Raw genomic sequence first — 72,089 nt, 5'->3', positions numbered from 1 at the left:
TCTCCAAACATCCTTCCATCTGCATCTCCAAGCATCTCCTAGCATCAGCATCTGTGTCAGCTGTTAGCTCTCTTATATATTCCAGGGAACTAATCAAGACCCACCCTGAATGTTTGGGATCCACACCTCCATGGAAATAATTTAATCAGAGTTCTCACCCACAGTTGAGTGGGTCACATCTCCATGGAAACATTCAATCAAAATGTTTCAACTTAATAAAAAAAACTAATATGTCTGCCCCCTCCCTCCCCAGGATTGCATTAAAGAACATGGCTTTTCTGGGGAACATAATATATCCAAACCAGCACACCTTATTAACCTTTTTTCCACAGGAGCATCTGAGCAGGTGAAAGTGTCCAGTACAAAAGCATACGACTTTGAATTTGGAACCATTTCAAATATGTCATTACTGAGCCCATCATCCTCAGACAACTCAGTCACTACCATACTGAATTCTCTTCCTTATTCTTTGATGAAACTATTTCACACTTATTCATTTCCTCAGATCTCCAATACATTCTCCTCTCCATCCATATCTGATGACTTTGACATCTATTTCATAAGGAAAGGGGAGCTATTCAATTGCAGTATTCTCTTAACCTCACCATCAATTACAAGATACCTGCATTCTCTGCCTTCCCTCCTCTTACAAGGATCAAACTTCCCAGCACCTATCTAAGGCCCTAGAACTCATCATTTTTTCAGGGACTTAAAAAAATTCTCCCCATTCTTCCTGCATCAGCTATTCCTCCATCTTTACTGTATCATTCCCATTCAAATAAAACATGTCTTAAGTTCACCTTTAAAAATATTGTTCCTTGAGCTCACATTGCCCTTCTGTCCCATTTCTCATTCCTGTTCACAAAAAAAAATTCCTTGAAAATTTGTTTATTTGAGTTGTCTTCAATTGCTCCACTCCCAATGCTTCATCTGTCCCCTCCAATTAGAGATCCATTCCCACCACTCTACCAGAACAGCTCTTCTCAACGTCACCAGTTATGCATTTAAAAATATCCAACAGTGAATTCTCAGTTCTAATTCTTCTCAACCTATGAAAAAACACTCAACACAGCTGACCACATGCCCTTAGAAGCTGTTCTGCTCTGGACCTTTGGTTCACCACACTTTGATTTCCTCCAATCCCACTAACCATTCCTTCTTATTTTCCTTTGATGTAGACATGACAAGACTTCCAAATTGTTTGGTGCCCTGAGCTCAAGCCTTGGCCCTTTTCTCTCTCCCTTGGTGATCCTATACAGTCCCATAGTTTCACATGCCATCTATACCTTGGTGAATTCCAATTTTTATCTTCAATTGTGACCTCTCTCCTGAGCACCAGACCCTTATATCTTCTTGATTACTGTGCTGGTTTGTGTGTACCACAAAAGTCATGTTCTTTTAATCCAGTCTTGTGGGGGCAGACCTATTGTGGGTGGGATCTTTTGATTAGGTTGTTTCCATGGAGATGTGACCCCACCCAGTCAAGGTGGGTCTTAGTTTACTGGTGTCCTCTATGAGAGGATAAAAGGCAGAGACATTTTGAAGAGAGCTCAGAAATCCTTAGAGAGAAAATGCCCAGAGATATTTTGGAGACAGCCATTGAAACCAGAATCAGGAGAAAAGCTAAGAAATGAAATCCAGAGTTTGCCCCACAGAAACTATGAGAAGACCCCCCCAAAGTCCTGGGAGAAACAAGCAACGATACACAGGAGCTGAGAGACAGAAGCTAAGACAGAAGTCCAGAGACATTTTGGAGAAAACCACAGAAACCAGACGCTAACCCCAGGAGAGGCCCAGCAGACTCTGGCCATGTGCCTTCCCATATGACAGAGGAACTTTCCTCAGTGAAGGTATCCTCTTGTTGATGCCTTAGTTTGGATATTTTCATGGCCTTAGAATTGTAAATTTGTAACGGAACAAATCCTCTTTATAAAAGCCATCCATTTCTGGTATTTTGCATTTCAGCAGCTTTGCAAACAGGAACAGTTGCCTAGCATGATCTACAGCATGACATGGGTAAATTAAAAATGTTTCTTTCCTTTCCTCTGCTTCAATCCTGCACCACTGCAGTACATGCCACCTCTGGTTCCCAGTTGCTCAAGCCAAAAGCCCTGGAGTGTTCCTTGATTCCTCTCTTTCCCTGACTTCCCACATCAATCAGTCAGGCAAATATTGATGGCCCTACTTCCAAATTATATGAGGACCACACATGGTTGTGAATACTAGGAGGCAGGGATCCACAGAGGCTATACTGGAAGTTGAGTCCCATAGTCAGGGACAATATTGCTCAGAGATGACTCCCTGGTGCTGAGCACAGTTCTTGGCACATAGAAGGGTCTCTGTTAATTTGTGCTGAATGACTATTAGCATCTCCTGTGATACTAGAGTTCAGAGGAATAGAGTTTAAGAAATACTCATTTCATATTTGTCTCCCTCACTAGGACAAAGTTCCTTGAAAACAGAGATTCTTTTTTTCCCAGTTGTATCTCTAGAACCTAGCACAGTATCTGGTACATAGTGGAATGCTCATGATATGTCTCTAATGATTTTTCTTTCCTGGAAATTACATAAATACAGTCATGTCATATGGCTTACTTGGTTGATCTGTGTAGTGACATGTATCTGTAGTACTTTCCTTTTTTATTGTTGAATAGTATTCCTTGTAGGGATATGCCACATTTTAATCCATTTACCAGTTGAGGGCATTTGGATTGTTTCTCTATTCAGTTATTGTGAATACACTGCTATGAAGATTCTCATGCAAATCTTTAGCTGGACATATGCTTTCCTTTTTCTCAAGTAGTTGAATTGCTGGTCGTATAGCAATTTTATTGTGTAAATTTTTAAGGCCTTTAGGTTTGTTCACCTTTATTAATGAATTTATTTTTTGTATATTCTAGAAGGCAGTCCCTTATAAGAGACACGATTAGCAAAACACATTTTCTCCCAGTCTGTAGCCTCTCTTTACATATTCTTGTGGCTTTTAAAGTGAAAAATTTTAATTTTGATGAACTCCAATTTCTCAATTTTTTTCTTTCATGGAGTCTGCTTTTTGGTGTTGTATCTAAGGAATCTCTGACTAACTTAAAGTCGTAAATATTTTTTTCCTATGGATTAACTTTTGCATATGGTCTGAGATAAGAGTATAAATTCATCTTTTTGCAGGTCAATATGCAATAGCCCCAGCACCATTTGTTGAAAAGACTATTCTTTCTCTACTGAATGAGCACCTTAGAAAACTTTGTTGAAAATCAGTAACCACAACCATATGGGCTAATTTGTTGACTCTCAATTTGTTACACTGATTTATATGTTTACCCTTATATCAAAACAATATTGCCATGATTACTATATCTTTATGGTAAGTTTTGAAATCAGGAAGTGAAAGTCCTCCAACTTGTTCTTTTTCAAATTTATTTTGACTGTTTTGGGTCTTTTGCATTTCAATATAAATTTTAAGGATCATCTTGAAAATTTTTTACAAAAAATCCTGCTGGAAATTTTTATTAGAATCACATTTAAATCTACAGATCAATTTGGAGAATATTGGCATCTTAATAATATTGTGTCTATTGATCCATGAACAGTGCAGTTCTCTCTTTCTTTAGGTGTTCTTTAATTTCCCTCAGCAATATTTTGTAGTTTTCAGTGTACAAGTAAATTTATTGCTAAGTTTTTTATTCTTTTTCATGGTATTGTGAATAGAATGGTTTTCTTAAATTTGGGGGGGATTGTTCATTGCTAGTACATAGAAATACAATTGATTTGTGTATATTGATCTTGTACTACCTGTTTAATTAGTTTATTCATTCTAGTAGTTCTTGGTAGATTCCTTAAGATTTTCAATACACAGGATCTTATTGTCTACAGATAAAGTTTCACTTCTTACTTCAGAATTGTGACAATAGTAAAAATTCAAACCTTACTAGTTTGCACGCACCACTGTGTGATGCTCTTTGAAAATATGACTCAGTTATTTCTTAGAATCTTGGGGATGGGCTCACACATACTCAAAAATAGTGTTCCAATATACTTCTCACTGGCTTCCCTGGTCCATACCATGGAAAGCCATGGAAGAGCATGGCCTAAAGGAGAAGCTGTGGCCAGTTATATCTGTGAATGCTGATGTCCAGGCCAACAGTGGCAGACTACAAAGTCCCTTAGTACTGCAAATCCTTCTGCAACTAGAAGCCTTGGGCCACTTGCTGCTCTGATTCATCATGCCCAGCTATATGTAACTGAACTCTAGTAGGCCCAATTCAATCTAATTAGGGACCCTCACCAAACATACCAAAATAAGAAACCTTGCTCTAATAACTCTTCCATATTCCAAGCTCTGTGTGAGCAACCACATGTGTGAGTTTCCTGATTTCAAATATTTGTTATTATTGTTCACATCAGTACCCTTCAGTGCATCAGAAAAATTGTCCTGATTTTGGGTTCAAAAATATTCATAATGACAAATCACCAATAATAACTGTGCCAGTCTGAATGTGTTGTGTCCCCCCAAATGCCATTATCTTTGATGTAATCTTGTGTGGGCAGACATTATCAGTGTTGATTAGATTGTAATTCTTTGAGTGTTTCTTTGGAATGTGCCCCACCCAGCTGTGGGGTGATGACTCTGATGAGATATTTCCAAGGAGGTGTGGCCCCACCCATTAAGGGTGGGCCTTCATCAGTGGGGCCATATAAATGAGCTGATGGGCAGAGGGAATGCAGTGCAAGCTGTGAGTAATGTTTTGAGGAGCTTGCTACAGCCAAGAGGGACACTTTGAAGAAAGCACAGGGGCTGCAGATGAGAGACATTTTGAAGATGGCAGTTGAAAGCAGACTCTTGCTCCGGAGAAGCTAAGAGAGGACAAACACCCCAAGTGCAACTAAGAGTGACATTTTTGAGGAACTGTAGCCTAGAGAGGAATGTCCTGGGAGAAAGCCATTTTGAAACCAGAACTTTGGAGCAGACGCCAGCCACGTGCCTTCCCAGCTAACAGAGGTTTTTCGGACACCCATTGGCCATCCTCCAGTGAAGGTACCTGATTACTGATGTGTTACCTTGGACACTTTATGGCCTTAAGACTGTAACTATGGAACCAAATAAACCCCCCTTTAAAAAAGCCAATCCATCTCTGGTGTTTTGCATCTGGCAGCATTAGCAAACTAGAACACTAACTCAAGAAGAAATAGAATATCTGAATAGACCTATAACAAGTAAAGACATTAAATTAGTAATTTAAAAACTTCCTACAAAGACAATCCCAGGCCCAGATAGCTTTATTGATTACTTCTACTAAAGACTTAAAGAAAAATTTATATTAATCTTGCACAAATTTTTCCAAAACTGGAAGAGGAAGGAACACTGTTCTAGTTTGCTAATGCTACTCAAATGCAAAACACCAGAAATGGATTGGCTTTTATAAAGGGGGTTTATTTGGTTACACAGTTACAGTCTTAAGGCCATAAAGTGTCCAAGGTAATGCATCAACAATTGGGTACCTTCACTGGAGGATGGCCAACGGCATCCAGAAAACCTCTGTTAGCTGGGGAAGACCACATGGCTGGCGTCTGCTCCAAAGTTCTGGTTTCAAAATGACTTTCTCCCAGGATGTTCCTCTCTAGGCTGCAGTTCCTCAAAAATGCCACTCTTAGGTGCTCTTGGGGCGTTTGTCCTCTCTTAGCTTCTCCAGAGCAAGAGTCTGCTTTCAATGGCCATCTTCAAACTGTCTGTCATCTGCAGCTACCTCTCTCAGCTTCTGTGCATTCTTCAAAGTGTCCCTCTTAGCTGTAGCTCCTCTTCAAAATGTTACTTTCAGCTGTACTGAGATCCTTCTGTTTGTCAGCTCATTTATATGGCTCCAGTGATTTAATTTAGACCCACCCTGAATGGGTGGGGTAACACCTCCATGGAAATTATCCAATCAGAGTCATCACCCACAGTTAGGTGGGGCGCATCTCCACGGAAACACTCAAAGGATTCCAAAATCTAATCAACACTCCTATGTCTGCCCATACAAGATTGCATCAAAGATAATGGCATTTCGGGGGCATAGTACATTCAAACAGGAACATTCCACCCCCTGGACCCCAAAATGACATGATCTTTCCCTATACAAAATACATTCATCCCATCACAATATCACAAAAATTTAAATCATTTCAGTAACAATAGTTAAGTACAAGATCCCTTTAAATCAGTTACAGGTGTGGTCTGTCCAAAGCAAAATTCCCCTCTGACTATGGACCTGTAAACTTAGAACAAGTTATGTGCTTCCAATATACAAAGGAGGGACATTCATAGGATAAACATTCCCATTGCCATAAGGAGAAAACTGAAAGGAAAACAGGGTTCACAGGACCAAAACAGTTCCTAACACCTGCAGGACCAACTCCATTAGATTTCAAAGTCTGAGAGCATTTACAGAATGATGTTGCATCCTTGAAGCTTGAGAGAGTGGAGTCCAGCCATTTCCAAAGGCTTTTGTGGCAGCCCTTTCTCTCCAAATGCTGGGGTGAGTACTCCAACATATCCGCACATTGGGGAGACCACCTTCTTGGCCCCACCTTCCTCAAATATTGGGGCAGCACCCAGATTCCCTTCCATCTCTGGGGCACAGATCAACCCCTTCAGAACAGTGTGGTGGCAGCCAGGCTGTCCCCAATTCCCTGGGAATGTGCTCCACCCTCTTTCGGGGCATGGGGTGGCAGAACATTTCCTGCACATTGAGGCGGGAAAGCCCATCCTCGACCTCCAGGGCAAACTCACCCCTTTCCATGTGTGTGGGCTTGCTCTGCTCTCCCAGCCCTAGACCTCTTGACTCCAGACCTCAACCTCCATGGCTCTGTCTTTGGAGAAATTTTTCCTTCAGTTGTTCCTTGTCTGTCTCCTCCAGTCCAGACCGGCAGCATCTCTGTCTATAAAGATCTCACAAAAATTCTGTTGGCTTTGCATGAAGCACACAGGGGTCAAAACCATCAGATAATAGGACTTTCACAATCCTTTCTGGATAACTCCATCTCTAATTCTGGCTTGTACTGAAATGGAGGTTGTGTTCCATGTTTGGTTAAATCCTCATGTTTGGGCTATAGCTTCTGGAGTTCCACTCCCTGGAAGCCCGGAATTTTTCAAACCACCAGTTTTCTGGTTTCTTTGAACCCAAGAGTTCGGCTCTAAGTTTAACTCTGTCCTGTTGCATTTTCCTATAAGCTGCAAAGAGAAGCCAGGCTACTTCTTCTATATTTTGCTTGGAGATCTCATCAACTAAATATTCCAGGTCATTGCTTTCAAATTCTGCCTTCCATCCAACACCAGGACTCAATTTTGCCAAATTCTCTGCCACTTTAAAACAAGGATCACCTTCCTTCCAGTTTGCAACAACACATTCATCATTTCTGATCAAGGCCTCATCATAAGTGTCTTTATTGGAGTTGTCAGTTTGCTGACTGCCCTATGGAATTTGGACTCATGCATACCCACAGTTGTGTGAGACATTTTTATAAATCTTATATTCATAGATATCTCTCACTGATTCTGTTTCCCTAGAGAACCCTAACTAATACAACACTATCTCCTTTTATTAAGCCCTGATACAAAACCATATAAGAAAACATCACAATAAAAGTAAACAGTACGTCAATATCTCTTATGAATGTAGACACAAAGTCCTCAACAAAATACTAGAACACTAAATACAGCAGCACATAAGAGGGATTATACACCATAACTAATTGGAATTTGTTCCAGGAACGCAAGGTTGGTTTGGCATCCAAAACTCATTCAATGTAAAACCCCACATTAATAGAATAAAGGAAAAAACCCACATGAAGACCGTGCTTTTTCTCTATGACTGAGGAAAGGCCAGGATGTCCATTATCGCCACTCCTATTCAACAGCTTTCTGGCAGTCCAGGCCAATAGAGAAAAGCAAGAACAAGAAATAAAATGCATGCAGATAAGCAAAGAAGAAATAAAACTTTCTCTACTCCCACATGACATCTAATCGTTTATATAGAAAATCCTAAGGGAATACATTAAAAAATCTATTAGGAATATTAAATGAGTTCAGAAAGTTTGCAGAGTACAAGATCAAATGCCAAGATCAATTGTATTTCCACACATTAGAAATGAAAAAACTGAAAATGAAATGAATAAAACAATTCCACTTACAATAGCACTGAAAAGAATGAAATACTGTTCTGGTTTGCTAATGCTGCTGGAATGCAAAACACCAGAAATGGATCAGCTTTATAAAGGGGTTTTATTGGTTACACAGCTACAGCCTTAATGCCATAAAGCGTCCAAGTGTCCAATCAAAAATTGGGTACCTTCACTGGAGGATGGCCAATGGCATCCAGAAAACCTCTGTTAGCTGGGAAGGCACATGGCTGGCATCTGCTCCAAGTTCTGGTTTCAAAATGACTTTCTCCCAGGATGTTCCTCTCTAGGCTGCAGTTCCTCAAAAATGTCACTCTTAGTTGCTCTTGGGGTGTTTGTCCTCTCTTAGCTTCTCCAGAGCAGGAGTCTGCTTTCAAAGGCCATCTTCAAAATGTATCTCTTAGCTGCAGCTACTCTCTCAGCTCCTGTGCATTCTTCAACATTTCCCTCTTGGCTGTAGCATTTCCCTCCTTCTGTCTGAGCTTACATAGTGCTCCAGTAAACTAAACAAGGCCCATGCTGAAATGGAGGGGCCACCACCTCCATGGAAAGTATCCAATGAGAGTCACACCCGCAGTTGGGCGGGTTGCATTTCCATGGAAACACCCAAAGAATTACAATCTAATCAACACTGATATGTCCACCTGCACAAGATTGCATCAAAGATAATGGTGTTTTGGGGGACATAATACATTCAAACTGGCACATTCCATCCCCTGTACCCCCAAATGACATGATCTCTCCATATACAAAATACATTCATCCACAACAATATCATAGAAACGTAAATCATTTCAGTAGCAATAGTTAAGTACAAGATCCCATCAAAATCAATTATAGATGTGGTCGGTCCTAAGTCATAATTCTCCTTTAGCTGTGGATCTGTGAACTTAGAACAAGTTATGTGCTTCCAATGTACAAAGGAGGGACATTCATAGTATAAACATTCCCATTGCCATAAGGAAAACAGGGTTCACAGGACCAAAACAGTTCCTAAAACCCACAGGACAAACTCCATTAGATTTCAAAGTCTGAGAGTCATTAACAGAATGACGTTGCATCCTTGGGGCTTGAGAGAGCGGGAGTCTAACACTTCCTAAGGGCCTTTGCAGCAGCCCTTTCCTCTCCAAATGCTGGGGTGAGTGCTCCAACATATCCACACATTGGGGAGACCACCTTCTCGGCCCCACCCTTCTCAAACACTGGGGCAGCACCTGGATTCTCTTCCATCTCTGGGGCACACTCTCAACCCCTCAGGTCATTGGGGTGGCAGCCAGGCTCTCCCCTGTACCCTGGGAATGTGCTCCACCCACTTTTGAGCCCTGAGGTGACAACACCTTTCCTGAACATCGAGGTGGAAGGCCCCACCCTCAATCTCCGGGGCAAACTCACCCTTTCCATGCATGTAGGCCACTCCTCTCTCCCTGCCTGAGACTTCTTGACTCCAGACCTCAACCTCCATGGCTCTGTCTTTGAAGGAATTTTTCCTTCAATTTGTTCCTTGTCAGTCTCCTCCAGTCCAGACTGGTAGCATCTCTGTCTATAAAGATCTCGCAAAAATTCTGTTGGCTTCACATGAAGCACACAGGGGTCAAAGCTGTCCGACAATAGGACTTTCCACAAATCCTTTCTGCTTAACTCCTTTTCCAATCATGGCTTGTTCTGAAATGGCAGCTGGGTTCCATGTTTGGTAACATCCTCATGTTGGGCTGTAGCTTCTGGGGTTTCCCCCACTGGAAGCCCAGAGTTTTTCAGGCCATCAATTTCTGGTTTCTTTGAGACCAAGGGTTCATTTCTCAGCTTATCTCTGTCCTCTCACATTTTACTATAAGCTGCAAGTAAAAGCCAGGCTACTTCTTCTGTATTTTGCTTGGAGATCTCATCAGCTAAATATTCCAGGTCATTGCTTTCAAATTCTGCCTCCCATGCAACACCAGGACTCAATTTTGCCAATTCTCTGCCACTTTAAAACAAGGATTGCTTTCCTTCCAGTGTGTAACAACACATTCATCATTTCTGCTCAAGTCCTCATCAGAAGTATCTTTAGAGTCCATATTTCCACAAACAGTCTCTTCAAAGCAGTCTAGGCCTTTTCTATCAAGCTCCTCACAATTCTTCCAGAATCTTCCCCTTATCCATTTAAAAGACAGTCCAACATGTTTGTTATTTGCAAACTCAGCAGCACCAGCACCCCACTTCTCTGGTACCAAAATCTGTTCTGGTTTGCTAATGCTGCCGGAATGCAAAACACCAGAAATGGATCAGCTTTTATAAAGGGGGGTTTATTTGGTTACACAGCTACAGTCTTAATGCCATAAAGTGTCCAAGATAATGCATCAACAATCAGGTACCTTCACTGGAGGATGGCCAATGGCATCCAGAAAACCTCTGTTAGCTGGGAAGGCACGTGGCTGGCGTCTGCTCCAAATTGTGGTTTCAAAATGGCTTTCTCCCAGGACGTTCCTCTCTAGGCTGCATTTCCTCAAAATGTCACTCTCAGTTGCTCTTGGGGTGTTTGTCCTCTCTTAGCTCTCTGGAGCAAGAGTCTGCTATCAAAGGCATCTTCAAAATGTGTCTCTTAGCTGCAGCTACTCTCTCAGCTCCTGTGCATTCTTCAACGTGTCCCTCTTGGCTGTAGCAAGCTCACTCCTCTGTCTGAGCTTATATAGTGCTCCAGTAAACTAATGAAGGCCCATGCTGCATGGGTGGGGCCACACCTCCATGGAAATCATCCAATCAGGGTTATCACCCACAGTTGGGTGGGTTGCATCTCCATGGAAACACTCAAAGAATTACAATCTAATCGACACTGATATGTCTGCCTGCACAAGATTTCATCAAAGATAATGGCGTTTTGGGGGACATAATGCATTCAAACTGGCACAAATACTTAGGAATAAAATTAAGAAAAGAAGTGCATATCTTATATTGCAATTACAAAATATAATTGACAGAAATTAAACAAGACCAAAGTAAATGGAAAGACATCTCATATTCATGGATCAGAAGACTTGATATTGTTAAGAAGTCAATACTCCCCAAATTGATGTACATATCAAGGTAACCCCTATCAAACTCCCAGCTGCCTGTGGTGGATTGAATTGTGTATCCCAGTGTGGACATCTTCTTGGTCTTGATCCACACTCTTGTGAGTATGGACCATTGTAAACAGAATCTCTTGAAGATGTTACTTCAGTTAATATGTGACCCAGCTGAATCAGGTTGGGCTTTAATCTATATTATTGCAGTCCTTTATAAAAAGACTGAAACTCAGACATAAAGAGAGAAAGCGAAGGGAAGAAGCCAGAAGTCAGTGGAACCCGGAGGAGAAAGAAGACATCACCATGTGCTTTGCCATGTGACAGAAAAGCCGAGAACCAAGGATCGCCAGCAGCCAGCACCCGAACACCACAGTCTTCAGGGAGAAAGCATCACTTTGCTGACACCTTGATTTTGGACTTCTCCTAGCCTCAAAACCATGAGCCTATAAATTTCCATTGTTTAAGCCAACCCATTATATGGTATTTGTTTGCCATTGGAAAACTAATACACTGCCTTTATTGTAGAAATTGACAAGCTGATCCTAAAATTCATATGTACATTCAATAGGACCAGAATTGCCAAAACTATCTTGAAAAGAACAAAGCTGGAGGACTCATACTTCTTGATTACAGGTTACTACAAAGCTACAGTATCGAGACTGTGGGGTACTGAAATAGATCAATGGGATATAATGGCAGCCCAGAAATAAGCCTTTACATCTATGGTTAATTGATTTTCAACAGTGGTGCCGAAACAATTCAATGGGGTAAAGAATGGGTCATATACATATAAGAGCTAGAAGTATAAAACTCTTAGAAGAAATTATAAATCTTCATGATCTTGGATTATGCAAAGTCTTCTTTGATATAACACCAACAGCAAAAGCCACAGACACACGTAGAAAAGATAAATTGTACTTCATCAGAATGAAAACATTTTGTGCTTTAAAGGACACTATCAAGAAAATGAAAGACAACCCAAAGAACAGGAGAAAATATTTCCAAGTCATGTATCCAGAAATTCAACAACAAAACTTAAAACTCAACAATAAAATAAAAACAAAAAATGTAAACAATAAAAAGACAATTAACCCATTTAAAAGGAGCAAAGGATTTGAATAGACATTTCTCCAAAGAAGCTAAAAGAATGGCTATTAAGCATAAGCACATGAAAAGACACTCCACATCATTACTCATTGGGGAAATGAAATTCAAAACCACAATAAGATACCACTTCATATCCACTAGGATAACTATAATCACAAATACAGATAATAATCAGTGCTTTCAAGAATGTGGAGAAATTGGAGCCCTTGTGCATTGCTCCTATGAATAACCGTACAATACAACTTTTCTCAGTGGCTTTTGCTGTTCAGTCATGAAATATTTTCTTCTGAGGATTGAATGAAATCCTGCCTATTAGCACAAACTCTTGCCTCCTGGTGTGTGCTCAGTATTTGGAGCTTCTATAAAGGATCCTCTTAGGAAATCCTACCTGATTTCATCTGACTATTGAAGATAAGATCCTGAATTTCGCGAGTCACAGACCACTGGAGGCACAAAGGACCATCTAGCCATGCTTTGAATTCAGTAAAATGCACAGGAGTCAGTCACCTGGGCAACTTGTGGAAATGCAGATTTTCATTCCACAGGGCTTATTGCTGGGATGGGAGAGTGGAGAAAAGAAGTCAGACAACCGTCAGCATAAGCAACTTCAGAGAAGGAGGTGAAGTGGAGAAAAAGCAGCCTGCTTTAAGAAGGAGCAGAACTGAAGAAGGAGCAGAATTAGGTAGAGTAGCCCTGACCCAAGTCTCTGCCAGGTTTGGCTCCTCCCTAAGGAGAGAGTCACCTAAGGGATTCACCTAAGGGATGGTGTCACTGGGTACAGGAAAATAACTGTGTGCAATGTCATAATGAGATGCTAGGAGGAGGAGAGGGGTTGGCTGGCTTATGCCCTCCCCTGGGATGTGCTTTCCAGAGATGCTTGGGAAATGAGTGGAATCGCCCCAGAGGAATATCCTGGGGCAAATCTGGGGCGGGGGAGGGCATTGCTTCCCATCCAGTACCCTCCCCTACACACAGGGTTCAAGCTAGTGGCACCCAGCTGGATTCTGTTAGTTTTCTCAGCCCTAAGCACCCTCATTTCCTGGCTGGCCAGGCGCGGGGCCACCCAGCTGCACTCTGCAGAGGTCGCGAGGCATGGATCCCCGGCCCCATCTGCTACCGCGTGCCCTGACGCGCGCGTTCCAAGGTGCACCAAGAGTTCACATGCCTGGCGTTGCCATGGCTTCTGGAACTCGCGTTTGCTCCGTGCTGGAAGTTGGCAGTTGGCGCCTTTCCTACAGTTGTCGTTCCCTTCAGGCCCCGCGGTGCCACTCGGAGGGATCATGGAGGACATGGGATTTTCCGTTACCATGACCATCTTCGGGGCTGTGTTGCTATTTATCACTTTGCTCATCCTCTACTCGTTCTTCCGGTACATCTCATGGAACGTGGAAGAACATTTCATTTAAAGAAGGTAGAGCATGGTCTCTGCTCCCCGGGGTCCCACTCCATGTCCCCACCCTCGGGACTCCAATCCCATCCACGGAGCCCAAGACCACCCTTCCCGACCTCGCGCTTCTCCCGGTACCCCGGGGCCGTTTCCCACCCCGGAGTCCCTCTCCAAACTCCACGTCTCTTCGCGACCTGGGATCCTGCAGTCCTCTCCCTACCCCTCTTTCCTCCTCAGGACTCTGCATCCCTCCCCCAACCCTGAACCACTCCCCAAACCCAGCAACAGTCTCCTGTCCCATGCCTCTCACTTGGTGTCTGCTGCCCTTACCCGCTCATCCTGGCAGAACCCCGGTCTGAACTGAGCTGTTGTGATCTGGTGTCTCCCACCTGACTTTTCTGGCTGTGCCCAAGGCCCCCATGGTCTCTGCTCTCCCTGAAGCCAACAGCAGCTCCTGGCAGGTGCCCGTGGCCTGGTTTCCTGTGTGGATCTCCCAGAACTTGAGGTAGGCTGAGGATCCAAGACGCAGGTGACTGAAGGGCCGTGGGGGGACTTCTTGTGGACAATGGGCTGCCTGTGGCCCTGTCCCCCTGTAGGAGGTCCATACTGCCCTTGCCCCTTCCTGACATCAGGTGCCTTCCTCCATCACAGAGGCTGGCCAGGACCTCAACAAGATCGGGTGGCTGTGACCCTGCAAATAAGTGAGCAAATGAGAACAATTCTACATGTTACATCCCCTGAGATTCCTTGTATTCGATTCTGTCTCACCAAGAGGCCTGTGGCATTGCAGCCACACACTATACTCCAGATTAAAGTGCACACCATGCGTAAGCCTCTGAACTCACAGTAGTAGGGGCTGGGCCCCTCAAGTTTGATCTGACTGCTTCTGATTTTCTTTGTTTGATGGGACTTGTCCATCTGCGGGTAGGAAAATATTCCAAATTTAGTTGGAACTTGGTGCCATGGACACCAGCCACCATGCCTGCTTTGGGGCAGTGTCTGGAGCAGTGGGAACACAGGCAGAGATTAAAGAGCTGATGCCTTTGGTGGCTTCAGGGTCGCTCAGATATAAAGGTGGACCCTGAACACATAGCTGAGCATGAATTTGAAGCGAGTTCACCCTAGATTCTCCCAGGAGAGGCGAAGAGTATTTGGGTAGTAGTGGGAACAGCCCGTTCCACAGAATACTGAGGGCTGATCCAAAACCCAATTCAGAAACTGCCCCAACTTTTTCGACCTCTAGGTATTCTCCTTCCTAATATTTCTCCCTCTTACCGCACCTCTAATGTTTCTTTCTCCTACCTTGTGCAGCACTATAGAATTCTTAACCAGTGACAAAGATTCCCTTCAGACTCTTCTTGGGTTTGGGGGTCTACAGACCTGGAAATTGCTCTATTTTCTTCAAGGAGACTAAAGGGAAAATGATGGAAACTGGGAGCCAGGACCCTACTTGCCAGGAGAGAAATTGCCATGAAGACAATGATTGCCATTCTACAGAAATTTGACTTTGTTGAAAGCATCTCAAATAACACCTCCCCTTATTTGCTTTTATAAAGAAATATTAAATTTTAAAATATGCTGTTTATATAGATGCTTTCTCATCCCTTGGGATGGAGTGCACCATCTCAAATGGACCGTATTACTAGGCATTTTTAGGGCATAGCAGGTGTATGCTGTAAGAGCTGGAGTTTTGGAGCCATATAGACCTGGGTTCAAATCCCAGGTTAGCCACTTACTGGCTGTGTGACTGGGAAATTTTTATCTCTGAGCATATGTTATTTCATCTATAGAATGGGATTAATAACAGTATCAATCTCATTGAAAGGATTACATGAAATACTGTATTTAAGCTGCTAAGCCATCTCATACACAGTAAATCCTCAATTACAGCTGGTAGTTACTTGAAGGGTCATAAGGCTGGGTGACAGGACTGGGAAGGAATAGATTGGGAAAGGGCCTAGAAGCCGGGAGTCACGGTGAACCAGGGATTGGAGCCCCAGAAAGCAGGTTTGTGGGAGGCATGTCTATGGGCAGGAGGTCAAAAACAGGCATCCTCACAGCAATCCCTAGAGGTCAGAACTCTCACTAGACTAGACTCTCACTGGAACCATTTGACAAATGGATAATCAGAATCACCAAGATTAATTGTGATTAATCTTGTGCTGCCAAGGTAACACAAGTCATTGGAAGAGACAATTATAATTAAATGAATGGTATTAAAATCAATGGTAATAAATCCCCAAAATTCATCACTTTCCAATCATTTTCCTACAGTTTGCTATCATTTGTGCTCTTGAGGTTATTTTACATCCATTGTATCCATATGGTAGAAATATTATATACTTGTGTGCTACTGAACATCTCTTCAGCAGTGTCCTCACATTGATAGTTTTAAATCAGCTGTCATGGGAGAATATATACCATAGAAAATTCACAGGACTTTTTTTGAAAGCTAATTGTTAAACATTTACCTGTACACCACTGAGAGGAGAGGAGAGGGGGGGGGGCTAGACAAGAGCATTATTTTTGATATAGAATGAATGGGGGTGGAAAGAAAGGGAAGAGTGTAGGCATCTGGCTTTGGTGACCATGTGAATGATGGAACACAGAAAAAGTAGCAGTTTGGGGGGGGGGAGAAAGGTGAGAAGGTTGATATATTCTTGTCCTAACAGACTGAGCCTGAGGTATGCAATGGCACAGTCAATGTGAGCTTCCCAGCAGGCAGGCTGATTTGGGAACATGTAAGAGCAACCTACAATTGCCCAGGTGGGAACTAGGGTATAGGACAGGAGGCTGGGGGAGTACCATCATTTAAAGACAGAGAGATAGGAAAAGAAATGGACAAACTGTGACTGGGATGGTCAGGGAGGAGAGGTCCAAGTGGTCTACAGAGGACACTGCTGCTGCGGGACCAAGTAAGACACAGACTGACAAGTGTTCACTGGAGCTGTCAACACGAAGGCATTGTCAACGGTGAGAGCCGTTTCAGCGGGGCAGCGAGGACAAGAGCCAGAATGTAATCGACAAAAAGCAAATAGGGATCAGAAACTATGCACCAGCAGAAGACAGGAGAGAGAGAAAATGCTTTTTGACCAAAGAAAAACAATATGTGACCAGCAGTGAGAATGTTGGCAGAAACAGAGAGGAAGATACAAAATACAAGCTAGACAAAAAATGTGGCAGAAACACAGAAGGAGGTTGCAAGAGATAACAGCCAGGGCACAGGGTCTAGGAGTTATGCAAACATCACCACCATAAATTTTTAAAGCACTTCATCACCCCAAAACAAACCCTGTACCCATTAGAGGCACTGTCCATTTCCCTCCAACTACCCCAGCACCTGGCAACCACTAATCTACATTCTGTTTCTATGGATGTACCTATTCTGGACATTTTACATAAATGAAAGCATGTGATATTTGGTCTTTCATGTTTGGCTTCTGTCTCTTAGCATTATGTTTTCAAGGTTCATCCATGTTGTAGCATCTACCAGAGCATTCTTTTTTGTGGCTGCATAATACTCTTTTGTATAGATATACCACATTTTACTTATCCATTCATCAGTTGATGCAGTTTTGGGTTGTTTCTACTTTGGGGGTTTATGAAAAATTCTGCTACGAACATTTGTGTACAAGTTTCCGTGTGGATGTATGTTTTCATTTCTTTTGGTTCAGTTTTCCTCTGATAAATGCACACATCTTCTCTTGCGAGGGAGTTCAACTCTTGTAGGCTAGTGCTAGCTCTGGCTTTACCATTTTCCAAATAGGAGAGGAGCAAGCAACCAAAGGAAATGTAACTGATTTAGGATCCATTCATGGTGTTGCTGTACTAAATGCAGTTTAAGATCTCTTTGTGGTTCTCTTCATCATTACAATATATGCCAAGATGGATGTACAATCAAATACTGTGCTTCAAGTTCACCTAAAATAATTATTCTCTATTGGTTATGTCTCCAATGTTCAATTGGGTTCACTATTCTCAGCTTTTTATTCTCATAAATTTGTTTTTTAATGTTAATTTTTTTTTAGTCATGTAAGGAATTTACATGATTCCAAAGCAAAACTATGAAACAGGGTGAATTCAGAGAATTAGCTTCCATTTCTGTGCCATACCTCTTGTTTCCTTGCTTCCCTCATAGGTAGCCAAAATTTCATTTGGTTTTCATTTATCCTTTCATTGTTTCCTTTGGAAAATACAGAAAATATGTGTGTATATTTATATGTTTGTGTGTGTCTGTGTGCATGTCTGTATTTCCCTCTTTCTTGAAAAAAAGTTATACAATTCTGTGTCTTGCTTTTTATCTCAACAATAAGTCCTGGAGGTAACACCATAGCAATATATAGAGATTTACATCATTTCTTTATAGAGATATAGTGTACTCTAGTACTCCATTATATGGATATACCATACTTTATTCAGCCAATCCCTACTGATAGACACTTGCTTACCAATTTCTTTTTTAATTGGGGCTTCATACTTCTTGAAGAATTCCAGGAACGAACATATGATAATATCAATTTGCAGGCATTCAAGGTTTCAGCAACTATATTTCCTCTTAAAGGTAACCAACTTTGTTTCTCAAAGGGTTAGAAAGCCAAGACTTAAGAGAAACAATATTATGAGTAACCTGAAACTTCACCTCTCTCATTATGGCTATTTTTAAACTTCCCATGTTGTACAATTTCTGGCTGGTTTAAGTCCATGTTATGCACATGCAGGATTGGCTTTCTGTAGTACTTTTCTCTCTTCAACCAAGAGTTTTGGGGGGAGGGGGATCACCAAGCATTGATCTGGCCATAGGAAATGGTTTCCACAGATTTTTCTCATCTGTCTAGTCTAGATGTGTTTGAAATCCATTCATTTAAATATCATCGCTCACCTTTATTGGCTAAAATTGTCCTGTGCTTTACTTTCCCTGTTTCGACTGAGCTGTAGTCTCTAGGATTTTGTGTCTATTTTAGTTTAGATATGTTTAGTTATAAGCTCAGAAGACGTCTCTACTTACATGCCCTAGGAATTAGTGTTTTTTGGTTCATTACACAGCATACCTCTCTGTGGGGAGTGGTGAAGGATGGGTCATCACCACATCTTTCTAGTACTCTGCAGTTAGCAAAGCAGGCTAGTGTAACTGATTCATATGATAAACTCATGTCCTAGGGTGCATGTGCATGTGTGCACATCTTCATTTTCATTTATCTCTAAGTATTTTCTAATTTCCCTGTGTCATGGGTTCATCTCTTTACACCTGAAACCTGTGATTTCCATTAGAAAAGGCTTGAGCCTAATCAGGTCATGATTAAATGGGTTTGGGCTTCATCCCACTCAATTAAGAGTATGGGGACAGGCAATAGTTTAAAAGAAAAGTGCACTCAAGACAAGAATTCAACTCTAACACATTTTTACTAAAGGAGCACTTAAGGTAAAAGGAACAAGTTTACCATGCAAAAATAAATTGATACATTACCGAGACTGGGAGCCCCTGTTCCTCCAGACACAGCTAGACATGAGATCGGAGAGCTACCCCTTGTTTCTGAGTTAGAGTATTCATAGCATTTTTAAATTTAGAGTACATTCAGTTAAAGCATATTTTATTTTTATATTTGGACTACAAGTGGTGAATGGCAGGGGGTGAATGATGTGTGGTGAACCAGAGGTGGTGAACGATGCATGGTGAGCCACAGGTGAGTCAAGGACAAAAAAAGGGGGGCATCAATAGCATTATCAGAGATTCAAACTTAACCTTGAATGTTTGCAAAACTTTACTGAAAATATTTCTACTAATTAAGCTATGACTTCTGTAAGAGCAGGCATTCATACTTTTTACTTCTATAAAAACTAAAATTAGGAAAGAGATTGCTATTAGTTTTCTCTAACTTATTAATAAGAGTTTTCTTATTTCATTCTATAATTAGTTTAGCCATTACATTATGTTGATAAGCAAACCGTATTCAACCTTGCTACATTGCTTATGGCTTTTCTATGATTGGAGTAACAGCTACAGCCCCATCCTGTTTTCTTTTTACACAGAGGATCAGATGGTTACATGCTATCTAGATTTAAGGAGGTTGAGAAGGGCTTTCTGCTTTCTTGAAAGTACTCAAAGCTTTTAACAGTTTCGCTTGTCCTTCAGTACAATTTCCTAATATAGGACTTGAAGGATATGAATCATCTGTCCCAGTTATTATAGTAAGGCCTTTCCACTTTTTATCATGTGGAAATTGTACTTGAGTGTTTTGGGGTGAAAGTTCTGTTCAATATGCTTCTATATCAGAAGGAATAACCGGTTCTTCACTGTCACAACAGAAAGCCTCAGGTGGTCTATGAGAGCAGCATAGAGAGGAGTCAGCGTCCTCATTATCAGATTCCTCAGTGGAGAGATTGTCCTGCAACCCCGGGGTGGAGAGGGGAAGAGGAGTTGTCAGGGAAGGAGACAAAATTATCCTCTCTGTAGACGAGATGATTCAGTGTCTGGAATTCACTTTGAAATAGCAGGGGTCTCCCAGGTAGATGCACAAGATAAATGAAAGCTCAGGTCCACACTCGGACGTTCCTGGAGGCTGATGAATGAACACTCCCTCATCAACCACAGCTATTGTGTTATCCTGAAATATAGTTAGTACAGGAAGAGCAAGATAAAAGCTTAATTCTTTCCATTGGAGTGCCAATTCTCAGTAAGGAGTGTTGTTCTGTTACTAATCATGAGAGAAACATCAGTCAAATCCTAACACAGGTATTTTCTACAAAATTCCTGAACAGCCCTGCTCACACTAATTACCTCAGCTCCTTTTATGCAATAAACATGACCGGCTTTAAAAAAAAATTGCATGGTCTGCTAAAAGGCTAGGGAAAAAATGAAGAGACAAAGCAAGCATCAGAACCAGGCTCAAATATGATGCAGATGTTGGAATTATCAGACAGGTAATTTAAAATGTTAAGAGGTTCTACTGGAAAAGTAAACAAGATGCAAGAACAGATGTATAATGTAATAAGAGAAGTGCTGCATTCCACAAAATCCAGGTTATGGGAAACTGGAAAGAGACAACATCTGCTTTGTTGTTGTTTTTTTAAATTTAGCAAATAAATTTCAAGGAAAAAGAGGTGATGTGGTGGGATCAAATATATTTAAAAAGACTTAAGGGACATCATAATCCACAATGTATAGACCATATTTGGACATGGCTTCAAAGAAACTAATTTTTTAAGTATTTATTTTTCAGATAAATGTGAAATTAACTGGACATTTGATGATATTAATAACATTTAATTTTTAGGAATGATAATTGTATTGGCTTTATGTTTTATAGTAGAGCCATTAACTTTTACAAATGCATACTGAGATACTTAGAAATGGTATGATATCTTGCATTTGCTTCATATTATTCCAGTGGCAGGGCTGGAGGAAACGTATGGGTATAATTTGAACAAGATTGGCCATGTACTGATGGTTGTTGATGCTGAATGTCAGGTTTATTGGGTCCATTATACTCTTCTCTTTCCTGGTGTATATGTTTCAGAATTTCTGTACAATAAAAAAGTTTTATTATAAAAATCATGCCATTAAATTTGAAATCCTTGGTGAAATGAATAACTTTTAGAAAAAAGAATGAGCAAATTGGTCCTTAAATGAATAGAAAGCTTGAATGGAACAATACATATTGAAACTGTATTCAAAGTTCGTCACCTTTAAAAAATTCTGAATTAAATCCCCCAAAGAATCAAAGCAGACAGTTATTATACATATGAGACAAAACAGAATTAGAAGTTAAACAAACACTGAAAAACATAAGAAAGGATCAGTTTTTGATGCACAGTACAATACATCAAGAAGCAATCATATAGATGATAAAGACTGGGACTGTATAACGTGGCAAAAACTGGAGTGGCCAATGACTGTTACTAAATATACAAATATAAAAATGTTTTTGCATGTGGGAAAGCAAATGAATGTCAACCATGTAGAAATTTGAAAAAGGGATGGTATTCAGGAAAAAACATAATCAAAGCAAACTGGAGTCTATGGTCAACAGTAACATTGTAATATACCTCCATTAAATGTAACAAAGGCAATACGCCAATGCTAAATGTATATGAGAGGGGGATATAGGGGAGTAATATGGGATTCTTGGTAGTGGTGTTATTTGCTGTCCTTAGTAGTATATTGTATTGTATGACATGTTATTTTTCTTTATATCATTTTTTCTTATTGCTAAAAAATAAAAAAACAATTTTCCTTGTAGTAATCAGTATGTTCAAATGCTGATTGTGGTGATAAATGTACAACTTTATGATGATACCATGAACAACTGATTGTACACTGTGGATAAATGTATGGTATGGGAATATAACTCTATAAAATTGTAGGAAAATATATATATAGGAGTTAAAGTGTTGGAGAAAACATGGTGAGAGGGATGATGCCTCACCAATATGGACTAACTACAATGTGTAAACTCAGAATTGAATCTTAGAACATAGCCTAACGTGGACACAATAATTGTAATAGTCCCTAGATTGTAAGCTCTTACAGCAGTTAACTCTATCCCTGAATTGTAAGGCCTATCTCTAAACTTTGAGATGCTGATCCCCTAGCGTATGTTGTCACAAACATTGGGACTGGCGGTTTGATGTGCTGAGCCCTCGAGCATGGGACTTGCCCTTATGAAGCTCATTACCACACAGGAGAGTCTAAACTTGTATGTAATGGTGCCTAAGAGTCTCCCCCTGAGTACCTCTTTGTTGCTCAGATGTGGCCCTCTCTCTCTCTAACTGAGCCATCTCGACAGGTGAACTCGCTGCCCTCCCCCCTACGTGGGACCCGACTCCCAGGGGTGTAAATCTCCCGGGCAACGCAGAGTATGACTCCCGGGGATGAGTGTGGACCCGGCATCGTGGGACTGAGAGTATCTTCTTGACCAAAAGGGGGATGCAAAATGAGACGAAATACTTTCAGTGGCTGAGAGATTCCAAATGGAGTCGAGAGGTCACTCTGGTGGACATTCTTATGCACTATATAGATAACACCTCTTAGGCTTTAATGTTTTGGAATAGCTAGAAGTAAATACCTGAAACTACCAAACTCCAACCCAGCAGTCTGGACTCCTGAAGACAATTATATAATAATGTAGATTACAAGGGGTGACAGTGTGATTGTGAAGACCTTGTGGATCACACCCCCTTTAGCTAGTGTATGGATGAGTGGAGGAATGGGGATAAAAACTAAAGGACAAATGGGGTGGGATGGGGGGATGATTTGGGTGTTCTTTTTTCACTTTTATTTTTTATTCTTGTTCTGGTTCTTTCTGATGTAAGGAAAATGTTCAGAGATAGATTGTGGTGATGAACGCATAACTATGTTATCATACTGTGGACAGTGGATTGTATATCATGGATGATTGTATGGTGTGTGAATGTATTTCAATAAAACTGAATTTAATAAAAAAAAAAAGAAGCAATCATAGAGGAGCTGCTGCCGGGGAGCCTGCGGGCGGGAGAGTGACCGTGTCAGGGCGCGCGCTGGCGGAGCCGCAGCGTCGGACCCGCCTCCTGGAGGAGCTCAGCCCCGGCCAGGCCCGGCCCATGCCCGGCCCCATTCCCGCCCCGCGCCGCCTCCCCGCCCCAGGGGCTGAGGCCGGGAGTTGAGTGGGAGTCGGCCAGCCTGCGCCGGCAGCGCCGGGACCCCGCGGGGGACACTGCAGCCAGAACCCCGGAGGGGCCGCGCCGCCACCGTCTGAACTAGGATGCCCCGACACGAAGTTGTCAGCTGTGATGCATGTTTAAAAGGAAATTTTCGAGGTCGCAGATACAAGTGTTTGATTTGCTGCGATTACGATCTTTGTGCATCTTGATATGAAAGTGGTGCAACAACAAGGCATACAGCTGACCGCCCAATGCAGTGTATATTAACAAGGGTAGATTTTGATTTGTACTATGGTGGGGAAGCTTTTTCTGTAGAGCAGCCACAGTCTTTTACTTGTACCTATTGTGGAAAAATGGGCTATACGGAGACTTCTCTTCAAGAACATGTTACTTCTGAACACGCAGAAACGACAGAAGTGACTTATCCAATCTGTGCAGCGTTACCCGCAGGCGATCCTAATCATGTCACGGACGACTTTGCAGCTCACCTTACACTTGAACACAGGGCCCCTAGAGATTTAGATGAATCAAGTGGTGTTCGACATGTACACAGAATGTTTCACCCTGGCCGGGGCTTTAGGAGGTCCTCGTGCTCGTAGATCAAACATGCACTTTATTAGCAGCTCTACTGGTGGACTTTCTTCTTCTCAGAGTTCACGTTCTCCAAGCAGTAGGGAAGCCATGGATCCTGTAGCTGAGCTCTTATCTCAGTTATCAGGAGTGAGACGTCCTGCAGGAGGACAGTTTAATTCTTCCCGCCCGTCCACTTCTCAGTTACAGCAACTGCAGAAGCAGCTGCAGCTAGAGCGGCAGCACGCCCAGGCAGCACGGCAGCGACTGGAGACCACACGCACGGCAACCCGGCACACTGACACAAGCAGCGTCACCACTGCTATCACACAGTCCACAGCTACAACCGACAAAACTAACACAGAAGCAGTCAGCAAACTCTCCAAAATTCACAATGTCTTTTAACGAGGTTGAATGACCCCAAAATGTCTGAAACAGAGCGCCAGTCCGTGGAAAGCGAGCGTGCAGACCGCAGCCTGTTTGTCCAAGAGCTCCTTCAGTGTGCCGAGAGAGTTCGTCCTCAGACGAGGATGAACGGGGGGAGATGGCACGTTTCGGTGCTATGGGCTGTGTCAATATTACGCCTTTAGATGTTGCTTTAGAAAACCTAAATATAATAATAAATAATAATAATAATAATAATAATAGTAATATATAATAATAATAATAAAAAATATAATAATAAAGGAGCCTCCACCACCTCCTCTTTGATGACATCCCAATTCGCAATGTCCTCTGTGCTGTATTTGCTAATGCAAGTGGACAACAACTCTCTTGGGTTTGTTCGGTGATTGTAATTTCAGGTCTGTCACTCTTGTTACATTGTGTACATTCAAAAGAAAGAGGGAAAATATATATGATGATCATTTCCACTTAACTAATTTTTACTTCTAGCAGGTAAATGTAGGTAGCAGGGCGGGGGTGGTCTCTGCTTCCTGTACCTTGACATGCAAAAGGCTCTCCTAATACTCCACACTCAAACTGAAGAGGAAAATTGAAATCTCTAATGAAGCTGCTGTGTGTATTTATGAATATTAACGAATAAAAACTGCTTGGATGGTTTAACAAAAAAGATGCAATCATAGTCATCAACTTCTATGCACCCAATTATACAGCTTTAAAATAGAAAATAGTTAAATGGCAGAAGTACAAGGATTGTAGAAGGGACGTATCTACAATCCTATTAGGAGATTTGAACCCGTCTCAGAATTAAAAAGGCTCAAAACAAGAAAAGAAAACAAAAATATAGTAATAACACGATCAATGCTTTTGATGGACTAGAACTATCTATACAAAACAGGAGAGAAAGAGAGAAAGAAAGAGAGAGAGATAGAGAAGGAATTTTTTCCAAACATTCATAAATTCACCACTTATCGAGCCATACAGTCCAAGAGATTTAAATCATGGAAAATATCTCAACAAATAGAGAATAAATTTTAGTCAAAAATTATTTTCTTACTATTAAAAAATAACTCTTCTCTTTTAAATAAATCAGAGTTAGTAAGGAAATTAATGACAATAAGTGTACCACATATCAAAACCTTTGTACTGCTTATGTTCTATTTTTCAGTTGGGTGAGAGGATACACAGCTGTTTGCTTTATTACTGTTCTTTAACATGTGCATGCACATTATATAAATTCTTTTTATGTATATTTCACAATTACTTTAGAGAAAATGGAAACAATATAGTCAAAGGGGTACATTAGTTTGGCATAAATAGCTAATTTTGTTATGAAATTTTGTATTATATGAAATTTATCTGTTCTGATTATTTATACATTTTCTATCTGTTCCAATAAGGAATTTTATGCAAATTATAAACATTTAGGTGTATTTTCTCTCCTTAATCATGACACGTGGGTATTATTAATTTACTCCTTTTTAACTTTTTATTGTAGCAACATATATACAACTCAGAATTTCCCATTTTAACCACTGTCAAGTGTGCAATTCAGTAGTATGAATTATATTCCCAATATTGTGCTACCATTATCAATATCCTTCACCCCAACTTTTTCATCACCTCAAATACAAGCTCCCATTAAGTAATAACTCCCTATTACCCTCTCCCCTAACCCTCAGCTCCTGGTAACCTATAATCTACTATCTGTCACTATGAAAATTGCTTCTTCTGGCTATTTCATGTATGTGAGATCATACAATGTTTTCCTTTTTGTGTCTGGCTTATTTCACTCAATATGAAGTCTTCAAGGTTCATCCATGTCGTTGCATGCATCAGCATCAGGACTTCATTCTTTTTACAGCTGAATAATATTCCATTGTGTGTATGTACCACATTTTAATTTATCCATTCATCTGTTGATGGATACTTGAGTTGCGTCCACCTTTTGGCTATTATAATAATACTGCTATAAATATTGGTATACAAACATCTGTTTGAGTCCCTGCTTTCAATTCTTTGGGGTATATACCAGGAAATGGGATTGCCGAGTTATATGGTAATTCTATTTTCAGCTTTCTGAGGAACTGCTGAACTGATTTCCACAATGGCTGCACCATTTTACATTCCCACTAACAATGCATGAGAGTTCCTATTTCTCCGTATCCTTGCCAATACTTGCTGTTTTCTGTGTTTTATTTTTTTAATAATAGCCATCCTAGTATGTGTGAAGTGGTGTCTCAAATTAATTTACTCTTTACTTTAGCATTTCAACATGTCACATTACCTTAGTCGAGTGCCACTGAGTGTCACAGAGGTGACTTTTTATGAAAATTCCAAAGGCACATTTCAATTTTACTTTCACCATCTTTGTCTTTCCCATTCCCTTGATGAGAAGTCATTTGAGATTTTCAAATTGAAGTGAATAAAAGGTAAAATACAATGCTTTCTATCAAAGAACAAGTAGATAATTTTGGATTCTCTTTGCACTTTCATGTTTAAAAAATTCTCTGACAGCATTTAATTTCCCAGAAAGTCTTTGAGTGACAACTGAGAAAAATGAATTTCAAGTCACTCCAAACAACCCCAGTCTGTCTCTTCAAGCGTCCCCTGCTATACCATAGTAGTTTTGTAAAAGGACAGCTACCCTAGATGATATAGCAGTTTACTTCTCTAGTTTAGCAATAATACTATACCAGGAACACAGATGTGTTCCTATTTGTCTTTTTCCCTATTCAAAATGAGTTGCGGCTGTGATTTCTTTAAATTCCTAGAAGAGAGTTAAGTGTGTTGGAAGCCCTCTGCCCTTCCCTTACAAATGCTGTAGCTCTGGGCCCAATGACCGCATGAAAGTGTCATTACCCCATTTCTTCCGGGTGCATTTTCAGGGACTCTGCTGCTTAGGAGCTCATGGAGGACATCATCCCAGTGTTTTGACAGAGCTTTAGAAGGTCCATCTGGAGAATGATATGTTGTACAGCAGGCGATCACACGTGACCCCATGCCTATCACCAGGATTTATACTTGAAGTCATTTTCATCCTTGTTGCACATCAAGTAACCTGCCCTAACTCAGTGGCTAAAACATTGTAAGTACTCAGAAAAATGATTGAACTAAGGGTTTGCTTGTTACTCTCAAAACCAAGTGTACCTGTTTGTATATATTAAGTCCCCCAGAAAAAGCCATGTTCTTTGATGCAATCTGGTGGGGGCAGACATATTAGTGGGGATTAAGTTGGAACTTTTGGATTAGGTTGTTTCCATGGAAATGCACCCCACCCAACTGTGGGTGATAACTCTGATTGGATAGTTTCCATGGAGGTGTGGCCCTGCCCATTCCGCATGGGCCTTGATTAGTTTACTGGAGCCCTATAAAAGCTCAGACAGAAGGAGTGAGCTTGCTACAGCCAAGAGGGACACTTTGAAGAAAGCACAGGGGCTGCAGATGAGAGACAGTTTGAAGACAGCCATTGAAAGCAGACTGTTGCTCCAGAAAGGCTAAGAGGGGACAAATGCCCCAAGAGCAACTGAGAGTGACATTTTGAAGAGGAGCTGTAGCCTAGAGAGGAACGTCCTGGGAGAAAGCCATTTTGAAACCAGAACTTGGAGCAGACGCCAGCCATGTGCCTTCCCAGCTAGCAGAGGTTTTCCAGACACCATTGGCCATCCTCCAGTGAAGGTACCCGATTACTGATGTGTTACCTTGGATGCTTTGTGGCCTTAAGACTGTAACTGTGTAGCCACATAAACCCCCTTTATAAAAGCCAATCCATCTCTGGTGTTTTGCACTCTGGCAGCATTAGCAAACTAGAACACCAAGGAACTAGAACAATGTTATTAGCTCAGTGCATGCTGTCCAGCATCCACCTTGTAAACAAGCAGTAGGGAGAAGTTAATATTAAAAGGGCTACACTTCTCTTCTACAAGTAGCTTATATAGTGCAGGAATTGGCTTAATGTAAATCTCAGAGATACACTGTAGTTTGTGAGAATACTCTCAGTTACTTCAGATTTAGGGCCCATTGGCACAATAAAGTTACACATTTTTTTCCAAAATGGCTTAACTTAGGATATTTATAGTGTTCAGATTTCTGAGCTAATAGGCAGCTCTCCTCTACATATTGATCTTGGAGTACTGTTTGCATTTATCAGAGTGTTCAGTGAAAATGGAAAATGACAATATGCCAATTGCTCCTAGGATCATAGGCCAGTTGCTCCTAGGATCAAAGCAAAGCAAAGCAAAACAAAGCAAATAGAAAAACAAAATAAGACCAAACAAAATGATGTTCTTCACCATACAGGTTTACTGTTCGCGGGCTGAGAGTTGGCTGCTTGCACCCCTCATGCCTTTCTGCCCCATTAGCCACGTGGTGGAGGAGCCTCTTACACAAGGAATTATGCAGATTTACAGATTTAGCCTGTGATCATGAAAGACCCTCTTGCCCCTTGCAAAGTGGAATGAACTATATGTTCCTGGTCTCATAAACTCCATATTGGAGTATTCTGAACTAAATTCTCAGCCGTGGAATCCATCTTCATTTCTGAATATCAAATACTATATTACTTTCTCATTCTTTCTGTCTGTGTGATCTGAAAGTCTGTAGGTTAGCTAATTCAGTTTGAAGAGGATTTACTTCGTATTTATTATATAAAACAATGTACTAGCGAGAAAGGACTCAAAGGGAAGAAAGGACAGGCTCACTGCCTTTAACAGAGTATATATCACAATGGTTAATGGTATTTTTTTAAAGTAAAGTCAACTTATTTTACCCACAGCTCTTCCAATGAAAGCTGTATGTAAATGTTGATCCTGAGAAATATCCAGAAGAATTCCTGATAGAAGTCAGAACATTATACCTTCCAATTCATCCTCTACGCACTTACAAAATGCCATAAGTTTGTCCACAAATGCTTCCAAGTGACAAATGGCTTTGCTCCTCATCTGTAGATGGTGTTCACAGTAAGCTGCCATCTGGGCTCTTTCCCCTTTCAGTTCTCCATCACAATTATATAAAAGTTCTAAAAGAAAGTCCTTCATTATTATCTTAGGAGATATGCAATGAGTTACAGAGCTCATAGAGTTTTCCACAAACTTCAAGGAGACTTTGTGGAGTCTGCTGACTGATAATAGCATTAGCAGTCTTCCTCAGATACACCTCCCAATCCGTTTCAGAGATGTCTTGATCTGCAGTAAAGGATACTGTTGCACTTTGAAGACTTCACACATAAGTAGGGCTTCTCTGAGATTTCTGCAGGACTTCTCTACAAGTCGATGAGCCAGTTGTGAAGGAAGATTCAGATCTTTCTCCTTACACACAGTGGATGACACATGGCAAATGTCCTCCATGCTGGAACCAGGCACATGACTGCCAGGCACCTACTATGAATGAGTAGTATCAGTTTCGATGTATATTTGCAGCACAAGATCAGTCTGCAGGAGAACATATATTTTTCCCTGGTTCTGCACAAAGCATGCTGAGCATCTTTGGTGAGTTTGTCGACCTCTGTCAATAAAACCACTTTGAAATCTCTGAGAGTTTGTTTCAAGTTGCTGTGACTGTGCCACTGGTTTAAACATCACTGGGATTAATGTCAAGGTGGTAATTACTAGAAATGGTGATGATTTCGATTTTCTTTTTAGATGAAGTTGCTATGGTTTGATGTTCAATTCTCAATTTTTCCACTCCAACACTGTAAAGTTCACACTGAGTACACATTATTCTTGTCTTTTTCCAATACCTGAAATTCCATACACTAACAGGTGAGGAAAGTCACCACACTCACCAAGTTGCACAGCTGGACGGGATCCACCTGTATTAGGTTGAATGCTGTCCTTTCAAAATTCATGTCCTCCCAGAAGCTCAGACTGTGTCCTTATCTGTATATTTGGTCTTTTCCTGTGTACTTAATTAATTTAATATGAAGTCACACTGGATTAAGGTGGGGCCTAAAGACAATGTGACTTGTGTCTTTAAAAGAAGAGAGAAATTTAGACACAGAAACAGATACAGAGGGAAGACAGGCATGTGAAGATGGAGGCAGATACTGGGGTTATCTTGCCACAAGCCAAAGAATTCCGGGGGCCACCAGATTCTGGAAGAGGCAATGGAGGATCCTCCCCTAGAGACTTCGAAGGAGGATGGCACTGCCAACATCTTTATTTTGGACTTCTAGACTCCCAAAATTTGAGATAATAAATTTATGTTGTTTAAAGCCACCCTGTTTGTGTTGCTTTGTTACTGAAGCCCTGGGAAACTAAGACACAACCCAATGTTGCTCAGCATTCCATAATGGCAGCAGAAGCCAATCAGGATCTTAAGGGGGTTTGCCAAGATTGACCACTGGGCAATGACAGAGACAGTAAGATCACCTAACAGGTGAAAGAGTGCCCGCCCGTGGCAGCAGAGAATACACTGGTCAAGCTTGCTTACTTCAGAGCCAGCCTCAAGGACAAGGATAAAGATAATGCCATTTTTTGGTCATTTACTGTGCCAGGCATTGGGCTACATACTGCAAGTGCACCAAAGCCTGTGAGAAGATAGAGTTTTAATCCCCATTTTACAAACCTTCCATGACTGACTGACTTAATCCTGAACTCATACACCACTAAGTGGTGAGATCAGGATTTGAGGATTTAATAAACCCACTTTGCACTCATGTGCCAGGCCCTGTTCCACATGCTTTATGAATATGAACTCACTTAGTCCTCACAACTGCCCCATGAGGTAGGAACTATTGCCTTTTCTATTTTACAGATGCAAGAACACAAGTACAGAGATATCAGTATCTTATCCAAGGTCACACAGCTAGGAATTAGCAAGGCCAGGATTCAAATCCTGCCTGGCTTTGTCTGGAGACCGTACTCTCAAGTATGCACTTTTCTGCCTTGTTTAAACCTGTCTGGTTAAACTATTCATTCTCGGAAACAAACAAGTTTTTAATTATAATTTTTTTTTGTCCATATACATTGGCTCTTCCAGAACCATACAGAAAGAAACCCTATAATGTGTCCATGTTCCCTATTAGATCATGTGCCCCTCAGGGCAAGTGTCACACATCATTCTCTACATTCTTGGTTCCCACCGCAGGGTTTGGCACCCAGGAGATTATGACATGTTTGTTAAATAACATTTTACTCAAAACTCACACAAACTTAATGGATTAACTTTATTAACTTACTTTGATGAAGAGGGTCAGCAAAACATGTGACACATCTCAAAATATCTGCAGGAGAGATGACTAACAGCCAACAGTAGAAATAACTAGTCTATTATACGTGTGTAATTTCGAAAAGTCACATTTTTCATGAAAAAATATGGGAAAGAACAAAATGATGGCTAGAGAGAGAGCGCCTCATGAAGTGAGCAAGCTTAACCAGTGTATCCCAAGTGCTGGAAGGACAGCCGTAGCATTCAGGAAGAAACCACCAACTTGGCATGATAGAAAGTCTTGCGAAGCCTACAGAACTCGGATGGGTTCCAGAAGTGCAAAACCAAGTCCTTTCCTAAGATATCCCCTCACACAGTCCAGAGACAGAATCCTTTAACACCCTTCCCAACAGGTTAAACATTCTTGTCCCTTGTCAACTGGTGTGTGTGCATGACAAATACTTATATGCAGTAAACAGGTTTGCACAGCCCAGATTCCAGACCTCGTGCTCCTATCACTCTTACAGGGAAGTGAGTCGGTGAGACAAGTACCTAGTGTTTTACTTTCAGTTTTGCTTAAGCCAAAAGGACCTCAGACTTTGTGCTTGGATGGCAACTCCACCATTCCAGTAACAGAGAAGTTAATCCAGTGCTATGCTACCCAAGCAAAGAAACAAGGCTACATTCATATTTCAGATGGAAATACAATTGTGCACATTACCATGGGTTAGAGAATTCAAAAGAACACCATGAGGAATCCCTGCCGGTGTTTTTAGCTCCTTGTCAAGACCTCATGCTTTCCTGGGTTTGGGGCCATGATGTCGGGCAGCCACTGGTCAGAGCTTGACCTGAAAGAAAAAAAGAGAACACAAGTGAAGTGTACGTGTTTCTTACATGAATATCATGATCTCAAAAATAGCAAAGGATTATTCTCATAGGGGAGTTTAAATGGTGCCCTTCTTATGAGGCACTCATATGTGCATTTCAAACTGAAAACTTTTAACCTTTCCTAATACCCAGGGGGTAAGATGGGTAGAGAGGCAATACGTGAGAAAATAGATCCGACTTCCACACTCAAACAAAAGAGAAAAGAATGGGAGAAGCCCAGATGTGGTCACGTCACTCTACTGATTAAAAACCCACTACCCAAAGAATAAAGATCACATGCCTTAGCCTGAGATTCAGGAACCTTTTAAGCTGGACCCAACTCCTTTACCTGAATTTCCTCCATACACACCATGATCCTGCTCATTGTTTTCCACATTGAAAAGTCTTTGTGACAGCGCAGGAAGTTGGATGGGGACTGAGTTGTTCTGTTGTGTTTTGATCTGTGAGGCAATTTTTAGCCACAGTCCACACCAATTCTCGGTTTGCTTACTCAGGAAATGATCCAAATACTGGACTTCTCCCCTCTCCATCCCTTCCTTAACTCTGCACTTTGGCTCAAGGGGAGGAAGAGAGTAACCAATGGATGGCTGCCTGTGATGGTTAATTTTATGTGTGAACACAGACTTGCCAGTCCCCACAATCTCATAAATAAATTACTTAAATCATTTGTAGCATGCATAGTGTGTGTATATATACATGCATACTTTGTATCTTGGTTCTGTGTTTCTGGAGAACTCTACTGAGTTCTTGCCTATCCTTGCTGATTTTCTGTTCAGTTTTTCTGGGCATTGTTGAGAGAGGGATATTGAAATTTCCAACAATAATTGTAAATTTGTTTACTACTTCTTTCAGTTCCATCAGTTTTGCTTCACGTATTTTGCATTTCTGCTTTTCGGTGCATACACATTTAGGGTTGTATGTCTTCTTGGGGGTTTGACCATTTTTTTCATTATATAATGTCTCTCTCTCTGGTAATGTTTTTACTCTAAAGTCTACTTTAACTGATGTAATATAACCACTTCTGCATCATTTCAATTAAATTTTGCATGATAGATATTTCTCCATCCTTTTACTTTCAACTTGCCTATACCATTATATTTGAAATGAATTTCTCGTAGACAGCAAATAGTTTTTGAGTATGTTTTTAAATCCACTCTGCCAATCTCTGTCATTTAATTGGTATATTTAGAATGTATATTTTTAATGTAATTATAGATAGGTGTGCTGATTTGAATGTATTATGTCCCCCAGAAAAAGCCATATTCTTTGATGCAGTCTTGTGGGGCAGACATTTTGGTGCTGATATCAACTGTAGGTGATAACTGATGAGATACTTCCATGGAGGTGTGGCCCCACCCATTCAGGGTGGGCCTTGATCAGTGGAGCCATATAAATGAGCTGAGGGGCTGAGGGAACTCAGTGCAGCTGTGAGTGACATTTTGACGTGCAGCTGTGAGTAACATTTTGAAGTGCAGCTGAGAGTGACATTTTGAAGAGGAGCTACAGCCAAGAGGGACACTTTGAAGAAAGCACAGGAGCTGCAGATGAGAGACATTTTGAAGACAGCCATTGTAAGCAGACTCTTGCTCCAGAGAAGCTGAGAGAGGAAAAATACCCCAAGTGCAACTAAGAGTGACATCTTTGAGGAACTGCAGCCTAGAGAGGAACATCCTGGGAGAAAGCCATTTTGAAACCAGAACTTTGGAGCAGATGACAGCCACATGCCTTCCCAGCTAAGCGAGGTTTTCTGGACACCATTGGCCATCCTCCAGTGAAGGTACCCGATTGTTGATGTGTTACCTTGGACACTTTATGGCCTTAAGACTGTAACTGCGTAACCAAATAAACCCCCTTTTATAAAAGCCAATCCATCTCTGGTGTTTTGCATTCTGGCAGCTTTAGCAAACTAGAACAATAGGTTAGTGCTTAGGTATTCTATTTTATTCTTTGTTTTCTGTTATTCTGTTTTTCATTTCTCTATTTTCTTTTTTCTGCATTCTTGTGGCTTGCTTGAACTTTTTTTAGAATTCCATTTTGGTTTTTCTATATTACTTTTTTTTAATTGAGATTGTTCACATACCATACAATTATCCAAAGATCCAAAGTGTACAATCAATTGCCCCTGGTACCATCATACAGCTGTGCATCCATCACCATGACTAATTTTTTTTTCAATTTTTAGAACATTTTCATTACTCTGGAAAAGAAATAAAGACAAAAAAAGGAAACTCAAATCCTCCCATACCCGTAACCATCCCCCCTCCATTGTTGACTCATAGTATTGGTATAGTACATTTGTTACTGTTGATGAAAGAATGTTAAAATACTACTAACTGTAGTATATAGTTGCAATAGGTATATTTTTCCCTATATGTCCCTCTATTATTAAATTCTAGTTATGGTGTTATACATTTGTTCTGGTTCATGAAAGAGATTTCTTATATTTGTACAGTTAATCACAGACATTGCCCACTGTTCTGGTTTGCTAGTGCTGCTGGAATGCAAAACACCAGAGATGGATTGGCTTTTATAAAAGGGGGTTTATTTGGTTACACAGTTACAGTCTTAACGCCATAAAGTGTCCAAGGTAACACATCAGCAATTGGGTACCTTCACTGGAGGATGGCCAATGGTGTCCAGAAAACCTCTGTTATCTGGGAAGGCACGTGGCTGGCGTCTGCTCCAAAGTTCTGGTTTCAAAATGGCTTTCTCCCAGGACGTTCCTCTCTAGGCTGCATTTCCTCAAAATGTCACTCTTAGTTGCACTTGGGGTATTTGTCTTCTCTCAGCTTCTCCGGAGCAAGGGTCTGCTTTCAATGGCCATCTTCAAACTGCAGTTCCTCTCTCAGCTTCTGGGCATTCTTCAGAGTGTCCCTCTTGGCTGTAGCAGCTTGCTCCTTCTGTCTGATCTTATATAGTGCTCCAGTAATTTAATTCAGCCCCACCCTGAGTGGGCGGGCCAACACCTCCATGGAAATTATCCAATCAGAGTCTTCACCCACAGTTGGGTGGGGCGCATCTCCATGGAAACACTCAAAGAATTACAATCTAATCAACACTGATAGGTCTGCCCACACAAGATTACATCAAAGATAATGGCATTTGGGGGGACATAATACATTCAAACTGGTACACCCCCCACAAGGTTCACTGTTTTATACATTCCCATCTTTTAGCCTCCAACTTTCCTTCTGGTGACATATGTGACTCTAAGCTTCCCCTTTCCACCACATTCCTGCACCATTCAGCACTGTTAGTTACTCTCATAAAGTGCTGCTGTCATCTTTCTCCATTTCCAAACATTTAAGTTCAACGTAGTTGAATATTCTGCTCATAATAAGCAACCACTCCCCATTCTTTAGTCTCATTCTATAAACTGGTAACTTATATTTCATGTTTATGAGTTTACATATTATAATTAGTTCATATCAGTAAAACCCTGCAATGTTTGCCTTTATGTGTCTGTCTTATTTCACTCAATATAGTGCCCTCAATGTTTCTTTATCAACCCGTTTCTTTTAAGCTGGCTTTGTTCACACACCATACATTCCGTCCTAAGTAAACAATTGTTGGTTCCCTGTATAGTCACGTATTTATGTATTCAGCACCATCGCCACTATCTATATAAGGACATCTCCATTTATTCCACAAAGAAGGAGGAAGAGTCAAAGAAGGCCGAGAGACAAAAGAAAAAGAATAGAGAAAGAGAGAAAAACAAAACAAAACAAAACAAAAAAAACAAAACTCAACAACTACAAAGCAACAACAGGAAAGATAGCATTAACCTAAAGTAGAATGAAGAGTCAGACAACATCACCAATGCCAGGAGTCCCATACCCTTCCCCTATTCCCCACCCCCCATATGCATTTAACTTTGGTATATTACCTTTGTTATATTAAAGGAAGCATAACAATGTTTCTGTAAATTATAGTCTCTAGTTTGCATTGGTTGTATTTTTCCCCCAGTACCTCCCTATTTTTAACACCTTGCAAGATTGACATTCATTTGTTCTCCCTCATGAAAAAAAACATATTTGTACATTTTATCACAATTGTTGAGCACTCTAGGTTTCACTGAGTTATACAGTCCCAGTCTTTATCCTTCCTCTTTCCTTCTGGTATCCCACATGCTCCTAACCTTCCTCTTTCAACCATACTCACAGTCATCTTTGTTCAGTGTACTTATATTGCTCTGCTATCATCACCCAAAATTGTGTTCCAAACCTGTCACTCCTGTCTTTTCCTATCTGCCTGTAGTGCTCCTATAGAGCAGGTATGTTGTTCACAAACTCTCTCATTGTCTGTTTGTCAGAGAATATTTTAAGCTCTCCCTGATATTTGAAGGACAGTTTTACCAGATATAGGATTCTTGGTTGGTGGTTTTTCTATTTCAGTATCTTGAATATATTACCCCACTTCCTTCTTGCCTCCATGGTTCCTATTGAGAAATCCGCACATTGTATTATCAAGCTTCCTTTGTATGTGATGGATAGCTTTTCTCTTGCTGCTTTCAGGATTCTCTATCTTTGATGTTTGATAATCTGATTATTAAGTGCCTTGGCATAGGCCTGTTCAGATCTATTCTGTTTGGGTATGCTGCACTTCTTGGATCTGTAATTTTATGCCTTTCATAAGAGATGGGAAATTTTCATTGATTATTTCCTCTATTATTGTTTCTGCCCCTTTCCCTTCTCTTCTCCTTCTGGGACACCAATGACATGTAAATTCTTACTTTTCATTTTGTCTTTAAGTTCCTGGAGACATTGCTCATATTTTTCCATTCTTTTTCCTATCTGTTCTTTTGTGTGTAGGATTTCAGGTGTCTTGTTTTCCAGTTCCTGAGTGTTTCCTTCTGCCTCTTGAGATCTGATGTTGGATGTCTCCATTGTGTTTTTCATCTCGTGTTGTGCCTTCCATTTCCATAGATTCTGCCAGTGTTTTTATTATATGCTTCATCTCTTTTGCCATATCTTCCCTAAACTTTTTGAATTGTTCTAGCATTAGTCATTTCAATTCCTGTGTCTCAGTTGAAGTGTAAGTTTGTTCCTTTGACTGGCCCATACCTTTGTTTTTCTTAGTGCAGGTTGTAGTTTTTCTGTTGTCTAGGCATCCATTTTCCTTGGTTACCCTAATCAGGTTTTACCAGACCAGAACTGGTTCAGGTCCCAGAAGGAGGAAATATTCAGCACCAGGTTTCCCTGAGGGTGTGCCTTAGAAGATTGACACACCCTGTGATGCCTCAAGTCACTGTGCTTTTCCTAACCTGCCCAGCAGGTGGCACCTGTCAGCCTGTTGCTCCCAATTGGTGTAAGGAGGTGTGGCCCCTTTAATTGTCGGCTTAGGCTGTTTCTGGTTTGATTATTTTCCCCCAGGCCCTGGAGTTTGGTTCTGAATGGAAGGCTGGTAGTAGAGCTGGGCACCACCTCTTTCCTCTTAGGGAAGATACACCCCCACCCAGGGAGGTTTCATTTGCATTTAAGTAGGTTCTTTGTTTCTCTGACTCTGCTATCTCCACCCTTGTCTGGGTCTGAGCACTGCGAGCCGAAAATGCCTGAGGCTTTCTCCACTGCAGAGCACTGCAAACTGAAAATGGCTGAGGCTTTCTCCACTGAGCTGCTCAGGTTGAGAGAGGAAAAAAGGGACAGAGAACCCCTTTTCAGGGCCAGTCCATGGCCCCCAGTTTCATCCATCAGCCGGAGATAGCATCTGGTCCTCTGGGCTCCCCCTCCTGGGAAAGAGAAGTCCCCTGACTCTTCAAATCAATAATCACTAAAAGCCTCTGTCTGCTTGTTGGAGATTTGCAGCTTGCATTGATCAGTCCACATTTGTTAATTAAAACCCCATTTGGAGCTGGACTCAGCTATATTCACTTGTTCAGAGAGTGCTGCTCTCTATCACATCGAGGCTTTGTAGTTCGGGCTGTGGTGGGGGAGGGGGGTCCCAGCTCGGGTCCACAGTTTTCACTCACAGATTCCATGCTGCAATCTCAAGTATTCCTCCCAATCCAGGTTGGTACACGTTGTGTGGACAGTCACAGTTGTCTGCCAGCAGTTATTCCAGATCATTTAGTAGTTGTTCCTGGTTGTTTATTAGTAGCTCCAGGGGGACTCACTAACTTCCACTCCTCTCTATGCCACCATCTTCTGTCTCCCTCTATATTGCTTTTGATTGTGTCTCTTTGTACAGCTTTTTATACTGGTTGCTCTAGGTATTATATACAGATTACTCATTATGGTATACTTATGTTGTCAGTTTACTAAGTTCCCAAATAAACAAGCAATGTATAAGAGCTATCCTGTGGAGGTTGAGGCATAAAGTGTTTTGATTTTGTATTTGTTTATAGTGCAACTCATTCCAAGAAATTTGGGGCAAATTTCAAAGATCTAAATATCATTGTTGTGGAATATTGATAGTATTTACACATTTGACAGGGCCATCATGACCTTGTCTTCTTACAGGAATCCCAAAAACAGTGTCACAGATTTTCAGAACTTCATGATTCCATAAGGCAAGTATAACATCTTAAGTATTAAGATGTAGCAGAGATGCACAAAGGTAAGAAGAAGTAAGAACAGCTACTTACCTCTTCTTCCATAATAATAAAGCCCCCATTTGCAGCTTTATTATTATAGCACTTTATAACATGTGACCAAGTTATGGCTAATGAAATGTAAGTGGAAGTGTCATGGGAAAGACTCAAGAAGCCTTCCTGAAAGAACCCTTGGTACATGCCCTTTTCCCACTTATTCTTCATTCCTTCCTCATCCATGTTGGCTGGAATTCTTACAAGATGGCTTGATCTGGAACAGTATCTTGGACCATGTGGGAGCCTTGGAAATGCAGTCCAGGCATGATTGGAAAAAATAAACTAGAAGGAGCCTGGGTCCTTAAGCACTTTGTGGAACAGAACCACCAGATCAGTCCTGAGCTGCCTACCTCTGGACTTTTATGAATGAGAGAAATAGCATTTCATACTTTTCTATAACCCAGCTCCTAATTCTGTGTTTTATCCACAGGAGGCTCTCAAATTAAGGAATAAGAAAATGATGATGATGATGATTATTATGATGATGATGATGATAACTATGGAGGGGAGAATTCCAACCAGATATTTGATAGTCTCCTTTCAGAAAATTCATCTCTATTTTTAACTTAAACTACCTTTGAATTTGGTCCTTTGTTTGTGTCTGATAGTCACGGCTCACCTAGAATTTCTAATCCATGACAGGACAGCAGCCTTCTCAGTGATACGGTTTTTACATATAAAGTTAATACTTGTTGATGCAGTTGAAGGAATGTAATTAAAGGGCACATATTAAAAAAGGCAGTGAAAATCATCTGCTGATCTCTGACAGATATGGTGTCAAGAGTAACATCACCTTCCTAAATACATGGTTTCCTCATCACCCATCATGTTTGTTACTTTCCCTGAATATGCACCAACAGAGGGTAGTTGAAGCCAGCCTCAGGTCGACACCTTGTGGAAAACAACACCTGTGCAGTTAGGTTGAAGTTCTGAACTCACTGACCTGCTCTGGAGATTCAAATTCCATTGTTTAGTGATGAAAGGTGTGAGTTTGTTGTTCAGGAGGGATTGGAAGGAGGAAGAATCATATAGTCCATCCCAAATCTCAAGGCTTGAGCATGTGGTTGCAGTTGTTTAAGTGCTGTTCTTTAAACTGAAGTGGGATCAAGGGGGAAATGTAGCTATGGTCTGGATACTCGGGCAGGGCTCTGCTTATACAAACTGACTCTCACATATAATCTAGTCAATATGCCACCAATATGCCATGAACTTTAGGTAGGTACCATCAGTGGGCAAGTGACCTCGATAAGTGAGAACAAAGACAAGTGATCTCTACAGAGATGGAACCTTCAAGTGGAGCCTTATGAGATATAAATAGGCCATCATTTGTTGAGTTTTTCCTATGAGTCAGCCCCTTGGTTAGTCACCTGCCCATGTCAAGGAGTCATATGGAAGGAAGGGAAAATCAAGATGGCAAGGTAAGCAGGGACCAGGTTGGCAGGGTGTGGAATGCTGGCCTATGGAACACATCTGTGTCAAATAGGAGCCATTGATATTTTAATGACATCACTCCCCTCCTACTTGGCCAGGCTAGACAGAACAATCAGCTTTTCTCCTCCCTTCATTTCCTACCCACCCTCAGTTCCTGTGTTCCCCAAACTTTCAGTCACTAAGTTCCACTAATCCTACCTCAGAAACATCTGAACCCTTCTCCCTACTATGGCCACTGCTTAAGTTCAGACCCTCATCCTCTCTTGCCTTTTAACCAGTCTCCACTCTCAGGCCCTCCCAATCTCTCCTCTACATGGGGGCCTCTAATAGGGGTACTTTCTGGAAGCCCAGGCAGGACCATCAAGAAGGGAAGGAAGTCACCAGTTCAAGACAAGGCCATATGAGCAGCGTTCTAGACAGTGGCTTTGGTGCTCCAGGCCCAAAAGGGCAGAACAACTGGAACCTTGCAAGCTGCAGTACTTGGAGAGGGTGGGCAGCCAAGACAAAGAAGAGAAGTAGGACACCCAGATATATGGGCCTTTTACCTCCTCTGACCTTCTCTATGCAAATACCCATTGCTCTCTGCCTGACTCTTAAAAATAGTCATTGCACTTCATGTAGCACCTTTCATCAGAGGAGCTCATAAAAGGAGCTCAAAACAGTCTTCCCACAGACACAGTAAGCAGGCATACCTTTCCCAACAGTGCCTAAGGGCATGAGAAGAAGAAAAGAGAGGAGAGTAGGGTTCTGACACTTCCTTGAGCAGCTTTCAATCTGTTTCTGAATTCCCTCCTGGATCTCTGAAATCTAAAAGTAGAATCCCATTTAATATGAAGAAATAAACAAGCACTACTGTATGTGTGAGAGTGTGTGTGTGTGTGTGTGCAAGATAGAGGGGGTAGTGAATGAGAGAAGGCAGGAAGCAGAAGCACCAAATGGTTAACAGTAGGAGGAGAATGGGAAGGGGGGAGTGATTTCAGTATTTGCTCTATTCACTTCTGGACTGTATGATTTTTTTTGGCAAGTAAAGTGTAGTTATTTATATGGAAAAAACCCCACCACAATCTCTTTATAATACAGTGTCATGAATACTGGAGGAAAAGGTGGTGAAGGATTTGGGTGGGGCAGGGTCTGGGTTGACCTGAGGCCACAAGGTCGGTTCCTTTTTTCCCCCTTCCTGAAAATGTAAACTTGGGAAAACTGCATCATGAAAAAGTGGCCAGCACAGTATGCCAAGCCCCAACCAACAGTATTCCTGAAAACCCTAGGGAGTGTACTGGGCTCTATCTAAGTCTCTATAAAAGTTTTTCTTAGTAAGATTATTTTTTCAGGAACTTAAGGCCTCCAGATTGATCCTATGCCAGATAAGCCCTGAAACCCAGAAGTACCAGTGTCTACAAAAACATCAACCAGTTTCATGCCTCTACCCCATAAAGTCAACACCCCTTTCCAGCACAAAGTTAAAATTGTTGCCTAGATATCCCCGAAGATTGAGAGCAAGATCAAATGAGAGGGAGGAGGTGTAACTGAAAAATTTGGATTTAACAAATGACTGTCAATAATGACTCATTATATAGATCTTTCTTTTCAGGGTCTAGTGTTTTAGAATAGTCAGAAGGAAATACCTGAAATTGTTGAACTGTAATCCAGTAGCCTGGATCTTTGATAATGATTGTATAATTATATAGCAAAAAAAAAAAAGTCAATTGCCCATGTTTGTATGGATCTACTTCTGGATGTTTTGTTCTGTTACACTGATCTATATATCTATCTCTGACAATACCACACTGTCTTAGTTAACCTACCTCTATTGTAAGTCTTAAAATTGGGTAGAGTGTAATATTAGTGATCAATAAGATGGAGGGGGAAGGGGTATGGGATGTTTAGGGTCTTCTTTTTTCTTTTTATTCCTTTTTCTGAAGTATTGCAAATGTTCTAAAAATGATCATGGTGATGAATACACAAATATGTGATGATACTATGAACCACTGGTTGTATACTTTGGATGGATTGTATGGTGTGTGAATATATCTCAATAAAATTACGTTAAAAAAAAAGAGGTGTCCAGTGCCTGGCTTGTGGAAGTCACTCAATAGACATTTGTCAATTGAAGGCATAGAGAGATGGGAGTGCCTCAAATTCACAATAACCAGGCCATGAATATTGTGCTTGCTTTTAGATGCTGACTTTCTCAGATACAAAGACAGTGAAAGGAAAAGATTTTTCAAACTAGGTTATCAATAGAAGGTAGTTGTATCTTGATTGTTGTAGTTACATGGCATTATGGGTTTTTCAAAGCGCATAGAACTCTATGCTAAAAACAGGACAATTTTACTGTATGTAATTTATGCTTCAAAGAAGAAGAATCGGTTATCTGAGAGAACCTAAGATGGTGACTAGGAGAGACAGGCAAAAAAACACCTCCATGAAAAATACTAGATAGGGGCCAGAAAGTGACCCAGAACACCAGTTCCAGTGATGCACCAGCTGGACAAGGTCTGCTAAATCCACAGGGACCATGCACTTGGTGAAACCGGGAGTCTGCTGAATATCCAGCAGCCATGCTGCAGTGTGGGGAAACCATGGGTTGGCGTTTGGGGGTAGACTAGTTCTTTTTTTAAAAAACCCAAAGGCAGCTGCAGATACAGCAGTGAGAACCACACAGTGAAGCGCGGCAGGAAAGGGCTGTGTGAATGCCTCAATATCTGGCATGGAAGATAGCCTTTCACGTGCCCAATGCTAGTTGTCTCGGAGCGAGGAGGGCAGAGGGGAGCCAAAGGGGGTAATAAACCATGCTCCTTGCAGCCATCTTCCCGGCAGGCTGGGAATGCTCCTTCCCAGCGCCAGAGACACACCCCAGAGTCGCGCCAAGGGACCCAGTGTAACGGGAAGTGTTTCCGGCAACACCGCGCACCCGCCACAATATCGGGCATGGACAATAGCCTTTCGTGCTCCCACAGCTAATTGGGAAGGCAGAGCTGTGCAAAAAGGGGGAAATTAACATGCCCCATTCAGCCATCTTTACAGCAGGCTGGGAACGCCCCTGCACGGCCCGGTGGCCCAGGGCTTCCCTTGACGGATGGCATGCACTTGTGATGTAACACAGCCTTCCCTCAGCAGAGGCCCTAGAAGGGCATGGCTGGGAAGAGGAACCCACCCAGAAATCCCAGGGACCCTACAGCAATAGCAAGGACTTGTGGGTCAGCGGCAAAGACAATCTCTGGCAAGACTGAAATGAAGGTTTAGACTCTTGCAACAGCCTTAAATCTCCAGGAACACCTGGGAGGTTTGATTATTAAAGGAGTCCTGCCTCCCTAACTGCTCGGACACATGCCCCACATTCAGGGTGGACAGCACCAACAACACACCCAAACTTGGTGCACCAATTGGACCCTACAAGAACCAGACCCCACACACCACAAAGACAAAGTTGGGAAGAACTGACTTGAGGGGATAGGTGACTCACGGACACCATCTGCTGGTTAGTTAGAGAAAGTGTATGCCACCAAGCTGTAGATCTGACAAATTAGAGACTGGTGTCTGAATAATCCATCATATCCTAAAAGAACCCTATCAAGTAATGCCAAGAGCCCGAAAACAACAGAAAATTTTAAAGCATATGAAAAAACCAGATGATATGGATAACCCAAACCCAAACACCCAAATCAAAAGATCAGAGGAGACATAGTACTTTGAGCAATTAATCAAAGAACTAAAGACAAACGAGAGCATGGCACAGGATATAGAGGACATGAAGAAGAGCATGGCACAGGATGTAAAGGACATGAAGAAGACCCTAGAAGAGCATAGAGAAGAAATTGCAAGAGTAAATAAAAAAATAGATGATCTTATGGAAATAAAAGAAACTGTTGACCAAATTAAAAAGATTCTGGATGCCCATAGTACAAGACTAGAGGAAGCTGAACAATGACTTGGCAACCTTGAGAACCACAGAATGGAAAATGAAAGAACAAAAGAAAGAATGGGTAAAAAATTGAAAAAACCAAAATGGATCTCAGGGATATGATAAATAAAATAAAACATCCAAATATAAGACTCATTGGTGTCCCAGAAGGGGAAGAGAAGAGTAAAGGTCTAGAAAGAGTATTCAAAGAAATGGTTGGGGAAAACTTCCCAAACCTTCTACACAATATCAATACACAAAACATAAATGCCCAGTGAACTCCAAATAGAATAAATCCAAATAAACCCACTCCAAGACATATTCTGGTCAGACTGTCAAATACTGAAGAGAAGGAGCACAAGTTCTGAAAGCAGCAAGAGAAAAGCAATTCACCACATACAAAGGAAACAACATAAGACTAAGTAGTGATTACTCAGTGGCCACCATGGAGGCGAGAAGGCAGTGGCATGACATATTTAAAATCATGAGAGAGAAAAATTTCCAACCAAGAATACTTTATCCAGCAAAACTCTCCTTCAAATTTGAGGGAGAGCTTAAATTTTTCACAGACAAACAAATGCTGAGAGATTTTCCTAATGAAAGACCTGCCCTACTTCAGATACTAAAGGAAGTCCTACCAACAGAGAAACAAAGAAAGGAGAGAGAGATAAAGAGAAATTTAACAGTCATATATAGAACATTACATCCCAAATCACCAGGATACACATTCTTCTCTAGTGATCACAGAACTTTCTCCAGAATAGACCATATGCTGGGACATAAAACAAGCCTCAATAAACTTAAAAAAAATGAAATTATTCAAAGCACATTCTCTGACCACAATGGAATACAAATAGAAGTCAATGACCATCAGAGACTTAGAAAATTCACAAACACCTGGAGGGTAAAAATAAGGGGTGATGAAAACATTCTCGGATAATCAACAGCTGAGGGACTTCATCACCAGTAGATCAGTCCTATAAGAAATGCTAAGGGGAATTGTGCAGACTGAAAGGAAGGGACACTAAACAATTGACTGAAACCACATGAAGAAATAAAGATTTCCAGTAAAGATCACATGGCAAATATAAATACCAATACTACTGTATTTTTGATTTGTAACTCCACTGTTTACTTCCTACAGGATCTAAAATACATATAGTGTAATGATAAATCAGTGGTTTTGGACTCAATGTAAAATATGTAATATTTGACAAGAACTACATAAAGGTGGGGGAAAGGAGGAGTATAGGAACATAGTTATGTGTCCTATTATGTTCTATTGAAGTTAAGTTGGTATCAAAGAAAACAAGATTGCTATAGACTTAAGATGTTACATTTAAGCCCCACAGTAAACACAAAGAAAGTATCAGAGAACATGATCATAGAGATGAAAAGTAGAGTATGGGTTATGAGAAGTGGGGGAAGGGGCAATGGGGAGTTAATAAGAAATGAGTGTAGGGCTTCTGTTTGGGGTGAAGGGAAATTTCTAGTAATGGACGGTGGGAAAGTGATGGCATTGCAACATTGTGAATGTGATTAATCCCACTAAATGGAATGCTTGGGAGGGGTTGGAATGGGAAGTGAGCAAGTAATAACATTTTGACACGTCACTCTGTTGCCTGAGTGCACAAAGAAATAAAAAAAAAATCACTGCTTTCACTTTATACCGACATGTTACAAAGATAATCCTATTTAGAACTAACTCACAATAGCAAGAAAAATACTCACTAAGCTATACACTTGTGAAGACTTGCCCAGACTCTGTATAAAGAAGATGACAAAACCTTTCTAGAGGATTTAAAGAGCAGCATTAGCAAACTGGAACAGAGGGCCTTCAGGTACTGTTAAGAAACAAAGGAGTGCCGTAAGAAATTTATCAACTATGATCCCATTTTTATGTTGAATGAAATAAGTCATATTCAAAAGGACAAATACAACCCTAAATGTGTATGCACCGAAAAGCAGAAATGCAAAATACGTGAAGCAAAACTGATGGAACTGAAAGAAGTAGTAAACAAATTTACAATTATTGTTGGAAATTTCAATATCCCTCTCTCAACAATGCCCAGAAAAACTGAACAGAAAATCAGCAAGGATAGGCAAGAACTCAGTAGAGTTCTCCAGAAACACAGAACCAAGATACAAAAGTATGCATGTATATATACACACACTATGCATGCTACAAATGATTTAAGTAATTTATTATGAGATTGTGGGGACTGGCAAGTCTGTGTTCACACATAAAATTAACCATCACAGGCAGCCATCCATTGGTTACTCTCTTCCTCCCCTTGAGCCAAAGTGCAGAGTTTAAGGAAGGGATGGAGAGGGGAGAAGTCCAGTATTTGGATCATTTCCTGAGTAAGCAAACCGAGAATTGGTGTGGACTGTGGCTAAAAATTGCCTCACAGATCAAAACACAACAGAACAACTCAGGTCCCCATCAACTTCCTGCGCTGTCACAAAGACTTTTCAATGTGGAAAACATGAGCAGGATCATGGTGTGTATGGGAGGAAATTCAGGTAAAGGAGTTGGGTCCAGCTTAAAAGGTTCCTGAATCTCAGGCTAAGGCATGTGATCTTTATTCTTTGGGTAGTGGGTTTTTAATCAGTAGAGTGACGTGACCACATCTGGGCTTCTCCCATTCTTTTCTCTTTTGTTTGAGTGTGGAAGTCGGATCTATTTTCTCACGTATTGCCTCTCTACCCATCTTACCCCCTGGGTATTAGGAAAGGTTTAAAAGTTTTCAGTTTGAAATGCCACATATGAGTGCCTCATAAGAAGGGCACCATTTAAACTCCCCTATGAGAATAATCCTTTGCTATTTTTGAGATCATGATATTCATGTAAGAAACACGTACACTTCACTTGTGTTCTCTTTTTTTCTTTTCAGGTCAAGCTCTGACCAGTGGCTGCCCGACATCATGGCCCCAAACCCAGGAAAGCATGAGGTCTTGACAAGGAGCTAAAAACACCGGCAGGGATTCCTCATGGTGTTCTTTTGAATTCTCTAACCCATGGTAATGTGCACAATTGTATTTCCATCTGAAATATGAATGTAGCCTTGTTTCTTTGCTTGGGTAGCATAGCACTGGATTAACTTCTCTGTTACTGGAATGGTGGAGTTGCCATCCAAGCACAAAGTCTGAGGTCCTTTTGGCTTAAGCAAAACTGAAAGTAAAACACTAGGTACTTGTCTCACCGACTCACTTCCCTGTAAGAGTGATAGGAGCACGAGGTCTGGAATCTGGGCTGTGCAAACCTGTTTACTGCATATAAGTATTTGTCATGCACACACACCAGTTGACAAGGGACAAGAATGTTTAACCTGTTGGGAAAGGGTGTTAAAGGATTCTGTCTCTGGACTGTGTGAGGGGATATCTTAGGAAAGGACTTGGTTTTGCACTTCTGGAACCCATCCGAGTTCTGTAGGCTTCGCAAGACTTTCTATCATGCCAAGTTGGTGGTTTCTTCCTGAATGCTACGGCTGTCCTTCCAGCACTTGGGATACACTGGTTAAGCTTGCTCACTTCATGAGGCGCTCTCTCTCTAGCCATCATTTTGTTCTTTCCCATATTTTTTCATGAAAAATGTGACTTTTCGAAATTACACACGTATAATAGACTAGTTATTTCTACTGTTGGCTGTTAGTCATCTCTCCTGCAGATATTTTGAGATGTGTCACATGTTTTGCTGACCCTCTTCATCAAAGTAAGTTAATAAAGTTAATCCATTAAGTTTGTGTGAGTTTTGAGTAAAATGTTATTTAACAAACATGTCATAATCTCCTGGGTGCCAAACCCTGCGGTGGGAACCAAGAATGTAGAGAATGATGTGTGACACTTGCCCTGAGGGGCACATGATCTAATAGGGAACATGGACACATTATAGGGTTTCTTTCTGTATGGTTCTGGAAGAGCCAATGTATATGGACAAAAAAAAATTATAATTAAAACTTGTTTGTTTCCGAGAATGAATAGTTTAACCAGACAGGTTTAAACAAGGCAGAAAAGTGCAATACTTGAGAGTACGGTCTCCAGACAAAGCCAGGCAGGATTTGAATCCTGGCCTTGCTAATTCCTAGCTGTGTGACCTTGGATAAGATACTGATATCTCTGTACTTGTGTTCTTGCATCTGTAAAATAGAAAAGGCAATAGTTCCTACCTCATGGGGCAGTTGTGAGGACTAAGTGAGTTCATATTCATAAAGCATGTGGAAACAGGGCCTGGCACATGAGTGCAAAGTGGGTTTATTAAATCCTCAAATCCTGATCTCACCACTTAGTGGTGTATGAGTTCAGGATTAAGTCAGTCAGTCATGGAAGGTTTGTAAAATGGGGATTAAAACTCTATCTTCTCACAGGCTTTGGTGCACTTGCAGTATGTAGCCCAATGCCTGGCACAGTAAATGACCAAAAATGGCATTATCTTTATCCTTGTCCTTGAGGCTGGCTCTGAAGTAAGCAAGCTTGACCAGTGTATTCTCTGCTGCCACGGGCGGGCACTCTTTCACCTGTTAGGTGATCTTACTGTCTCTGTCATTGCCCAGTGGTCAATCTTGGCAAACCCCCCTTAAGATCCTGATTGGCTTCTGCTGCCATTATGGAATGCTGAGCAACATTGGGTTGTGTCTTAGTTTCCCAGGGCTTCAGTAACAAAGCAACACAAACAGGGTGGCTTTAAACAACATAAATTTATTATCTCAAATTTTGGGAGTCTAGAAGTCCAAAATAAAGATGTTGGCAGTGCCATCCTCCTTCGAAGTCTCTAGGGGAGGATCCTCCATTGCCTCTTCCAGAATCTGGTGGCCCCCCGGAATTCTTTGGCTTGTGGCAGATAACCCCAGTATCTGCCTCCATCTTCACATGCCTGTCTTCCCTCTGTATCTGTTTCTGTGTCTAAATTTCTCTCTTCTTTTAAAGACACAAGTCACATTGTCTTTAGGCCCCACCTTAATCCAGTGTGACTTCATATTAAATTAATTAAGTACCACAGGAAAGACCAAATATACAGATAAGGACACAGTCTGAGCTTCTGGGAGGACATGAATTTTGAAAGGACAGCATTCAACCTAATACAGGTGGATCCCGTCCAGCTGTGCAACTTGGTGAGTGTGGTGACTTTCCTCACCTGTTAGTGTATGGAATTTCAGGTATTGGAAAAAAGACAAGAATAATGTGTACTCAGTGTGAACTTTACAGTGTTGGAGTGGAAAAATTGAGAATTGAACATCAAACCATAGCAACTTCATCTAAAAGAAAATCGAAATCATCACCATTTCTAGTAATTACCACCTTGACATTAATCCCAGTGATGTTTAAACCAGTGGCACAGTCACAGCAACTTGAAACAAACTCTCAGAGATTTCAAAGTGGTTTTATTGACAGAGGTCGACAAACTCACCAAAGATGCTCAGCATGCTTTGTGCAGAACCAGGGAAAAATATATGTTCTCCTGCAGACTGATCTTGTGCTGCAAATATACATCGAAACTGATACTACTCATTCATAGTAGGTGCCTGGCAGTCATGTGCCTGTTCCAGCATGGAGGACATTTGCCATGTGTCATCCACTGTGTGTAAGGAGAAAGATCTGAATCTTCCTTCACAACTGGCTCATCGACTTGTAGAGAAGTCCTGCAGAAATCTCAGAGAAGCCCTACTTATGTGTGAAGTCTTCAAAGTGCAACAGTATCCTTTACTGCAGATCAAGACATCTCTGAAACGGATTGGGAGGTGTATCTGAGGAAGACTGCTAATGCTATTATCAGTCAGCAGACTCCACAAAGTCTCTTGAAGTTTGTGGAAAACTCTATGAGCTCTGTAACTCATTGCATATCTCCTAAGATAATAATGAAGGACTTTCTTTTAGAACTTTTATAATTGTGATGGAGAACTGAAAGGGGAAGAGCCCAGATGGCAGCTTACTGTGAACACCATCTACAGATGAGGAGCAAAGCCATTTGTCACTTGGAAGCATTTGTGGACAAACTTATGGCATTTTGTAAGTGCGTAGAGGATGAATTGGAAGGTATAATGTTCTGACTTCTATCAGGAATTCTTCTGGATATTTCTCAGGATCAACATTTACATACAGCTTTCATTGGAAGAGCTGTGGGTAAAATAAGTTGACTTTACTTTAAAAAAATACATTAACCATTGTGATATATACTCTGTTAAAGGCAGTGAGCCTGTCCTTTCTTCCCTTTGAGTCCTTTCTCGCTAGTACATTGTTTATATAATAAATACGAAGTAAATCCTCTTCAAACTGAATTAGCTAACCTACAGACTTTCAGATCACACAGACAGAAAGACTGAGAAAGTAATATAGTATTTGATATTCAGAAATGAAGATGGATTCCACGGCTGAGAATTTAGTTCAGAATACTCCAATATGGAGTTTATGAGACCAGGAACATATAGTTCATTCCACTTTGCAAGGGGCAAGAGGGTCTTTCATGATCACAGGCTAAATCTGTAAATCTGCCATAATTCCTTGTGTAAGAGGCTCCTCCACCACGTGGCTAATGGGGCAGAAAGGCATGAGGGGTGCAAGCAGCCAACTCTCAGCCCGCGAACAGTAAACCTGTATGGTGAAGAACATCATTTTGTTTGGTCTTATTTTGTTTTTCTATTTGCTTTGTTTTGCTTTGCTTTGCTTTGATCCTAGGAGCAAGCTGGCCTATGATCCTAGGAGCAATTGGCATATTGTCATTTTCCATTTTCACTGAACACTCTGATAAATGCAAACAGTACTCCAAGATCAATATGTAGAGGAGAGCTGCCTATTAGCTCAGAAATCTGAACACTATAAATATCCTAAGTTAAGCCATTTGGAAAAAAATGTGTAACTTTATTGTGCCAATGGGCCCTAAATCTGAAGTAACTGAGAGTATTCTCACAAACTACTAGTGTATCTCTGAGATTTACATTAAGCCAATTCCTGCACTATATAAGCTACTTGTAGAAGAGAAGTGTAGCCCTTTTAATATTAACTTCTCCCTACTGCTTGTTTACAAGGTGGATGCTGGACAGCATGCACTGAGCTAATAACATTGTTCTAGTTCCTTGGTGTTCTAGTTTGCTAATGCTGCCAGGAGTGCAAAACACCAGAGATGGATTGGCTTTTATAAAGGGGGGTTTATGTGGCTACACAGTTACAGTCTTAAGGCCACAAAGCATCCAAGGTAACACATCAGTAATCGGGGTACCTTCACTGGAGGATGGCCAATGGTGTCTGGAAAACCTCTGCTAGCTGGGAAGGCACATGGCTGGCGTCTGCTCCAAGTTCTGGTTTTCAAAATGGCTTTCTCCCAGGACGTTCCTCTCTAGGCTACAGCTCCTCTTCAAAATGTCACTCTCAGTTGCTCTTGGGGCATTTGTCCCCTCTTAGCCTTTCTGGAGCAACAGTCTGCTTTCAATGGCTGTCTTCAAACTGTCTCTCATCTGCAGCCCCTGTTGCTTTCTCAAAGTGTCCCTCTTGGCTGTAGCAAGCTCACTCCTTCTGTCTGAGCTTTTATAGGGCTCCAGTAAACTAATCAAGGCCCATGCGGAATGGGCAGGGCACACCTCCATGGAAACTATCCAATCAGAGTTATCACCCACAGTTGGGTGGGGTGCATTTCCATGGAAACAACCTAATCCAAAAGTTCCAACTTAATCCCCACTAATATGTCTGCCCCCACCAGATTGCATCAAAGAACATGGCTTTTTCTGGGGGACTTAATATATACAAACAGGTACACTTGGTTTTGAGAGTAACAAGCAAACCCTTAGTTCAATCATTTTTCTGAGTACTTACAATGTTTTAGCACTGAGTTAGGGCAGGTTACTTGATGTGCAACAAGGATGAAATGACTTCAAGTATAAATCCTGGTGATAGGCATGGGGTCACGTGTGATCGCCATGCTGTACAACATATCATTCTCCAGATGGACCTTCTAAAGCTCTGTCAAACACTGGGATGATGTCCTCCATGAGCTCCTAAGCAGCAGAGTCCCTGAAAATGCACCCGGAAGGAAGAAATGGGGGTAATGACACTTTCATGCGGGTCATTGGGCCCAGAGCTACAGCATTTGTAAGGGAAGGGCAGAGGGCTTCCAACACACTTAACTCTCTTCTAGGAATTTAAGAAGAAATCACAGCCGCAACTCATTTTGAATAGGGAAAAAGACAAATAGGAACACATCTGTGTTCCTGGTATAGTATTATTGCTAAACTAGAGAAGTAAACTGCTATATCATCTAGGGTTAGCTGTCCTTTTACAAAACTACTATGGTTATAGCAGGGGACGCTTTGAAGAGACAGACTGGGGTTGTTTGGAGTGACTTGAAATTCATTTTTCTCAGTTGTCACTCAAAGACTTTCTGGGAAATTAAATGCTGTCAGAGAATTTTTTTAAAACATGAAAGTGCAAAGAGCATCCAAAATTATCTACTTGTTCTTTGATAGAAAGCATTGTATTTTACCTTTTATTCACTTCAATTTGAAAATCTCAAATGACTTATCATCAAGGGAATGGGAAAGACAAAGATGGTTGAAAGTAAAATTGAAATGTGCCTTTGGAATTTTCATAAAAAGTCACCTCTGTGACACTCAGTGGCACTCGACTAAGGTAATGTGACATGTTGAAATGCTAAAGTAAAGAGTAAATTAATTTGAGGACACCACTTCACACATACTAGGATGGCTATTATTAAAAAATAAAACACAGAAAACAGCAAGTATTGGCAAGGATACGGAGAAATAGGAACTCTCATGCATTGTTAGTGGGAATGTAAAATGGTGCAGCCATTGTGGAATCAGTTCAGCAGTTCCTCAGAAAGCTGAAAATAGAATTACCATATAACTCGGCAATCCCATTTCCTGGTATATACCCCAAAGAATTGAAAGCAGGGACTCAAACAGATGTTGTTATACCAATATTTATAGCAGTATTATTATAATAGCCAAAAGGTGGACGCAACTCAAGTATCCATCAACAGATGAATGGATATAATTAAAATGTGGTACATACACACAATGGAATATTATTCAGCTGTAAAAAGAATGAAGTCCTGATGCTGATGCATGCAACGACATGGATGAACCTTGAAGACTTCATATTGAGTGAAATAAGCCAGACACAAAAGGAAAACATTGTATGATCTCACATACATGAAATAGCCAGAAGAAGCAATTTCATAGTGACAGATAGTAGATTATAGGTTACCAGGAGCTGAGGGTTAGGGGAGAGGGTAATAGGGAGTTATTACTTAATGGGAGCTTGTATTTGAGGTGATGAAAAAGTTGGGGTGAAGGATATTGATAATGGTAGCACAATATTGGGAATATAATTCATACTACTGAATTGCACACTTGACAGTGGTTAAAATGGGAAATTCTGAGTTGTATATATGTGTACAATAAAAAGTTAAAAGGAGTAAATTAATAATACACACGTGTCATGATTAAGGAGAGAAAATACACCTAAATGTTTATAATTTGCATAAAATTCCTATTGGAACAGATAGAAAATGTATAAATAATCAGAACAGATAAATTTCATATAATACAAAATTTCATAACAAAATTAGCTATTTATGCCAAACTAATGTACCCCTTTGACTATATTGTTTCCATTTTCTCTAAAGTAATTGTGAAATATACATAAAAAGAATTTATATAATGTGCATGCACATGTAAAGAACAGTAATAAAGCAAACAGCTGTGTATCCTCTCACCCAACTGAAAAATAGAACATAAGCAGTACAAAGGTTTTGATATGTGGTACACTTATTGTCATTAATTTCCTTACTAACTCTGATTTATTTAAAAGAGAAGAGTTATTTTTTAATAGTAAGGAAATAATTTTTTGACTAAAATTTATTCTCTATTTGTTGAGATATTTTCCATGATTTAAATCTCTTGGACTGTATGGCTCGATACGTGGTGAATTTATGAATGTTGGAAAAAATTCCTTCTCTATCTCTCTCTCTTTCTTTCTCTCTTTCTCTCCTGTTTTGTATAGATAGTTCTAGTCCATCAAAAGCATTGATCGTGTTATTACTATATTTTTGTTTTCTTTTCTTGTTTTGAGCCTTTTTAATTCTGAGACGGGTTCAAATCTCCTAATAGGATTGTAGATACGTCCCTTCTACAATCCTTGTACTTCTGCCATTTAACTATTTTCTATTTTAAAGCTGTATAATTGGGTGCATAGAAGTTGATGACTATGATTGCATCTTTTTTGTTAAACCATCCAAGCAGTTTTTATTCGTTAATATTCATAAATACACACAGCAGCTTCATTAGAGATTTCAATTTTCCTCTTCAGTTTGAGTGTGGAGTATTAGGAGAGCCTTTTGCATGTCAAGGTACAGGAAGCAGAGACCACCCCCGCCCTGCTACCTACATTTACCTGCTAGAAGTAAAAATTAGTTAAGTGGAAATGATCATCATATATATTTTCCCTCTTTCTTTTGAATGTACACAATGTAACAAGAGTGACAGACCTGAAATTACAATCACCGAACAAACCCAAGAGAGTTGTTGTCCACTTGCATTAGCAAATACAGCACAGAGGACATTGCGAATTGGGATGTCATCAAAGAGGAGGTGGTGGAGGCTCCTTTATTATTATATTTTTTATTATTATTATTATATATTACTATTATTATTATTATTATTATTATTTATTATTATATTTAGGTTTTCTAAAGCAACATCTAAAGGCGTAATATTGACACAGCCCATAGCACCGAAACGTGCCATCTCCCCCCGTTCATCCTCGTCTGAGGACGAACTCTCTCGGCACACTGAAGGAGCTCTTGGACAAACAGGCTGCGGTCTGCACGCTCGCTTTCCACGGACTGGCGCTCTGTTTCAGACATTTTGGGGTCATTCAACCTCGTTAAAGACATTGTGAATTTTGGAGAGTTTGCTGACTGCTTCTGTGTTAGTTTTGTCGGTTGTAGCTGTGGACTGTGTGATAGCAGTGGTGACGCTGCTTGTGTCAGTGTGCCGGGTTGCCGTGCGTGTGGTCTCCAGTCGCTGCCGTGCTGCCTGGGCGTGCTGCCGCTCTAGCTGCAGCTGCTTCTGCAGTTGCTGTAACTGAGAAGTGGACGGGCGGGAAGAATTAAACTGTCCTCCTGCAGGACGTCTCACTCCTGATAACTGAGATAAGAGCTCAGCTACAGGATCCATGGCTTCCCTACTGCTTGGAGAACGTGAACTCTGAGAAGAAGAAAGTCCACCAGTAGAGCTGCTAATAAAGTGCATGTTTGATCTACGAGCACGAGGACCTCCTAAAGCCCCGGCCAGGGTGAAACATTCTGTGTACATGTCGAACACCACTTGATTCATCTAAATCTCTAGGGGCCCTGTGTTCAAGTGTAAGGTGAGCTGCAAAGTCGTCCGTGACATGATTAGGATCGCCTGCGGGTAACGCTGCACAGATTGGATAAGTCACTTCTGTCGTTTCTTTCTGCGTGTTCAGAAGAAGTAACATGTTCTTGAAGAGAAGTCTCCGTATAGCCCATTTTTCCACAATAGGTACAAGTAAAAGACTGTGGCTGCTCTACAGAAAAAGCTTCCCCACCATAGTACAAATCAAAATCTACCCTTGTTAATATACACTGCATTGGGCGGTCAGCTGTATGCCTTGTTGTTGCACCACTTTCATATCAAGATGCACAAAGATCGTAATCGCAGCAAATCAAACACTTGTATCTGCGACCTCGAAAATTTCCTTTTAAACATGCATCACAGCTGACAACTTCGTGTCGGGGCATCCTAGTTCAGGACGGTGGCGGCGCGGCCCCTCCGGGGTTCTGGCTGCAGTGTCCCCCGCGGGGTCCCGGCGCTGCCGGCGCAGGCTGGCCGACTCCCACTCAACTCCCGGCCTCAGCCCCTGGGGCGGGGAGGCGGCGCGGGCGGGAATGGGGCCGGGCATGGGCCGGGCCTGGCCGGGGCTGAGCTCCTCCAGGAGGCGGGTCCGACGCTGCGGCTCCGCCAGCGCGCGCCCTGACACGGTCACTCTCCCGCCCGCAGGCTCCCCGGCAGCAGCTCCTCTATGATTGCTTCTTTTTTTTTTTTATTAAATTCAGTTTTATTGAAATACATTCACACACCATACAATCATCCATGATATACAATCCACTGTCCACAGTATGATAACATAGTTATGCGTTCATCACCACAATCTATCTCTGAACATTTTCCTTACATCAGAAAGAACCAGAACAAGAATAAAAAATAAAAGTGAAAAAAGAACACCCAAATCATCCCCCCATCCCACCCCATTTGTCCTTTAGTTTTTATCCCCATTCCTCCACTCATCCATACACTAGCTAAAGGGGGTGTGATCCACAAGGTCTTCACAATCACACTGTCACCCCTTGTAATCTACATTATTATATAATTGTCTTCAGGAGTCCAGACTGCTGGGTTGGAGTTTGGTAGTTTCAGGTATTTACTTCTAGCTATTCCAAAACATTAAAGCCTAAGAGGTGTTATCTATATAGTGCATAAGAATGTCCACCAGAGTGACCTCTCGACTCCATTTGGAATCTCTCAGCCACTGAAAGTATTTCGTCTCATTTTGCATCCCCCTTTGGTCAAGAAGATACTCTCAGTCCCACGATGCCGGGTCCACACTCATCCCCGGGAGTCATACTCTGCGTTGCCCGGGAGATTTACACCCCTGGGAGTCGGGTCCCACGTAGGGGGGAGGGCAGCGAGTTCACCTGTCGAGATGGCTCAGTTAGAGAGAGAGAGGGCCACATCTGAGCAACAAAGAGGTACTCAGGGGGAGACTCTTAGGCACCATTACATACAAGTTTAGACTCTCCTGTGTGGTAATGAGCTTCATAAGGGCAAGTCCCATGCTCGAGGGCTCAGCACATCAAACCGCCAGTCCCAATGTTTGTGCACAAACATACGCTAGGGGATCAGCATCTCAAAGTTTAGAGATAGGCCTTACAATTCAGGGATAGAGTTAACTGCTGTAAGAGCTTACAATCTAGGGACTATTACAATTATTGTGTCCACGTTAGGCTATGTTCTAAGATTCAATTCTGAGTTTACACATTGTAGTTAGTCCATATTGGTGAGGCATCATCCCTCTCACCATGTTTTCTCCAACACTTTAACTCCTATATATATATTTTCCTACAATTTTATAGAGTTATATTCCCATACCATACATTTATCCACAGTGTACAATCAGTTGTTCATGGTATCATCATAAAGTTGTACATTTATCACCACAATCAGCATTTGAACATACTGATTACTACAAGGAAAATTGTTTTTTTATTTTTTAGCAATAAGAAAAAATGATATAAAGAAAAATAACATGTCATACAATACAATATACTACTAAGGACAGCAAATAACACCACTACCAAGAATCCCATATTACTCCCCTATATCCCCCTCTCATATACATTTAGCATTGGCGTATTGCCTTTGTTACATTTAATGGAGGTATATTACAATGTTACTGTTGACCATAGACTCCAGTTTGCTTTGATTATGTTTTTTCCTGAATACCATCCCTTTTTCAAATTTCTACATGGTTGACATTCATTTGCTTTCCCACATGCAAAAAACATTTTTATATTTGTATATTTAGTAACAGTCATTGGCCACTCCAGTTTTTGCCACGTTATACAGTCCCAGTCTTTATCATCTATATGATTGCTTCTTGATGTATTGTACTGTGCATCAAAAACTGATCCTTTCTTATGTTTTTCAGTGTTTGTTTAACTTCTAATTCTGTTTTGTCTCATATGTATAATAACTGTCTGCTTTGATTCTTTGGGGGATTTAATTCAGAATTTTTTAAAGGTGACGAACTTTGAATACAGTTTCAATATGTATTGTTCCATTCAAGCTTTCTATTCATTTAAGGACCAATTTTGCTCATTCTTTTTTCTAAAGTTATTCATTTCACCAAGGATTTCAAATTTAATGGCATGATTTTTTATAATAAAACTTTTTTATTGTACAGAAATTCTGAAACATATACACCAGGAAAGAGAAGAGTATAATGGACCCAATAAACCTGACATTCAGCATCAACAACCATCAGTACATGGCCAATCTTGTTCAAATTATACCCATACGTTTCCTCCAGCCCTGCCACTGGAATAATATGAAGCAAATGCAAGATATCATACCATTTCTAAGTATCTCAGTATGCATTTGTAAAAGTTAATGGCTCTACTATAAAACATAAAGCCAATACAATTATCATTCCTAAAAAATTAAATGTTATTAATATCATCAAATGTCCAGTTAATTTCACATTTATCTGAAAAATAAATACTTAAAAAATTAGTTTCTTTGAAGCCATGTCCAAATATGGTCTATACATTGTGGATTATGATGTCCCTTAAGTCTTTTTTAAATATATTTGATCCCACCACATCACCTCTTTTTCCTTGAAATTTATTTGCTAAATTTAAAAAAACAACAACAAAGCAGATGTTGTCTCTTTCCAGTTTCCCATAACCTGGATTTGTGGAATGCAGCACTTCTCTTATTACATTATACATCTGTTCTTGCATCTTGTTTACTTTTCCAGTAGAACCTCTTAACATTTTAAATTACCTGTCTGATAATTCCAACATCTGCATCATATTTGAGCCTGGTTCTGATGCTTGCTTTGTCTCTTCATTTTTTCCCTAGCCTTTTAGCAGACCATGCAATTTTTTTTTAAAGCCGGTCATGTTTATTGCATAAAAGGAGCTGAGGTAATTAGTGTGAGCAGGGCTGTTCAGGAATTTTGTAGAAAATACCTGTGTTAGGATTTGACTGATGTTTCTCTCATGATTAGTAACAGAACAAACACTCCTTACTGAGAATTGGCACTCCAATGGAAAGAATTAAGCTTTTTATCTTGCTCTTCCTGTACTAACTATATTTCAGGATAACACAATAGCTGTGGTTGATGAGGGAGTGTTCATTCATCAGCCTCCAGGAACGTCCGAGTGTGGACCTGAGCTTTCATTTATCTTGTGCATCTACCCTGGGAGACCCCTGCTATTTCAAAGTGAATTCCAGACACTGAATCATCTCGTCTACAGAGAGGATAATTTTGTCTCCTTCCCTGACAACTCCTCTTCCCCTCTCCACCCCGGGGTTGCAGGACAATCTCTCCACTGAGGAATCTGATAATGAGGACGCTGACTCCTCTCTATGCTGCTCTCATAGACCACCTGAGGCTTTCTGTTGTGGACAGTGAAGAACCGGTTATTCCTTCTGATATAGAAGCATATTGAACAGAACTTTCACCCCAAAACACTCAAGTACAATTTCCACATGATAAAAAGTGGAAAGGCCTTACTATAATAACTGGGACAGATGATTCATATCCTTCAAGTCCTATATTAGGAAATTGTACTGAAGGACAAGCGAAACTGTTAAAAGCTTTGAGTACTTTCAAGAAAGCAGAAAGCCCTTCTCAACCTCCTTAAATCTAGATAGCATGTAACCATCTGATCCTCTGTGTAAAAAGAAAACAGGATGGGGCTGTAGCTGTTACTCCAATCATAGAAAAGCCATAAGCAATGTAGCAAGGTTGAATACGGTTTTGCTTATCAACATAATGTAATGGCTAAACTAATTATAGAATGAAATAAGAAAACTCTTATTAATAAGTTAGAGAAAACTAATAGCAATCTCTTTCCTAATTTTAGTTTTTATAGAAGTAAAAAGTATGAATGCCTGCTCTTACAGAAGTCATAGCTTAATTAGTAGAAATATTTTCAGTAAAGTTTTGCAAACATTCAAGGTTAAGTTTGAATCTCTGATTAATGCTATTGATGCCCCCCTTTTTTTGTCCTTGACTCACCTGTGGCTCACCATGCATCGTTCACCACCTCTGGTTCACCACACATCATTCACCCCCTGCCATTCACCACTTGTAGTCCAAATATAAAAATAAAAATATGCTTTAACTGAATGTACTCTAAATTTAAAAATGCTATGAATACTCTAACTCAGAAACAAGGGGTAGCTCTCCGATCTCATGTCTAGCTGTGTCTGGAGGAACAGGGGCTCCCAGTCTCGGTAATGTATCAATTTATTTTTGCATGGTAAACTTGTTCCTTTTACCTTAAGTGCTCCTTTAGTAAAAATGTGTTAGAGTTGAATTCTTGTCTTGAGTGCACTTTTCTTTTAAACTATTGCCTGTCCCCATACTCTTAATTGAGTGGGATGAAGCCCAAACCCATTTAATCATGACCTGATTAGGCTCAAGCCTTTTTCTAATGGAAATCACAGGTTTCAGGTGTAAAGAGATGAACCCATGACACAGGGAAATTAGAAAATACTTAGAGATAAATGAAAATGAAGATGTGCACACATGCACATGCACCCCTAGGACATGAGTTTATCATATGAATCAGTTACACTAGCCTGCTTTGCTAACTGCAGAGTACTAGAAAGATGTGGTGATGACCCATCCTTCACCACTCCCCACAGAGAGGTATGCTGTGTAATGAACCAAAAAACACTAATTCCTAGGGCATGTAAGTAGAGACGTCTTCTGAGCTTATAACTAAACATATCTAAACTAAAATAGACACAAAATCCTAGAGACTACAGCTCAGTCGAAACAGGGGAAAGTAAAGCACAGGACAATTTTAGCCAATAAAGGTGAGCGATGATATTTAAATGAATGGATTTCAAACACATCTAGACTAGACAGATGAAGAAAAATCTGTGGAAACCATTTCCTATGGCCAGATCAATGCTTGGTGATCCCCCTCCCCCCAAAACTCTTGGTTGAAGAGAGAAAAGTACTACAGAAAGCCAATCCTGCATGTGCATAACATGGACTTTAAACCAGCCAGAAATTGTACAAACATGGGAAGTTTAAAAATAGCCATAATGAGAGAGGTGAAGTTTCAGGTTACTCATAATATTGTTTTCTCTTAAGTCCTTGGCTTTCTAACCCTTTGAGAAACAAAGTTGGTTACCTTTAAGAGGAAATATAGTTGCTGAAACCTTGAATGCCTGCAAATTGATATTATCATATGTTCGTTCCTGGAATTCTTCAAGAAGTATGAAGCCCCAATTAAAAAAGAAATTGGTAAGCAAGTGTCTATCAGTAGGGATTGGCTGAATAAAGTATGGTATATCCATATAATGGAGTACTAGAGTACACTATATCTCTATAAAGAAATGATGTAAATCTCTATATATTGCTATGGTGTTACCTCCAGGACTTATTGTTGAGATAAAAAGCAAGACACAGAATTGTATAACTTTTTTTCAAGAAAGAGGGAAATACAGACATGCACACAGACACACACAAACATAATAAATATACACACATATTTTCTGTATTTTCCAAAGGAAACAATGAAAGGATAAATGAAAACCAAATGAAATTTTGGCTACCTATGAGGGAAGCAAGGAAACAAGAGGTATGGCACAGAAATGGAAGCTAATTCTCTGAATTCACCCTGTTTCATAGTTTTGCTTTGGAATCATGTAAATTCCTTACATGACTAAAAAAAATTAACCTTAAAAAACAAATTTATGAGAATAAAAAGCTGAGAATAGTGAACCCAATTGAACATTGGAGACATAACCAATAGAGAATAATTATTTTAGGTGAACTTGAAGCACAGTATTTGATTGTACATCCATCTTGGCATATATTGTAATGATGAAGAGAACCACAAAGAGATCTTACAACTGCATTTAGATACAGCAACACCATGAATGGATCCTAAATCAGTTACATTTCCTTTGGTTGCTTGCTCCTCTCCTATTTGGAAAATGGTTAAAGCCAGAGCTAGCACTAGCCTACAAGAGTTGAACTCCCTCGCAAGAGAAGATGTGTGCATTTATCAGAGGGAAAACTGAACCAAAAGAAATGAAACATACATCCACACGGAAACTTGTACACAAATGTTCGTAGCAGAATTTTTCAATAAACCCCCAAAGTAGAAACAACCCAAAACTGCATCAACTGATGAATGGATAAGTAAAATGTGGTATATCTATACAAAAGAGTATTATGCAGCCACAAAAAAGAATGCTCTGGTAGATGCTACAACATGGATGAACCTTGAAAACATAATGCTAAGAGACAGAAGCCAAACATGAAAGACCAAATATCACATGCTTTCCATTTATGTAAAATGTCCAGAATAGGTACATCCATAGAAACAGAATGTAGATTAGTGGTTGCCAGGTGCTGGGGTAGTTGGAGGGAAATGGACAGTGCCTCTAATGGGTACAGGGTTTGTTTTGGGGTGATGAAGTGCTTTAAAAAATTTATGGTGGTGATGTTTGCATAACTCCTAGACCCTGTGCCCTGGCTGTTATCTCTTGCAACCTCCTTCTGTGTTTCTGCCACATTTTTTGTCTAGCTTGTATTTGTATCTTCCTCTCTGTTTTCTGCCAACATTCTCACTGCTGGTCACATATGTTTTTTCTTTGGTCAAAAAGCATTTTCTCTCTCTCCTGTCTTCTGCTGGTGCATAGTTTCTGATCCCTATTTGCTTTTGTCGATTACATTCTGGCTCTTGTCCTCGCTGCCCCGCTGTGAAACGGACTTCACCGTTGACAATGCCTTCGTGTTGACAGCTCCAGTGAACACTTGTCAGTCCTGTGTCTTACTTGGTCCCGCAGCAGCAGTTGTCCTCTGTAGACCACTTGGACCTCTCCTCCCTGACCATCCCAGTCACAGTTTGTCCATTTCTTTTCCTATCTCTCTGTCTTTAAATGATGGTACTCCCCCAGCCTCCTGTCCTATACCCTAGTTCCCACCTGGGCAATTGTAGGTTGCTCTTACATGTTCCCAAATCAGCCTGCCTGCTGGGAAGCTCACATTGACTGTGCCATTGGCATACCTCAGGCTCAGTCTGTTAGGACAAGAATATATCAACTTCTCTCACCTTTCTCCCCCCCCCCCAAACTGCTACTTTTTCTGTGTTCCATCATTCACATGGTCACCAAAGCCAGATGCCTACACTCTTCCCTTTCTTTCCACCCCCATTCATTCTATATCAAAAATAATGCTCTTGTCTAGCCCCCCCCCCCTCTCCTCTCCTCTCAGTGGTGTACAGGTAAATGTTTAACAATTAGCTTTCAAAAAAAGTCCTGTGAATTTTCTATGGTATATATTCTCCCATGACAGCTGATTTAAAACTATCAATGTGAGGACCCTGCTGAAGAGATGTTCAGTAGCACACAAGTATATAATATTTCTACCATATGGATACAATGGATGTAAAATAACCTCAAGAGCACAAATGATAGCAAACTGTAGGAAAATGATTGGAAAGTGATGAATTTTGGGGATTTATTACCATTGATTTTAATACCATTCATTTAATTATAATTGTCTCTTCCAATGACTTGTGTTACCTTGGCAGCACAAGATTAATCACAATTAATCTTGGTGATTCTGATTATCCATTTGTCAAATGGTTCCAGTGAGAGTCTAGTCTAGTGAGAGTTCTTGACCTCTAGGGATTGCTGTGAGGGATGCCTGTTTTTGACCTCCTGCCCATAGACATGCCTCCCACAAACCTGCTTTCTGGGGCTCCAATCCCTGGTTCACCGTGACTCCCGGCTTCTAGGCCCTTTCCCAATCTATTCCTTCCCAGTCCTGTCACCCAGCCTTATGACCCTTCAAGTAACTACCAGCTGTAATTGAGGATTTACTGTGTATGAGATGGCTTAGCAGCTTAAATACAGTATTTCATGTAATCCTTTCAATGAGATTGATACTGTTATTAATCCCATTCTATAGATGAAATAACATATGCTCAGAGATAAAAATTTCCCAGTCACACAGCCAGTAAGTGGCTAACCTGGGATTTGAACCCAGGTCTATATGGCTCCAAAACTCCAGCTCTTACAGCATACACCTGCTATGCCCTAAAAATGCCTAGTAATACGGTCCCATTTGAGATGGTGCACTCCATCCCAAGGGATGAGAAAGCATCTATATAAACAGCATATTTTAAAATTTAATATTTCTTTATAAAAGCAAATAAGGGGAGGTGTTATTTGAGATGCTTTCACCAAAGTCAAATTTCTGTAGAATGGCAATCATTGTCTTCATGGCAATTTCTCTCCTGGCAAGTAGGGTCCTGGCTCCCAGTTTCCATCATTTTCCCTTTAGTCGTCCTTGAAGAAAAATAGAAGCAATTTCCAGGTCTGTAGACCCCCAAACCCAAGAAGAGTCTGAAGGGAATCTTTGTCACTGGTTAAGAATTCTATAGTGCTGCACAAGGTAGGAGAAAGAAACATTAGAGGTGCGTGTAAGAGGGAGAAATATTAGGAAGGAGAATACCTAGAGGTCGAAAAAGTTGGGGCAGTTTCTGAATTGGGTTTTGGATCAGCCCTCAGTATTCTGTGGAACGGGCTGTTCCCACTACTACCCAAATACTCGTTCGCCTCTCCTGGGAGAATCTAGGGTGAACTCGCTTCAAATTCATGCTCAGCTATGTTGTTCAGGGTCCACCTTTATATCTGAGCGACCCTGAAGCCACCAAAGGCATCAGCTCTTTAATCTCTGCCTGTGTTTCCCACTGCTCCAGACACTGCCCCAAAGCAGGCATGGTGGCTGGTGTCCATGGCACCAAGTTCCAACTAAATTTGGAATATTTTTCCTACCCGCAGATGGACAAGTCCCATCAAACAAAGAAAATCAGAAGCAGTCAGATCAAACTTGAGGGGCCCAGCCCCTACTACTGTGAGTTCAGAGGCTTACGCATGGTGTGCACTTTAATCTGGAGTATAGTGTGTGGCTGCAATGCCACAGGCCTCTTGGTGAGACAGACTCGAATACAAGGAATCTCAGGGGATGTAACATGTAGAATTTTTCTCATTTGCTCACTTATTTGCAGGGTCACAGCCACCCGATCTTGTTGAGGTCCTGGCCAGCCTCTGTGATGGAGGAAGGCACCTGATGTCAGGAAGGGGCAAGGGCAGTATGGACCTCCTACAGGGGGACAGGGCCACAGGCAAGCCCATTGTCCACAAGAAGTCCCCCCACGGCCCTTCAGTCACCTGCGTCTTGGATCCTCAGCCTACCTCAAGTTCTGGGAGATCCACACAGGAAACCAGGCCACGGGCACCTGCCAGGAGCTGCTGTTGGCTTCAGGGAGAGCAGAGACCATGGGGGCCTTGGGCACAGCCAGAAAAGTCAGGTGGGAGACACCAGATCACAACAGCTCAGTTCAGACCGGGGTTCTGCCAGGATGAGCGGGTAAGGGCAGCAGACACCAAGTGAGAGGCATGGGACAGGAGACTGTTGCTGGGTTTGGGGAGTGGTTCAGGGTTGGGGGAGGGATGCAGAGTCCTGAGGAGGAAAGAGGGGTAGGGAGAGGACTGCAGGATCCCAGGTCGCGAAGAGACGTGGAGTTTGGAGAGGGACTCCGGGGTGGGAAACGGCCCCGGGGTACCGGGAGAAGCGCGAGGTCGGGAAGGGTGGTCTTGGGCTCCGTGGATGGGATTGGAGTCCCGAGGGTGGGGACATGGAGTGGGGACCCCGGGGAGCAGAGACCATGCTCTACCCTTCTTTAAATGAAATGTTCTTCCACGTTCCATGAGATGTAGCCGGAAGAACGAGTAGAGGATGAGCAAAGTGATAAATCGCAACACAGCCCCGAAGATGGTCATGGTAACGGAAAAATCCCATGTCCTCCATGATCCCTCCGAGTGGCACCGCGGGGCCTGAAGGGAACGACAACTGTAGGAAAGGCGCCAACTGCCAACCTTCCAGCACGGAGCAAACGCGAGTTCCAGAAGCCATGGCAACGCCAGGCATGTGAACTCTTGGTGCACCTTGGACACGTCGCGCGTCAGGGCACGCGGTAGCAGATGGGGCCGGGGATCCATGCCTCGCGACCTCTGCAGAGTGCAGCTGGGTGGCCCCCCGCGCCTGGCCAGCCAGGAAATGAGGGTGCTTAGGGCTGAGAAAACTAACAGAATCCAGCTGGGTGCCACTAGCTTGAACCCTGTGTGTAGGGGAGGGTACTGGATGGGAAGCAATGCCCTCCCCCGCCCCAGATTTGCCCCAGGATATTCCTCTGGGGCGATTCCACTCATTTCCCAAGCATCTCTGGAAAGCACATCCCAGGGGAGGGCATAAGCCAGCCAACCCCTCTCCTCCTCCTAGCATCTCATTATGACATTGCACACAGTTATTTTCCTGTACCCAGTGACACCATCCCTTAGGTGAATCCCTTAGGTGACTCTCTCCTTAGGGAGGAGCCAAACCTGGCAGAGACTTGGGTCAGGGCTACTCTACCTAATTCTGCTCCTTCTTCAGTTCTGCTCCTTCTTAAAGCAGGCTGCTTTTTCTCCACTTCACCTCCTTCTCTGAAGTTGCTTATGCTGACGGTTGTCTGACTTCTTTTCTCCACTCTCCCATCCCAGCAATAAGCCCTGTGGAATGAAAATCTGCATTTCCACAAGTTGCCCAGGTGACTGACTCCTGTGCATTTTACTGAATTCAAAGCATGGCTAGATGGTCCTTTGTGCCTCCAGTGGTCTGTGACTCGCGAAATTCAGGATCTTATCTTCAATAGTCAGATGAAATCAGGTAGGATTTCCTAAGAGGATCCTTTATAGAAGCTCCAAATACTGAGCACACACCAGGAGGCAAGAGTTGTGCTAATAGGCAGGATTTCATTCAATCCTCAGAAGAAAATATTTCATGACTGAACAGCAAAAGCCACTGAGAAAAGTTGTATTGTACGGTTATTCATAGGAGCAATGCACAAGGGCTCCAATTTCTCCACATTCTTGAAAGCACTGATTATTATCTGTATTTGTGATTATAGTTATCCTAGTGGATATGAAGTGGTATCTTATTGTGGTTTTGAATTTCATTTCCCCAATGAGTAATGATGTGGAGTGTCTTTTCATGTGCTTATGCTTAATAGCCATTCTTTTAGCTTCTTTGGAGAAATGTCTATTCAAATCCTTTGCTCCTTTTTAAATGGGTTAATTGTCTTTTTATTGTTTTACATTTTTTTGTTTTTATTTTATTGTTGAGTTTTAAGTTTTGTTGTTGAATTTCTGGATACATGACTTGGAAATATTTTCTCCTGTTCTTTGGGTTGTCTTTCATTTTCTTGATAGTGTCCTTTAAAGCACAAAATGTTTTCATTCTGATGAAGTACAATTTATCTTTTCTACGTGTGTCTGTGGCTTTTGCTGTTGGTGTTATATCAAAGAAGACTTTGCATAATCCAAGATCATGAAGATTTATAATTTCTTCTAAGAGTTTTATACTTCTAGCTCTTATATGTATATGACCCATTCTTTACCCCATTGAATTGTTTCGGCACCACTGTTGAAAATCAATTAACCATAGATGTAAAGGCTTATTTCTGGGCTGCCATTATATCCCATTGATCTATTTCAGTACCCCACAGTCTCGATTACTGTAGCTTTGTAGTAACCTGTAATCAAGAAGTATGAGTCCTCCAGCTTTGTTCTTTTCAAGATAGTTTTGGCAATTCTGGGTCCTATTGAATGTACATATGAATTTTAGGATCAGCTTGTCAATTTCTACAATAAAGGCAGTGTATTAGTTTTCCAATGGCAAAACAAATACCATATAATGGGTTGGCTTAAACAATGGAAATTTATAGGCTCATGGTTTTGAGGCTAGGAGAAGTCCAAAATCAAGGTGTCAGCAAAGTGATGCTTTCTCCCTGAAGACTGTGGTGTTCGGGTGCTGGCTGCTGGCGATCCTTGGTTCTCGGCTTTTCTGTCACATGGCAAAGCACATGGTGATGTCTTCTTTCTCCTCCGGGTTCCACTGACTTCTGGCTTCTTCCCTTCGCTTTCTCTCTTTATGTCTGAGTTTCAGTCTTTTTATAAAGGACTGCAATAATATAGATTAAAGCCCAACCTGATTCAGCTGGGTCACATATTAACTGAAGTAACATCTTCAAGAGATTCTGTTTACAATGGTCCATACTCACAAGAGTGTGGATCAAGACCAAGAAGATGTCCACACTGGGATACACAATTCAATCCACCACAGGCAGCTGGGAGTTTGATAGGGGTTACCTTGATATGTACATCAATTTGGGGAGTATTGACTTCTTAACAATATCAAGTCTTCTGATCCATGAATATGAGATGTCTTTCCATTTACTTTGGTCTTGTTTAATTTCTGTCAATTATATTTTGTAATTGCAATATAAGATATGCACTTCTTTTCTTAATTTTATTCCTAAGTATTTGTGCCAGTTTGAATGCATTATGTCCCCCAAAACGCCATTATCTTTGATGAAATCTTGTGCAGGCAGACATATCAGTGTCGATTAGATTGTAATTCTTTGAGTGTTTCCATGGAGATGCAACCCACCCAACTGTGGGTGATAACCCTGATTGGATGATTTCCATGGAGGTGTGGCCCCACCCATGCAGCATGGGCCTTCATTAGTTTACTGGAGCACTATATAAGCTCAGACAGAGGAGTGAGCTTGCTACAGCCAAGAGGGACACGTTGAAGAATGCACAGGAGCTGAGAGAGTAGCTGCAGCTAAGAGACACATTTTGAAGATGGCCTTTGATAGCAGACTCTTGCTCCAGAGAGCTAAGAGAGGACAAACACCCCAAGAGCAACTGAGAGTGACATTTTGAGGAAATGCAGCCTAGAGAGGAACGTCCTGGGAGAAAGCCATTTTGAAACCACAATTTGGAGCAGACGCCAGCCACGTGCCTTCCCAGCTAACAGAGGTTTTCTGGATGCCATTGGCCATCCTCCAGTGAAGGTACCTGATTGTTGATGCATTATCTTGGACACTTTATGGCATTAAGACTGTAGCTGTGTAACCAAATAAACCCCCTTTATAAAAGCTGATCCATTTCTGGTGTTTTGCATTCCGGCAGCATTAGCAAACCAGAACAGATTTTGGTACCAGAGAAGTGGGGTGCTGGTGCTGCTGAGTTTGCAAATAACAAACATGTTGGACTGTCTTTTTAAATGGATAAGGGGAAGATTCTGGAAGAATTGTGAGGAGCTTGATAGAAAAGGCCTAGACTGCTTTGAAGAGACTGTTTGTGGAAATATGGACTCTAAAGATACTTCTGATGAGGACTTGAGCAGAAATGATGAATGTGTTGTTACACACTGGAAGGAAAGCAATCCTTGTTTTAAAGTGGCAGAGAATTGGCAAAATTGAGTCCTGGTGTTGCATGGGAGGCAGAATTTGAAAGCAATGACCTGGAATATTTAGCTGATGAGATCTCCAAGCAAAATACAGAAGAAGTAGCCTGGCTTTTACTTGCAGCTTATAGTAAAATGTGAGAGGACAGAGATAAGCTGAGAAATGAACCCTTGGTCTCAAAGAAACCAGAAATTGATGGCCTGAAAAACTCTGGGCTTCCAGTGGGGGAAACCCCAGAAGCTACAGCCCAACATGAGGATGTTACCAAACATGGAACCCAGCTGCCATTTCAGAACAAGCCATGATTGGAAAAGGAGTTAAGCAGAAAGGATTTGTGGAAAGTCCTATTGTCGGACAGCTTTGACCCCTGTGTGCTTCATGTGAAGCCAACAGAATTTTTGCGAGATCTTTATAGACAGAGATGCTACCAGTCTGGACTGGAGGAGACTGACAAGGAACAAATTGAAGGAAAAATTCCTTCAAAGACAGAGCCATGGAGGTTGAGGTCTGGAGTCAAGAAGTCTCAGGCAGGGAGAGAGGAGTGGCCTACATGCATGGAAAGGGTGAGTTTGCCCCGGAGATTGAGGGTGGGCCTTCCACCTCGATGTTCAGGAAAGGTGTTGTCACCTCAGGGCTCAAAGTGGGTGGAGCACATTCCCAGGGTACAGGGGAGAGCCTGGCTGCCACCCCAATGACCTGAAGGGGTTGAGAGTGTGCCCCAGAGATGGAAGAGAATCCAGGTGCTGCCCCAGTGTTTGAGAAGGGTGGGGCCGAGAAGGTGGTCTCCCCAATGTGTGGATATGTTGGAGCACTCACCCCAGCATTTGGAGAGGAAAGGGCTGCTGCAAAGGCCCTTAGGAAGTGTTAGACTCCCGCTCTCTCAAGCCCCAAGGATGCAACGTCATTCTGTTAATGACTCTCAGACTTTGAAATCTAATGGAGTTTGTCCTGTGGGTTTTAGGAACTGTTTTGGTCCTGTGAACCCTGTTTTCCTTATGGCAATGGGAATGTTTATACTATGAATGTCCCTCCTTTGTACATTGGAAGCACATAACTTGTTCTAAGTTCACAGATCCACAGCTAAAGGAGAATTATGACTTAGGACCGACCACATCTATAATTGATTTTGATGGGATCTTGTACTTAACTATTGCTACTGAAATGATTTACGTTTCTATGATATTGTTGTGGATGAATGTATTTTGTATATGGAGAGATCATGTCATTTTGGGGTACAGGGGATGGAATGTGCCAGTTTGAATGTATTATGTCCCCCAAAACACCATTATCTTTGATGCAATCTTGTGCAGGTGGACATATCAGTGTTGATTAGATTGTAATTCTTTGGGTGTTTCCATGGAAATGCAACCCGCCCAACTGCGGGTGTGACTCTCATTGGATACTTTCCATGGAGGTGTGGCCCCTCCATTTCAGCATGGGCCTTGTTTAGTTTACTGGAGCACTATGTAAGCTCAGACAGAAGGAGGGAAATGCTACAGCCAAGAGGGAAATGTTGAAGAATGCACAGGAGCTGAGAGAGTAGCTGCAGCTAAGAGATACATTTTGAAGATGGCCTTTGAAAGCAGACTCCTGCTCTGGAGAAGCTAAGAGAGGACAAACACCCCAAGAGCAACTAAGAGTGACATTTTTGAGGAACTGCAGCCTAGAGAGGAACATCCTGGGAGAAAGTCATTTTGAAACCAGAACTTGGAGCAGATGCCAGCCATGTGCCTTCCCAGCTAACAGAGGTTTTCTGGATGCCATTGGCCATCCTCCAGTGAAGGTACCCAATTTTTGATTGGACACTTGGACGCTTTATGGCATTAAGGCTGTAGCTGTGTAACCAATAAAACCCCTTTATAAAAGCTGATCCATTTCTGGTGTTTTGCATTCCAGCAGCATTAGCAAACCAGAACAGTATTTCATTCTTTTCAGTGCTATTGTAAGTGGAATTGTTTTATTCATTTCATTTTCAGTTTTTTCATTTCTAATGTGTGGAAATACAATTGATCTTGGCATTTGATCTTGTACTCTGCAAACTTTCTGAACTCATTTAATATTCCTAATAGATTTTTTAATGTATTCCCTTAGGATTTTCTATATAAACGATTATGTCATGTGGGAGTAGAGAAAGTTTTATTTCTTCTTTGCTTATCTGCATGCATTTTATTTCTTGTTCTTGCTTTTCTCTATTGGCCTGGACTGCCAGAAAGCTGTTGAATAGGAGTGGCGATAATGGACATCCTGGCCTTTCCTCAGTCATAGAGAAAAAGCACGGTCTTCATGTGGGTTTTTTCCTTTATTCTATTAATGTGGGGTTTTACATTGAATGAGTTTTGGATGCCAAACCAACCTTGCGTTCCTGGAACAAATTCCAATTAGTTATGGTGTATAATCCCTCTTATGTGCTGCTGTATTTAGTGTTCTAGTATTTTGTTGAGGACTTTTGTGTCTACATTCATAAGAGATATTGACGTACTGTTTACTTTTATTGTGATGTTTTCTTATATGGTTTTGTATCAGGGCTTAATAAAAGGAGATAGTGTTTGTATTAGTTAGGGTTCTCTAGGGAAACAGAATCAGTGAGAGATATCTATGAATATAAGATTTATAAAAATGTCTCACACAACTGTGGGTATGCATGAGTCCAAATTCCATAGGGCAGTCAGCAAACTGACAACTCCAATAAA

At 41.2% G+C, this 72,089-nt stretch overlaps 4 pseudogenes; 2 read left to right on the top strand and 2 right to left on the bottom strand.

Moving 5' to 3' along the window:
• The first annotated feature begins 23,423 nt into the window (after positions 1-23,423).
• Positions 23,424-24,603, top strand: LOC119523720 (annotated as a pseudogene).
• A 4,532-nt stretch (positions 24,604-29,135) lies between these two features.
• Positions 29,136-30,865, bottom strand: LOC119522519 (annotated as a pseudogene).
• A 1,393-nt stretch (positions 30,866-32,258) lies between these two features.
• Positions 32,259-50,296, top strand: LOC119522518 (annotated as a pseudogene).
• A 4,540-nt stretch (positions 50,297-54,836) lies between these two features.
• On the bottom strand, positions 54,837-56,022 carry LOC119523718 (annotated as a pseudogene).
• Positions 56,023-72,089: the final 16,067 nt, after the last annotated feature.

This window comes from Choloepus didactylus, chromosome X (assembly GCF_015220235.1).
Source record: "Choloepus didactylus isolate mChoDid1 chromosome X, mChoDid1.pri, whole genome shotgun sequence".
NCBI classification, from domain to species: domain Eukaryota; kingdom Metazoa; phylum Chordata; class Mammalia; order Pilosa; family Megalonychidae; genus Choloepus; species Choloepus didactylus.
This window is presented reverse-complemented; position numbering and strand designations above follow the sequence as displayed.